Raw genomic sequence first — 66995 nt, 5'->3', positions numbered from 1 at the left:
AGTCATTTCATAATGTAATGGAAATTACTTTATTACTTTCAAACCCTGCCATTAAATTTGGAGGGATTTTGACTGATTTTATGCCATTCTCTTCACACACCGATACAGTTCTTCAGCAACTGTAAAATCTGTAGTATTTAAAATACAGGGTTAGTCAAAATGCATAGGCCAATAAGCCATTCAATTGAATGGCTTATTGGCCTATGCATTTTGACTAACCCTGTACAACTATTAGGATCCCATGTGCTCAGTTTCTGTGGCATTTTGCAGATGGATTTCCGATGGAATGGGCTAAACGTCATGTGATGGTACCCGTTTGAAATTGTTCTCAAACTGCATCAGAAACTGGGCATTTCCTAATGTAATAAGGCCCACTGATTTCATCTTCTTTGACCATAGGTGGCATGTTTCCTTAGGCTGGCATCCATTATCACCTGGAGTCCCAGAAAAGCCCAAAATGAGCTGACCTTTTTGTTGTTGTTGTTGTTGTTGATATCTACCAACATAACCAACATATCAATTCATTAGCTGTTTGGGAACCAGTAGATGCATATGTTTTAACCCCTTTTTAATACTAAACTAAGAACCACTGCAGACTCTTTGCATGAAATGTCTCACCATGTTTTATTGAGGCATGTAATGTACCTATCTCTGTAAATTCTTTATTTGTATACCTACTCAGATATTTGCCTATATAGCTATCCATATGTATGCTGGATAATGGTTATTGCTATGCATTAAAACATGCTAATACTTGTTGTCTTAGTTGTCCATGTGGTTTGTTCCAGCATTATTATTCTACAACATTGTAGCAAATCCAGCTTTAAGAAAATAGCTGAACACATCTCCCTGCTCTCTGAAAACATAAAAATTGCCATGCTGGAGTTGCTTGGTTGTTTATAGAATGGGCTGTGGAATATTTTGGTGTGTATATATAGGGGGGGGGGGGGGGGGCACAACAGAATTTCAACAGCCTCAACAGTCAGAAGGTGAGTTGTGATGCCATCAGTCACCATAATTGCCAGCAGGATACCAGCTGTATTGTCAAAGGCTTTCACGGCCAGAATCATTGGGGTATTGTGTGGTTTCCGGGCTGTATTGCCATGTTCTAAGAGCATTTTTTGCCTACCGTTTAACCTGCACCTGTAGCTTCAGAGGATCCTCTAAAGATGCCAGCCACAAATGCAGGTGAAATGTCAAGCAAAAATGCTGCTAAAACATTGCCATGCAGCCCGGAAACCACACAACACCCCAGTATACCAGCTGTCAACCTCTTTTTTTTGTAATGTAACTACATTTGAAATTACTTACATAGATGGGAAAATGTTTGGCCTCTCTAGGGGAACTATATTGTCATCAACGGTATTGTCATCATCCAGTTGTCTCTTTGTGACTGACAGATCCAAGAAAACATGCAAAACTTGGTGCCAAATAGAAAAAGCAAGTTGGTGGGTATAAGAAAGTGATTCCACAAAATGAACCTGGCAATGAAAAGAAAGCCAAGAAGGCACTGTTTTTGGACTTCCTGGGCATGAGGGAAATTTGCAGCCAGAGTACATGGGAGGTCCAGAACCTGAAGATGGTTGATGTCAAGCAACAGACCTTGTGGAAACCAATGGATGTTGCTGGACAGATGCTGGTGGACTTTGAAACTGATCAGGAGAAGCTGAAAAGCAGAATGTCCCCTTGATTATTTTCATGTATGTTAGTGAAGCATCAAATGTAGTTAAGGTGTGTGCATCTGTGTCAATTAATATAATGAACTGGTGGGTGGACACTGGTGGTAGTTGGCAAGTGGAAGTCAAAGGCTGGATCTACACTATCATATAATCAAGTTTCAGAATGCAGATTAACTGCATTGAACTGAATTATATGGCAGTGTAGACTCATTAAATCCAGTTCTATGCAGTTAATCTGCATTCTGAAACTGTGTTATATGGCAATGTAGATCCAGTCAAAGATGAAATCACCAGGCAGAAGCTAGAGGATGACAGAAAACTGTGATGGATTAACTTAGCTTATTCTTTCTGTTTTTGCCTTGCAGGGAAAAGAAACTTCATTTTCAAGCACAGCTTGCAGTTAGGAAAATCTGGTTCACCTCAAATCCAGGATACTTATTTGTATAATTGCTTTCAAATACCAATATAATGTCTTATCCAAAAGTTTTTTTCATTGTCCATCATCATCAGTGGACATTACCGCACACTTGTCACTATCCGCCAGTATTCCTACAATGAGGGCTAATGGCAACTTACCATCTTCATTACAGGTAGTCTCATACAGCTCCTGGTGTCATGCTTTTGCAACACCTTGGCTATGCAAAGTCATACTTCCAGGTTACGGCCCAACTCCAAAAAGCATCCATTTCAATAGGAGTGCCGATATTTCCCCAAGTGTAGCCTATCAATCAGATGTATTGCAACTGTAATATAAAACACAATATTTAAAATCCTGCATGTTTCAGGTGCTGCATCTCTTTCATTATGTCTTCCAATGTAAGAAGCACAGCCTGCCTCAACACAGCCATTTGGGTGCTATGGAGGAACAATATCAACAAGGACATTTTCGTTTGTTTTCCTATAGCTTAACATATTTCAATAGGCATTCACTGGGCATCCTTAGCAGATCCAGGCAGATATTATCCTTGTAGCAGATCTAGTTGTGGAAAACTAGCCAGACAAACCCCTAATCCTTGTCCTGCTCTCTAAAAACAGAAATGGCCATGCTGGAGGGGCAATGCTATTTGTATGGTGGGTTGGAGGCATTATGGTCACAATATAGTTGTAGCAATAGAATTTCAACTGCTAGAAGGTGAGTTTAGATGGCATAAGTCATGAAAATTCAGTGACAAGGCACCAACTGTCAACTTCTTTACAATATCTAAAGTTACGTGTATATGTTTCGTCTCTCCAGAGGAAAAGTAACACATGCAATCATTTTTCAAACTCAGGCCTTCGTTTGCCACCCAAAGTACTTTTTAAATGATGTTTTGACAACTGGAAAGGCCCTTGGTATTCTGTTCAGTGTAGTACCTGTTTGAGACAGAAAATCCTCAGAGCAGCGTGAAGATGTCATGTGAAGGTGAAGGTAAAGGTAAAGGTTTTTCCCTGACATTAAGCCCAGTTGTGTCTGACTCTGGGATGTGGTGCTCATCTCCATTTCTAAGCTGAAGAGCCGGCATTGTCCATAGACACCTCCAAGATCATGACTGCATGCAGCGCCGTTACCTTCCCACAGTGAAGCCATGTGAAGCCAAACACAAATTCTAGTTGTAATTGGAGATGGGGGTTTCTTGACAAGCTGCATTCAGAGGGTGAGTGGCTTTTGCCTCCCTCTGAGCCTAAGAATTGGCGACTCACTCAAGGTCACAGTGTGGGATTCATGATCAGTCTTCACGCCATCCAAAGATTTATATGGTGAAGCTGCATTTTATAACATGACTTTTTACACATTGTTTTCCGTTGTGTTCCTTCTGTAATCAGATTTCCTCCTATACTTACAAGCAGGTCTTGGGCTTCATAGAATCAAAGAGTTGGAAGAGACCTCATGGGCCATCCAGTCCAACCCCTTGCCAAGAAGCAGGAATATTGCATTCAAATCACCCCTGACAGATGGCCATCCAGCCTCTGTTTAAAAGCTTCCAAAGAAGGAGCCTCCACCACGCTCCGGGGCAGAGAGTTCCACTGCTGAACGACTCTCACAGTCAGGAAGTTCTTCCTCATGTTCATGCTTCCTTTTCTGTCTCTGCTTTATATACCGGAATCTTTTCTCTCTTCTTCATCAGATCATCCTGATGAAGACCCATCCAAAACTGCAGAGAAACAAACGTTCAGTTTTCATTGGACGGTAACAGCAACATTTCACACACACACACACACACACACACACACAGAAGTGCAATGCCATACATTTCTCTGTGTTGAAATTTATTTTCTTAGTTTTAGCCCAGCTCTCTAATCTAAAAAGGCATTTTGGATTCTGATTCTGTCATCTGGGGTATCATCTGCAAATTTGATAAGCATGTCTTCTAGTCTGTTATCCATCAGCTGATTATTTTTTCAAATATTTTTATTGAGTGAAATTAATGGGAAACAGAATATAAAAAAGAGAACCATCTAAAGGAGTGTTTCTCAACTTTCCTAATGCCGTGACCCCTTAATACAGTTCCTCATATTGTGGTGACCCCCAACCATAAAATTAGTTTTGTTGCTACTTCCTAACTGTAATTTTGCTACTGTTAAAAAACGTAATCTAAATATCTGATATGCAAGATGTATTTTTATTATTACAAATTGAACATAATTAAAGCATGGTGATTAATCACAACAACAATGTGTTTGGGGAAGTATGGACAACAGATTATGGGATTTGTAGTATCTTCAACCACTACAGCTCTGACTTCCACAGACCACTGAGACCCCCATGACTGACAGACCTGAACCAAAATTGGCACACGGAACCCTCATGACCAACAGAACATACTGGAGGGGTTTGGGAGGAATTGAAGGTGATTTAGGGGAGAAATAATTATGGATATGGACCAAACTTGGCATGAATACTCACTATGCCCAAATTTGAACACTGGTGGAGTTTGGGGAAAATAGACCCTGACATTTGGAAGTTTCTGGGATTTATAATCCACATACAATCAAAGAGCATTCTGAACCCAACCAACGATAGAATTGGGCCAAACTTCCCACACAGAACTCCCATCACCAAGAGAAAATACTAGAGGGATTTGGGAGGAATTGACAGTGATAATGGGGAGATGTGGTTCACCTTCATCCAGAGAGCACTGTGGACTCAAACAATAATGGATCCGGACTAAACTTGGCATGAATCCTCAATATGCCCAAATGTGAAAACTGGAGTTTTGGGGAAAATGTGGAAGTTGTAGTTGCTGAGATTTATAGTTCACCTATAATCAAAGAGTATTCTGAACTCCATCAACAATAGAATGGAACCCATCTTGGTACTCAGAACTCCCATGGCCAACAGAAAATGCTGGAAGAGTTTGGTGAACATTGACTTTGAGCTTTGGAGTTGTAGTTCACCTACATCCAGAGAGCACTGTGAGCCCAAACAACCAAGGATGTGGACCAAATTTGGCACAAATACCTGATACACTGAAATTTGAATACTGGTGAGGTTGGTGGGGGATTGATTTTGTCATTTGGGAGTTGTAGTTGCTGGGATTTATAGTTAACCTACAATCAAAGAGCACTCTGAATCTAGCCAACAATGGATCTGCACCAAACTTGGCACACTATCTACATGGACAACACTCGATCTTCCCTCACTTAAGGCCAGAATGCATAAGCTTAAAATTTCATATGGGAAAAGACTTCTGGAAATGGAGGATGAGAGTATAACAAAACAATGCTTTTTGGAGCAATATAAGCGAGGAGGGTGGGCTCAACACTGGTCAGCTCTGCTCCACCAGTATTTTGATGGGTCAACAACAACCCTAATGCAGTTGAACAAGAAGGCAATTAGAGACAAAATCTTTGAGATGGACGTAATTGACAACTTGCGGACTAGTAAACAGCAGGGTTTCTCCACTTGGTATCCTCTACTAAAGAGTGACCAATATTGCCAACAATATCTTCAGGATTTAACATCTGTAGCCCTTAGGAAAGCATTTACAAACAATGCCATTCAAACAATGCCATCAGGCTGGTTAGAGGGAAAACATAGAGGGATCCCTCATGCCCAACGTCTTTGTATATGTAGGTCTGGGGAAAGAGAGGATTTAACACACTATCTGTTACATTGCCCACTGCATAATGACCCTCGAAACAATCTTTTGGGAGCCCTTTCGGAAGAAAGGGCAGCATGGCAACAGTCAGCAGTTATCTGTGACTTGTTAGCGCATTATTCCAAAGATATAACATTGAAGGTTGCCACATTTGCAGTCGCAGCCCAAAAAATCCGAGCCAAACTAGTAAAGTCCACAGCAGAAGCTAGAAATGGAAATTAAGATATTTTGGGGATGATACAAACCAGACATTTGTACTTGTTATTATGTCATTACTATAATTTTAAAGCACTAGTATACAGAACTTGTTTTAATACTTGTATTGGAAAGTGCTTATTGTACTTTTAAATGTTGTATATTTTATGTCATGATCTATGGCTAGTACAATAAACAATTCATTCATCAAAGAGCAGTCTGAACCTAGCCAACAATGGCTTTACACCAAACTTGGTACACTATCTACATGGCCAACATTGAATACTAGTGGGGTTAAGGGAGGCTGTTTTTGAATTCTGGGAGTTGTAGTTCACCAACACTCAGAGAGCACTCTGTACTAACTGGTGATGGAACTAGTAAACTTGCCACACATACGCAACATGCCAAACTTTAAATACTGGTGGGGTTTCAAGTGGAATGATCTCAAAGATTGGGAGATATAGTTCATTCACATCAACAGAGCAATGTGCATCCAACTGATGGATCTGAACCAAACCTGGCACAAATACCCAATATGACCAACTTTGAATACTGATGGGGTTTGGGAGGGGGACTGACCCATCATGATGGTAATTGTAGTCCTCCCTGCATCCAGAGAACCATGTGACCCCCACCAATAATGGATCTGAAGCAAACTGGGCACACAGACCCAATGTGACCAATTGTGAATATAAGTGGAGTTTGGAGGTGTCTGACTTTCACATATGGGAGTTACAGTTCACCACATCCAAAGAGCACTGAACTCAGCTGATGGTGGATCTTGACCAAACTTGACACACAGACCCAACATGGCCAACTTTTAATACTGACAGGGTTTGGGGGTGATATATGTGAAATTTTGTAAGTTATTGTTCATTATTTCTTTCTCCCTATAGGAATGTTTTACTCCACGACCTCCACTAAAACGAGCTCTCCTCCGCAAATAATCTCTCCCTTGTTTATCTCGTGTTTATCTCGCCTGAGTTTTTAATCTGTTTCTATCCAGTTTTCTTTTATCCATTACATGTAGCTCGCCCATGTTATTGTGATTGTGTTTATTGTAATTTTATATTGCTGTGTTGTCTTTTGTTTTATGTAATTTGCATTATTATTGTTTATTATTTGCGTTTTTGGTTTTGTTTACTTCATGTAATTGTTGTTTGGGCTTGGCCTCATGTAAACTGCACCGAGTCCCCAAAGGGGAGATGGAGCAGGGTACAAATAAAGATTATTATTATTATTATTATTATTATTATTATTATTATTATTATATGAGTATTCATAAAAAACAAAAGGAAAGACTGACTTTTTTCTAATAAATAATGCTACAAATTACCTAAGCTGCTTTGCTGCTGCTCCTCATCCTGATACTGCTGGGTCATTATCTAAAGATAGTCAAATATTTAAAATTTCCCCTTTCTCGTGACAAAACTCCAATTTTTCCCACTAGATATGCTAAACAGGACAGACTGGCAGCCACTTTAAGCAGTGTTTCAAGGCAGCAAGAACTGCAAGGATAAATTTTGTTTTAATTTTTTAAAAATGTATTTATTATTTAGAACTTTTGTATCCTGTTCTTCTCTACCTCTGTGGAGGGACGCAGAATGGCTAACAGCAAAAATTCAATACTAGACAATAACTAACATTTTAAAACACCATACATAATGCAATAGGTAAAATGCATATGTTAAAATATGTATAAAACTATTCGCCAAATTAAAAACATTGTCCAGCTCAGTCTGCACATTGCGGTCCAATAACTCTTAGACTTTACCGGTCTCAGCTGTCACTCTGCAAATGCCTGATTCCAAAGCCAGGATTTCAATTGCTTGCTGAAGGTCAGGAGGGAGGGGGCAGACCTGACCTCATTCGGGAGAGAGTTCCATAGCCGGGGGGCCACCATGGAGAAGGCCCTGTCTCTCATTCCCACAAAGCACAACTGCGAAAGTGGTGGGACCAAGAGCAGGGCCTCTCCAGAAGATCTTAACGCCCTTGATGGTTCCTCAGGGTTCAATACTGTCCCCCATGTTGTTTAACATCTACATGAAGCCGCTGGGCGAGATCATCCGGAGTTTCGGGGTGCGGTGTCATCTGTACGCAGATGATGTCCAGCTCTGTCACTCCTTCCCACCCGCTACTAAGGAGGCTGTCGAGGTCCTGAACCGGTGCTTGGCCGCTGTGACGGTCTGGATGGGGGCGAACAAATTGAAATTGAATCCAGACAAGACAGAGGTACTCCTGGTCAGTCGCAGGACCGAACAGGGTATAGGGTTACAGCCTGTGTTAGACGGGGTCGCACTCCCCCTGAAGACACAGGTTCGCAGTTTGGGTGTGATCCTGGACTCATCGCTGAGCCTGGATCCCCAGGTTTCGGCGGTGACCAGGGGAGCATTCGCACAGTTAAGACTCGTGCGCCAACTGCGACCGTACCTTGGGAAGTCTGACTTGGCCACGGTAGTCCACGCTCTGGTTACATCCCGCCTTGACTACTGCAACGCTCTCTACGTGGGGTTGCCTTTGAAGACGGCCCGGAAGCTCCAATTAGTCCAACGGGCGGCAGCCATGGTATTAACAGGAGCAGGGCGCAGGGAGCATACAACTCCTCTGCTGTACCAGCTCCACTGGCTACCGATTAGCTACCGAGCCCAATTCAAAGTGCTGGCTTTGACCTTTAAAGCCCTAAACGGTTCTGGCCCTACATACCTATCCGAACGTATCTCGGCCTATCAGCCCACCAGGACCCTAAGATCTTCAGGAGAAGCCCTTCTCTCCATCCCGCCTGCTTCACAAGTGCGGCTTGCGGGAACGAGAGATAGGGCCTTTTCTGTGGTGGCCCCCCGGCTTTGGAATGCCCTCCCTACTGAAATAAGATCAGCCACCTCGCTAATGGCATTTCGGAAAAAACTGAAAACTTGGATGTTCGAGCAAGTTTTCAACTAATTCCGATGTGATGATGTTTTGATCATGGACTAGCAATCAAGGATAACGAATTGGATTACGACTTTAACTATGAGATGTTCCGGTCTGTATTGGTGGCCCAATACTATGTATGTATATGTATGTATTTTTATATTTTATTTTATATTTTTAAAGTGAATATTGTATTTTTAAATATGTTGTAAACCGCAATGAGTCGCCGCACAGGCTGAGATATTAGCGGTATACAAGTGTACTAAATAAATAAATAAATAAAATAAATATAGGGGAGAATATGTTTGGACAGGTAAACTGGGCTGGAACCGTAAAGGGTTTTGTAAGTTAAAACCAACACTTTGAATTGTGCTCGGAAGCTAATTAGCGGCCAGTGGAACTAGCGCCACAAGGGAGTTGTGTGCTCCCTGTACCCAGCTCCCGTGAGCAACCTGACTGCTAAGCGTTGGACTAATTACAGCTTCCTGGCAGTCTTCAGAGGCAACCCCACGTAGAGTGCGTTGCAGTAGTCTATTCGGGATGTAACCAGAGTGTGGACCACCGTTTCCATTTGGTGCCCTCCAGGTGGATATAATCTTATTAGAATCCTATAATTTGCAGGTTTCTGTGTTGATTTGCCTTAGGTGGGACACAAAGCTACCTTAATTCCATTTTACCATCACATATAGTTCAACAGATCCTGTTGGTTAATAATGGCTTTCCTCCCAGTTCAGGCAAGAAATAGTTATTTTGGGCCTAGCAATAAGAATTTCTGATGCAAGCGCATCTTCATAGACGCTTCCACAGGCATTTCTTTCCCTCATCAAACTCTGTAAGAGTTTCTTACCTTGTAGTCTCCAGCAGATGTTCCCAGAAGAATCACTCTATGATCAAGGTGCTCCTTGTTGCAGTTCTTACAGAAGGGGGTTTCGTCATCTTTACAGAAAAGCTTCAGAGGCTCCTGGTGTTTCTCACAGACTCTCTCCTTGTCTTTTGCCTTCTTGAGTCCCTGCAAACTAAGTATCTTCACTTTTTCTACAATATTGGCTAGCTGCTGATTTGTCCTGAGGTTCTGTGGTGAAATGATTTCTCTGCAATTAAGGCAGGAGGTCTGTGTGTTGCCCAGCTTCTCCCAGGTCTGGGTCAGGCAGGCTCTGCAGAAGTTGTGCCCACAGTCTAAGGTCACAGGATCGTTGAAATAATCCAGGCAAATAGGACAAGTGGCTTCTTCACAAAGATCCTGCAAGGGATCCTGTGCCTTTGGAGCATCAGTCGTGTCTGACTTACAAAGAACACTGTTAATGTTACTTTCCTTTGCATTTACTTGCAGAGCATTTCCTGTAAATTCTTCACTCAGCATGTCAACATCAGCTTTTAACAAGGAGGGCACACCTTGGAGAACAAGTTTCTAGACAAATAACACTCTTTAAAAAAACAACAACAAGGCACTAGTGTGTTTATTTATTTATTTATTTATTTAAAGCACAGATCTCACAACCTCTGAGGATGCTTGCCACAGATGCAGGTGGAATGACAGAAGAGAATGCTTCTAGAACATGGCCATATAGCCCGAAAAACCTACAACAACCCAGTGATTCTGGCCATGAAAGCCTTCGACAATACACTTGCCTCTTAATCTGCCAGTGCCTCCAATGCCACATGCAATTGTAATCATTATATGGTTTATTGATAGTCTGTTTTAATCTTCCTCTTGAAGCCCTTTCAAACCCAGCATATGACTGAAAACAATTTAACCTGAGATTGTTAGGTCCCTACATTTTCAATACTCATGGGTTATTTTAAGGCAGGAGACAAAGAGGAGAGTCTCCATACTGCAAGTCGCTTTTGGTGTGAGAGAATTGGCTGTCTGCAAGGATGTTGCCCAGGGGACATCCAGATGTGTTACCATCCTATGCAAGGCTTCTCTCATGTCCCCGCATGGGAATCTGGGGCTGACAGACAGGAGCTCACCCCCTCTCTCAGATTTAAATCACCAACTTTGAGGTCTTCGGGGCAGCAGTTGAGCCAGCGCAAGGGTTTAACACATTGCACTTAACCCCAGACAAGTTGAAAGGGTTGTATGCAAATCTCTGGCTCAGATATGAAAGTGCTTTTTAGGAAACTCAAGTTATAGTCCATTCTCTGTACAGTAAATCCTGACATTTTATGGAAACGATTACACATCTCTACTGTTCTTCTTTTATTTTCACCCGAAAAGTTTGTGTGTCTTCTTAAACATTCTGGCAAGGAGGTGGCTTATGAAAGAATAGAAAGTGGCAGTAAAATAAATCTTATTAAATATTTGGTGGCAGCAAAGAAAAATATAATATACAATGATGGCATCCCACTGTCCCGCTATTAACGCACCAGCCAATCACCTTCAAGACCGGCAGGGGGCGTGGAGCGGGAGATTTGAACCACATCACTCTGTATTTTCTATAAAAATTGCATTTAATGTGTAACTTTTATGCTCTGCTTGGCGAATGATTGCTGCTCTGCATCCTTTTCAGCTGAATCGCTAATAAACCTCAGTGGCACTTCCTTCAACTTGGTGAGACCTTTTATTGGGAAAAATCAGGGATTTGGTGCTTCTCTCTGTCTCACTAAGATAACGAACTCTTTGATGAGTCTGATTGGTCTCTGCCTCCTGGCAAAGACCCCTAAATTCTGGCACAATGCCAATCCAGGTTTAGAGAACAAGTCCTGTGAAAGTGTCTCTCCTTTAAGGTAAGATTCTGAGGGGGCCTCTTTTATTTGCAAAAAAGAATGGGAGGACAGTCTCTCCCGAGAATGGGAGGTCTGAGAATACACAAATCTGGTCTCCCGTATCAGCATCGTAAAAAGCCACTTGGTTTGAAGCATAGTTCAGACAGACTCGGACCCGCTTGGTCTTTTCACTCAGCAGGAAATCAGTTCTAGAAGGGAGACGGGGAGCACGATACCTACCTCCCCACTTGCCCACAGCCCAGATCTCTTCCCCAGAATCAATGTTAACAAGACATTTTCTGTCGATAGACTTCCTGGTCACCCCCACAGCCCAGTCTCCTTCCTTTTTCACAACAACGTCCCAGAAATGCCTGCCAGATGTGAATCCCTCGCGTCCCAATACATAAGTTGGGGGAATGAATCTCTCGGGATTGTCAGGCAGGTCTTGAAGCTTGTCTCCAAATCTGGCTTGGTATCTCACACTTTTCTGATCATCAGACAGGATGAGCCAGGGAGAAGCTGTGTCTGGATCCAGAGTAACATTTGCTGTTGGAGACAGAGAGAGAGAGAGAGAGATGAAGGAAAGCAAAGAGAAGCAGAAGAAGCTGAGAAAATAACAGGCATAGGAAGAATTCACACACCACAGAATCAACTTCATTCCGCTCACAATAAAACATCCTTCTTATAATTGTGATAAAGACTACTTGTTGTGAAATCAGTATTTCCATCTACTTGTGTGGGTTCTGTGCAGAAAACACTCAAAAAAGATGCTGCTGGTCTCTTCTCAGAAAGAGAAGTTAGTCTTATTTTGCAATTAATATTTTGAGGGAATGCCCATGATAATATCACTTCCGAATGGGGTTGTTGAAACAACAAGGGCCTCTGTCCTTTTAATGTTGTACAGAAGAGACCATGTCAGCATGTACTAACTGTCACCTGGTTGTGCAAAAAGAAATGCCTGCTGTAACTCCCTTTTTAGCACAATCTCTAAAGCAGGGGTCCTCAAACTTTTTAAACGGGGGGGGGGGGGGCTGGATTACTGTCCCTCTGACCATTGGAGGGCCGGACTATAGTTTTTTTTAAAAAAACAATGACCAAATTCCTATGCACACTGCACATGTCCTATTTTGCTACTGTTATGAATCGTAATGTAAATATCTGACATGCAGGATGTATTTTTATTGTTACAATCTGAACATAAAGCATAGTTTTAGCATTTCTGAAGATAAAATAGTTCCAATTAAAATGAGGAAAACATTCTATTTTCTGTCTTTTTGAAAGTGGTTTTTGGAATATATAAGCATGAGTCCCTTTTTTGGGGGGGGGGGGGAGAAGGGCAGAGCATAAATATAGGAAATAAATCTATATAAATAAAAATAAAATGTTCATTTGTGGGATTAACAGAACTCAAAAACCACTGGACACCTAACAACCCAATGTATGTCCTTCACTCAAAAAAATTGATTTTGTCATTTGGGAGTTGTAGTTGCTGGGATTTATAGTTTACCTATAATCAAAGAACATTCTGAACCCCATCAACGATGGAATTGAACCAAACTTGACATAGAGTTCTCCCATGACCAACAGAAAATACTGGGAGGGTTTGGTGGGCAGTGTCCTTTGGTTTTAGAGTTGTAGTTCACCTACATCCAGAGATCACTGTGGACTCAAATGATGGATCTGGGCCAAATTTGGCACTGATACACAATATGCCCAAATGTGGCGTTTGGGGGTTGTATTTGCTGGGATTTATAGTTCACCTGCAATCAAAGAGCATTCTAAACTCCAATGATGGAATTGAACCAGTCTTGGTACACAGAACTCCCATGAACAGAAAATACTGGAAGGCGAGGAAGGTGTCCCTCCAGAAGGGCCCCACAGCGGCCCAGATGCCGCCCTCCCTCCCTCCCTCCGCCCGCAGCAAGTGAGGGAGTGAGTGCGCGCGGGACCGAGGGGAGGGGAGGGGGGAAACCGTGGAGCGGGGGGTTCTCTGCGCTTCTCCCTCCACAGGCTGCAACGAGGAATGGCGAGGAAGGCGTCCGTGAATGTTGGAGGCGGCGCCGGGTGGGAAGCCAGCATTGCATTGTCCTCCTGGCTGTCAGGAGGGAAACGGGCCGGGGGAAGGAAGAGAAAGAGGGAAAGAGAGAGAGGGGGGGAGAGAGGGAGGGAAGAAGGGGAGGGGAGGAAACAGCCTGGGCCCCGTCTGTGCCGCCGCCGTCGCGCGGGCCTCCTCCTCCCCCTCCCTTCCTACCCCCTCCCTCTCGCTCTGCGTGCGCCTGGCTCCCCGGCCCCCTCGCCCTTGCGCTCGGCCGTTGCTGCTGCTGCTCGGAGGGGGGATGCCGCTCTCAACGCGCTCTCAACGGCATCATTTGATAAGCAACAAGCAGTAAGTGGTGCAAGGATCAAGGCACCAGGGAGCGAGAGCCAAACCACCTGGCTAACATTGTGTGGTTACAGCCAGGATGGGGCAGCTGCTAGGGGAATAAAGCAGCAAAAGTACTACTCCTTGCTGTGGGTTGTTGGAGAAGAGTTATTGGAGTGGATTGTTGAAGAGGTTTGTTGGAGAAGGTCGGTGCATTTGGAGGAGTTTGGTGGAAGAAAATTGGACTCTGTATAGAATCATAGAATCAAAGAGTTGGAAGAGACCTCAAGGGCCATCCAGTCCAACCCCCTGCCAAGAAGCAGGAATATTGCATTCAAATCACCCCTGACAAATGGCCATCCAGCCTCTGCTTAAAAGCTTCCAAAGAAGGAGCCTCCACCACACTCCGGGGCAGAGAGTTCCACTGCTGAACGGCTCTCACAGTCAGGAAGTTCTTCCTAATGTTCAGATGGAATCTCCTCTCTTGTAGTTTGAAGCCATTGTTCCGCGTCCTAGTCTCCAAGGAAGCAGAAAACAAGCTTGCTCCCTCCTCCCTGTGGCTTCCTCTCACATATTTATACATGGCTATCATATCTCCTCTCAGCCTTCTCTTCTTCAGGCTAAACATGCCCAGTTCCCTAAGCCGCTCCTCATAGGGCTTGTTCTCCAGACCCTTGATCATTTTAGTCGCCCTCCTCTGGACACATTCCAGCTTGTCAATATCTCTCTTGAATTGTGGTGCCCAGAATTGGACACAATATTCCAGATGTGGTCTAACCAAAGCAGAATAGAGGGGTAGCATTACTTCCTTAGATCTAGACACTATGCTCCTATTGATGCAGGCCAAAATCTCATTGGCTTTTTTTGCCGCCACATCACATTGTTGGCTCATGTTTAACTTGTTGTCCACGAGGACTCCAAGATCTTTTTCACACGTACTGCTCTCGAGCCAGGCATTGTCCCCCATTCTGTATCTTTGCATTTCATTTTTTCTGCCAAAGTGGAGTATCTTGCATTTGTCACTGTTGAACTTCATTTTGTTAGTTTTGGCCCATCTCTCTAATCTGTCAAGATCGTTTTGAATTCTGCTCAAAAATTATCTGTTCTTTTCTATAAAACTCTGCAAAAAGACAAATGACTAAGTTTGCTCCTTGGTCAAAGGCAAAAGGCTTCCACATTTGTGAGTGTCGACATTCATCTTCATTGTGACAGTTTGTGGTTCTGGAGGAATGGTAAAAGCTTAAGGAGGAAGGGCTACATTTTTCTTCTGACATGATTTTGCCTCCTTAAGATGGTGTGTGTGTGTGTGTGTGTGTGTGTATAGTTATTGTGAAAAAAAATTACATCCATGGGGTAAGTTACATGAGGGGAAAAATACAACGTGTATAGTAGGGGTAAAATGGAATTGTATGATACTAAAGGATGGAGGCGGCAAAAGTGGTGGTGGTTAGGGTTAGTATGGAGATAGGTTGGTTGGCTGACTTCCAGTCTATTCCGCAGGGAAATAATTGAGGTTCTTGTATTCTATATTTTTGTTGTTATTATTATTGTGCCATCTTCCTTTTTATGTTTGCCTTCTCTTCCTATCTTTTTTCCTCTTTTCCTTGCTTTTTAGATTTCCTTTCCTCCTTTTAATCCATCTGTATTTTTTTCCCTTGAGATATTTTCTCAGTGGTTGCCAATCTATTTTTTTTCCCTTTTGTTCTGATCGTCCATCATAGCCATCAGGGAGTCCACATCCATGTAATCTCTTATTTTGATAATCCAAGTTTCAAAAGTGGGGACTTATTTTTCTTTCCATCTGCTTGACAAGATGGTTCTTGTAGCTGCTATCATATAGTATAGTAGCTTGTCATTATTCTTTCCTATATCGATGTCCATTAAGTTTAGTAAATAATATTCAGGATTTAAATCAAACTTAATCTTCAGTATTTTTTGAATATGAGCATGTATGCCTTTCCAAAACTTCTTTACTACTTTACAAGTCCGCCAGACATGATAGTAGGAACCTATTTGTTCCCCACATTTCCAACAGCTGTCATTTAAATTCCTATAATATTTGGCCAGTTGTTGTGGTGTTAAATGCCAATGAAAAAAAAATATTTTATATCAATTTTCTGTTATATTTGTAGAACCTGGGTATTTTAACTTTTCCCCCCATATTTCCTCCCAATTCTTAATAAGATAGAATGCCCAAACTCCACTGCCCATTTAATCATGTTGTCTTTTATTACTTCTGTCTCAGTATCCCATTCCAGAAGTTTGTAGTATTAATATCTTTATTATTTTTTCTCTATTTTTCATTACTGTGTCCCAAATCGATTCTTGTACTGCAAAGTGTTTTTTTGTGTTCTTTGAAACTATCCACTATCTGAATATAGTGAAACCCAGTTAGATTTTGTATTCTTCTCTTAACTTTTCTAATGGTTTCAACTCCCAGGTGTCACCCTGTTTCTCCAGCAATGATTTATAATTATGCCATTTGTCTCTTGGGGTTTCTCTTTTGTGATGTGCCTCTATTGGGGACAACTAGAGGGGTGTTTTTTCATAAAATATTCTCTTATGCTTCTCCCAGACTTTAATTAGAGTGGCTCTTATGTAATGATTAGAGAAATTCTTTTCTATTTTTGCTTTTTCATACCACGTAAGATGTTGTGTTGTGTCTTACAATTAAGCTGTGTAATCATTTTCCAGGCATCGTGCCTGAACAGCAAAACATATGAAGAGAGCAGAGAAGCTTCCATCACCAGCTTCCTTTACCAAAGTGAAAATCATAAGAAATGAAAGAAAGAAAAAAAGGAATTCCTGGATCCACTTTACCAGAGGCCTTGAAAGGGCTTCTAGAAGGCACAAAATATCTTCATGTACTAATGGAGAGAGTACTTAATTTATCTGTTTCATTTCACATGCGCATATTGTTAGTTCACCGTTTGCTATAACACTATAAATGTTTCCTCTTCTTTTTTCCCCTGTGGTGTTTTCCACATTGTTTCTGCCTCTGGTATCAAACTTACTATTAAAAGAAGTAACACCCAGATACAAATCTATTTCTTTAACTGAGGTATATAGTAGAGTTTCGCTTATCCAACATAAACGGGCCAGCAGAATGTTGGATAAGCGAAAATGTTGGATAATAAGGAGGGATTAAGGAAGATCCTATTAAACATCAAATTACGTTATGATTACGTTAAGCACCAAAACATCATAGTTTACCACAAATGGACAGAAAAAAGCAGTTCAGCACATAACATTATGTATTATGACTGCATTTACGAATTCAGTACCAAAACAGACAAGAGTTCTTTCTTTCTCCCACCCAGGACTGCACTGGATAATACAGAATGATGGATGAATGAAGGTTGGATAAGTGAAACTCTACTGTACTTGTAAATGCATATAAAGCAGTAATGGTATCTCTCTCTGTGTGTGTGTTTGTACATGCACACCTTAACTGACTTTGTCATAGAACAAAACTGGGTCCTTCCAGTAAAAAAAAAAAGAAGAAGAAGGAAAACAATGCCTGAGTCTCTTTACCTTGGAATGGCTTCATGACAGCAACTAGAAAGGAATTTAGATCACAAAACTCCCAGATCTTCCATTTCAGCTCCGGAGGGAAAGCCACTGGCTTCTCAGATGTTTGCTTCTCCTCACACCTGGTGGAGAAAAACAAAGTCAACCCACCACAAATCTAGTCCAGAATCCAGAATCCTTGAGAGGAGCAAATAAAGGAACTTAAAGTAGGAAGCAAACTTTAGAAGTTTAGGAGCACACACTGAAGAGATGATTTATCTGTTTGCCTCCTAAAACCACAAAGTCAACCAGTGAAGGACGAAAAATCCCCCCAACAAAGACTATGTATATCAATTTCTTTTATTTTACTAAATTGTTACCAATGTAATGCTGGTGCGAGAAAGAAGGCGGCCTTGCTGGGAAGCTTACAAGAAACGTTGTTTTGTTCCTAGAAATCCCCTAAGTTTTATATTTAGCAACAGGGACATTGTAAGAAAAAGGGCACACTTGCAACCCTTCTCCCTCATGAATCATCCAACATGCAACAGTGGTTCAATTGACTTACGTGGGATTGTCACCACAGCATTTGGTTTTCAACTGCCCCAAATAGCCAGCCTTAATGGCGGTGAATGTATGGGCATAAAAATATACAGGTAGTTCCCGATTTGCAAACATCTGACTTACAAATGACTGAGAGTTAAGAATGGGGTTGAGACAACAGGAAGTAAGAGAAATCTATTCCTCAGAAAGGAAACTCACCCTCGGAAAAGTTATCATGGGAAAAAGGGGGCTCCACTGAAGCTTTATCCCCAATACGCAGGGGCAGCTCAACCCATTACGCAAAGTAAGCATTCGCAGTATAGTTGATTTTGCCCAGGGGTGCTCTTGAGGCACTCTCGGGGGAAAATAGACCTTGACATTTGGGAGTTGTAGTTACTGGGATGTATAGTTCACCTACAATCAAAAGAGCTCCACCAATTATGGAATTGAACCAAATATGGCACACAGAACTCTCACGATGAACAGAAAATATATATCAGTGATTGGTTGGGGGGGGGGGGCATCAAAATACTGTTTGCTTACTGGTGAAAATTACCTAGGGCCGCCTCTGCCAATACGTGTTGCCACAACAAGCCACATTTTCCAAATCCAATTCTCACAGGTACAGAAAATGAGGTGTGATTTTTTTTTTAATCAGAGGCACAGAGAGCACAACAAACACCACGGGGGGTGTTAACCTTTCCCTATACTATCCAAAGTGTGTGTGAATATGTATATGTATAGGAGTGTGTGTTTATGGCTGGAGCTGAACTTTACCTGTTTCAACTTACATATGAATTCAGCTTAAGAACAAACCTACAGAACCTATCTTGTTTGTAACTTGGGGACGGCCTGTAATCAGAGAACTATTTTCTGCTTGGGTATGATGTTTTACTTTGATAATTTAAGAGATCCTACACTCTTGGAAAAGGGCAAGCTGTGGAGATATACAAGCAATTTGGGGACAGGTTTTTACTCCTTGGCCACCACACCAGTCCCACGCCTTCCTTGATGTCCACTGAGCCTCTCTGTTCTTCATCTGTTTTTAACATCAATTTAATTTAGACAGATGGGCATGAGTGAAAGCAAAGCTAATTCCTCCTGTGACCCTTTTCTTTCCTTTCCTTTCCCCACAATACCTCTTGGAGGAGTAGGGAAGTCCCCTGTGTGAAATTTGTCTGATCTGCCCTTCTTTTCAAAGGATGGTCTTGTCACTTGTCCAGAAAGGTGATTTGTTCAGAAAAGGCTAGAACTAGGTGCATGCATGCTCACAGAAGCAGTGTCTTCCTTTCAACCATGCCTTTCTTATTATTCTTAATGGTGCTATTCTCTGCCTTTGCCCCCTCTACCCTTTCAGGCTAAACTGAGGAATTGAAGGAGGATGGGGAAAAAGTAGTGCCTTGCATCAGGGCCAGAGTAAGTAGGCCCATGGGGAGGAGGAATCCTGTCTCAGAGCCACTATCCCCAGCTATTCTGTGGAAACATAATTTCACAATGGTGCCTCCTCTTTCCCATATCTGTCCTTCTTCTCCATGCTACAGTTGCACAGCTTTGTAAGAAAGTGCCAATATTCAGGCAGATGTTTTGTGCCCCCTTTCCCCTCTGTTGAACCAGAGGCCCGTGGATGATAGAGGAAGGGGGCATCTAAAGACATCAATGCACAGAGAAAGATTACCATTTCAGGATAAATATTGCTGAGTAAACAAATACAAACAATGAGTAGAGATCTTGCTATGGCAGTGACACTACCTATGGGACAAGAGTGTCATAAAGTCAAAAGCAAGGAAATATTTTTATCTGTGACCTATTAGAAGCTTTCATTTAATTCCACAGAGGATCACAGTGTCCACCTCTTACATTTCATGGAAAAGTGTGGGATCCACTTACCTCTGCAAGAGGTTTCTCACATCCTAGAAGGGAAAAGAACAAAAGAAGAGATATGTCATTGCTCACATATCTGATTCTTCGCTGAGTGAGAAGGCAGTCCGTCCCTCCAAAAGGACACTTCTGTAACTTCAAAACTGGGAATAGTGCAACTATTCTTATGCAAAGAAGAGGTGCCCTTGAGGGTCAGAGAGGAGAAGGGGGCAGCAAGGGTAGAGAATTCTTTCCATGTCTAGAGTGTTTTCATATGTTTCCGGAGTAGATTTTTGGGTAATGATTCTGATGTAGATAGGCAAAATGACCAATTCTGTAATTTGATAACATTCATTGTTCTCAGTTTTACAATGATATGTTTACCCAATTTGTGGAAATGATCCTCTGAGGGAAACCCTGCTTTGTGGCATATTTGTCAGTGGGTTTATTCTACACCTTCTTGGAAGTCGCAAGACAAAGCGACCATGGCCACTGTCTGGACTGGCCAATCAGAAGTCCTGGGACTTCTGAAGGGTCCATCCGCACAGCTGTTTCACATTTTCTGGCCTGAATCAGACCCACTCTAACTACATAGATATCTATGAATACAATGAAATATAATAACAGGTTACAAATGTCCTGTTATTATAAACTTCAGCAAAAATACCAATTAGAATAATAATGAAAATACCAAACTAACCCGTATAGTTCAGAAGTGAGAGAGGTTATCCAACTAGCATCGTAAACACAGCTATTAAAAAAGTAAGCTTCATAGATACAAGCTACTTAGTAAGAGACCTAACAAAGAAACACACTGATTGTATTGTTTGGCCATTGACCTTGACACAGTTTACTCCAGAAATCAACAAAATAGTGAGGAAACATTGGTACCTAATTAGGGGTATCCCAGGATGCCAAAAATCACCTATGATAACATATAAATGATTGAGAAACCTCAAGGACATGCTGATAAGTTCTGACCTCATTACTCCTAACATCACTAAGAAATCCAATCTCAGAGGCCACTTTAACTGTGGACATTGCATTTGTTGCACGCAATTATTAAAAATTAAACATTTCACACATCCTAGCTTGAAATTCAACATATAACTACGAACTTTCACCACATGTAACACGGATCAAGTCATTTACCTAATCCAATGTCCTTGTGAACACCTTTATGTAGATATGACAAGCAGACCTTTAAAAATCAGAATCCTTGAATACCACTCCCATATTAAAAATAAAGCTTCAGATTCCATCCTCTACTCTCATTTCATTGAAAAAATCTCATTCTTATACTAATTTTAGGTTTTGTGCTCTAGAAAGGATCACCACAAAACCTCATGGGCTTTTATTACAAAGGGAAGCCTTTTGGATATTGGAGTGACATACAGTACATCCACATGGTTCAAACGACAGATTAGATCTTACCTGTTTTCTGTAAGTGTCTGTAATTAGCTGATTATATTTAAAAGGGAGTAGCTTCTTTGACCTAATTGCTCACTAATTGAAATCAGTAGTACATCTAGCCTTTTTGAAGTCTCGCAGCAGAGCCTTACATTCCGCAAGTGGAAGTGTATATGTTATTGTATTAAATTGTTTAGATAAGGATTGTTATGTATTATATTGTAATTAGGTGCTGGTTAGCATACCTATTATTTTGTCCTCTTTAAATTTAGTATACAAAGCCTCAGAAGATATTATTTCAAACAAATGAAGAAACCTTGAAAGAAACTTGAAGAAGGGATACTCCTCCTGAAACAAGGATTATAAACACCAGGGAACCCTTGTTGTATTCCCAAGACTATTTATTACATCTTGAACTCACATGGGACAATATTGGATATGTTGAAGTTTGTCCACACGACTGTTGGACAATCCGACTAAATATTTTTGAAAACATGAATATTATGTTTGTTACACCATTGTAAATAGTCCCTACGTGTTTGTTTCCCACACTTGTGTACTATATGAGTTAGTTTGGTATTTTCATTATTATTCTAACCAGTATTTTTGCTGAAGCTTATAATAACAGGACATTTGTGTATTTTCACTGAATCAGGCCCAGGAAATGCAAAAGGGCTCTAACCCCCTCACCAAACCCACAAATATCACTCCTGCCCCCTTCTCCTGGAGCATCATTCTTACACACCAGGAGAGTTCCAGCACCACGCTAGTGGAGGCCAGGTAAGTTCTCTTATTTTTAAAGGGGGTTTGGGGTGGGTGCTGTCTCCCTGTTCTCCCAGTAGGCACTGGGAGTACATATAGACAACACCCACAGAAAGCACGGGCTCTTTTGGCGGTGTGCAGACTATAGTCTGCCTCATAGAATCATATAATCAAAGAGTTGGAAGAGACCTCATGGGCCATCCAGTCCAACCCCCTGCCAAGAAACAGGAATATTGCATTCAAATCACCCCTGACAGATGGCCATCCAGCCTCTGTTTAAAAGCTTCCAAAGAAGGAGCCTCCACCCCACTCCGGGGCAGAGAGTTCCACTGCTGAACGGCTCTCACAGTCAGGAAGTTCTTCCTAATGTTCAGATGGAATCTCCTCTCTTGTAGTTTGAAGCCATTGTTCCGCGTCCTAATCTCCAGGGAAGCAGAAAACAAGCTTGCTCCCTCCTCCCTGTGGCTTCCTCTCACATATTTATACATGGCTATCATATCTCCTCTCAGCCTTCTCTTCTTTAGGCTAAACATGCCCAGCTCCCTAAGCCACTCCTCATAGGGCTTGTTCTCCAGACCGTTGATCATTTTAGTCGCCCTCCTCTGGACACATTCCAGCTTGTCAATATCTCTCTTGAATTGTGGACCCAATATTCCAGGTGTGGTCTAACCAAAGTGGAATAGAGGGGTAGCATAACTTCCCTAGATCTAGACACTACCGGGTTTTTTAAACCCAGGTCAAAGCAGATTTTGCTGCTGTCTGGAACTGCCCCCAGTACATCAGACTTGGTCCTTTCACTCCTTCTGTACCAGTGGTGTACTGGTAGACTTTGGTGCCCTCAGCAAACTAGACAAACCTAATGTTTGTTTGGGTTTTTTTCCACTCTAATTGCTATGGAACCCTAGGATATGTAGTTTGAAAAGGCACCAGAGTGCTCTGGCTGAGATTTCTACATCCTCCAGGCCAAATTGGAAATGCAGGATTCAATAGGATGTTGTCATAGCAGTTAAAAGGAAATATAATATTGTATTTGTGTTGTGTACATGGGCCTAGGGCACCCTCTAGAACGCTCTACGTGGGGTTGCCTTTGAAGACGGCTCAGAAGCTTCAACTGGTCCAACGATTGGCAGCCATGATACTAACAGGGGCGGCACGCAGGGACCATACAACCCCTCTGTTGCGCCAGCTCTACGGGCTACCAATTTGCTACTGGGCCCAATTCAAAGTGCTGGTTTTGGCGTATAAAGCCCTAAACCGTTCTGGCCCAAGTTACCTATCTGATCGCATATCCGCCTACGAACCCACTAGGACTTTGAGATCTTCCGGGGAGGCCCTGCTCTCGGTCCCACCTGCAACACAGGCACGGCTGGCAGGGACGAGAGACAGGGCCTTCTCAGTGGTGGCCCCTCAGCTATGGAACGCCCTTCCCATGGACATTAGATCGGCTCCCTCATTGATGGTATTTCGGAGAAAAGTGAAAACCTGGTTATTTGAACAGGCGTTTGAATACGCAGTGCAATGAATTTAGGAAATGGAACTACGGACAACGAGTCTGGATCATGATTCTAGTTATGAGACGCCAATTGAATGTTCATTATTGTTTAACTGTCTAGTCTGCTACTGTGTTGATTGTTTTTAAGTACTTTGTTGATGTTGCATTGAATTCTTGCTATGATTGTTGTTAACTGCTATGAGTCGCCTAAGGGCTGAGAATAGCGGTATACAAATGAAATAAATAAATAAATAAATAAATAAATAAATAAATAAATAGTTCTTGACCTCTGGGTGCCTGGGAGTTTTAGCCTACAACTCCCAGTGATCTCAGCCAGTTTACCAGCTGTTAGGATTTCTGGGAGTTGAAGGCCAAAACATCTGGGGACCCACAGGTTGAGAACCACTGCTCTAGAACAACATCAGAGCGGAGTCAAAATTCAGGCAGCTGTGTTTAACCAAACAATGCCCAGTTGATTCCATAATTACCAAAGAGCAGATATTTTGTGATGGATCTTGTCCCTGCCAGAACAACTACTTCCAAAATATTACAGTTTTGTATCTAGGTTTCCATTGGCCCACAGCTAGTTTCTTTTGCCCAGTCTTACCTGCAGCAGTTCTGCTGGTGGCTGCTGATATTTCTCTTTCATCTCCTGGATGAGACTTTCCAGAGAATATTGTTCTCTGGAAAGAAAGACCAAGTGTTCATCTCTTTTCCTTGCAATCTGAATCTCCAGCTCCTCCCATTGGGCCCAGAAATGTTTCTCCTTTTCTTCCAGAAACCGCCGTATTTCTGTGATTTCTGCTATTGTTTCTTCTATCTTTGCTTTTGTCTGCTTCTGCAGTGAGCAGAAAGAAAAGCAAGTAAATGAGTGTTACATTAAAACACAGTTGCTGAAGTAAAAAACAGAGAGGGCTTCTGGCACATCAATGGTTATGTAGAAGAAGGAATTTCAATAGAAGTTTCATGACAAACAATCACGTAAAACTCCATCTTCTTTTTGTTGTTGTGTGCCGTCAAGTCAGTTCCCGCTTATGGCGACCCTAAGATGAATCTATCATGGGGGTTTCTTGATTTTTGTAACCTATTGTTTTAAGTTTCTATCCTTCCCTAATCTCATTTACTCCTATACTTACAAGCAGGTCTTGGGCTTCCTTTTCTGTTTCTGCTTTATACACCAGAATCTTTTCTCTATCCTTCATCAGAGCATCTTGACGAAGATCCATCAAAACCTGAAGAGAAACAAATACTCAGTTTCCATTGAAAGGTAACAGTGCCATTTCACACACACAGACACCAAGTACAATGAATTTCTCTGTGTTGAAATTAATTGCATTAGTTTTGGCACAGCTCCCTAATTTGGGATTCTGACTCTGTCATCTGGGGTATCATCTGCAAAGTTGATAAAGAAGGCCACTGATAACCTCTCAGTGGCCTTCTATTCTGTCATCCAAGCCATCGATAAAGGTGTTGAATGGCACTGGTGTTGAATGGCCAAGACTATGTCCTGTGGAACTCCCACTAGTTCCTTCTCTCTAGGATAAAGAGAAGTCACTGGGAAACACATTTTTGAAGACAGGGACTACCTTTTCACTCCTCCAGTCTGCTGGTACTTTTCCTATTCTATAGGATTTTTTTGAAGTAGTTCCAAAACTACTTCGGCCAGTTTTTAAAATATTTTTGAATGTAATTTATCTGTTTCAATTTGGGAGTACTACTGATGTGAACAAGCTGCTGGGGCAAGGAAGGAGGACAACCTGTTTTCTTGATCCCTGTCCCTCTTGGCTGGTTGTCTAGGGAGGAGATGCCATTCAATCCCAAATTCAACAAATCATGAATGATATTCTGTATTATATGGCAGTGTAGAAGGGTCCTGATTGTCCTTTATTCAAAATATTGGGGTCCAAACTGCTTAGAATTTTAGAATGAAATATTTTGGTAATGGGATCCAACTCTAAATGCAACATTTGTTTGTTTCATTCATGTCTTGTAGCCTAAAAGGTAATTTTATAGCCCAAATTGTACATTTCTGTTGGGCATGACCCATCAGAAAGCAAAAGTGTCCCTGTCTCAGCCATCCATTGATTTGGAAGGGGAGGAGCCTTTAAACTCTGCCATGAAGGGGAATAAAGGGGAAGGGCTGAGTTTTACTTTGGCCCCAATCCAGAGTGGCCAATATCTGCACCACCAGCAGCACCAGCATCTGCTCCACCAACTGGGAGCAGCTCCCAGTCCAGAGCTGAGCCTGGGGGGGGGGGGGGGGGGAGCAAGACCATGGACAAGCCCTGCCACCATGGCTCCCTCTTCCTCCTCTGCTGCTGAGGACAAGGGAAAGGTGGCAAAGGAGGGAGCCGTGGCAGCAAGGCAGGAGGAGGAGGAAAGGTCTCGTTGCCCTCTGGAAAAAGGGAGGTTCAAGGCCTTTCCTCCTCCTCCCTCGCCCCACACACACTTTCCTCAGTGGCAGCAGCAGAGGAGGGAGCAGCAGCAACAGGGTTTGTCCATGGCCACACTCCCCTCCGGGCCTGGAGGAGGAAAAGGTGTGTAAGAGAGCAGGGGAGATGGAAGGAAAGGCACGCATGTGGTGAGGGAGAAGGAGAGCTGGGGTGCTGTGAGGAGAGGTGAGGGTGCTGGTGGGAAGGTGTGGGGAAAGGGCTCTTCTTCCTTCCCACCAGGACCCTCACCCAATTATAAGCTGAAGGGAGCTTTTTCAGCCTGAAAAAAAGGATGAAAAACTCTGCTTATACTCAAGTATATACGGTATGTCATTATTGCTCAAGTATGTTTATATTTATGCTGTTGTCTTTTATTTGCGAAAAGAAAACAGTACATGTGAAAGGGATCTAGGAATCTTAGGAGACTTCAACTCAATATGAGTCAACAGTGTGATGTGGCAACTCAGATTCTAGGTTGTATCAATAGGAGTATAGTGCCTAGATCTGGAGAAATAATAGTACTATATTCTGCTTTGTTCAGGCCTCACTTGGAATAACACGATGTCCACCTCTGGGCACCACATTTCAAGAAGGATATTGGCAAGCTGAAATGTTTCCAGAATTGGGAGGGGCAAATGGTCCAAAGTCTGGAAGCGAAGTCCTATGAGGAGCGACTTGCTTATGTTTCGCTCAGAGAAAAGAACAGTAAAAGGGGACATGAAAGCCATGTTTATATGTTTGAAAGGATGTCACATTGAGGAGGGAGCAGGTTTGTTTTCTGCTTGTCTGGAGACTAGGACACAACAAGCAATGGATTAAAATTGCAGAAAAGAAGATTCCACCTAAACATTAGGAAGAATTTCCTGACAGAGCTGTTCAACAGAGGAATAGGCTGCTGCCTCAAAATATGGTGGAGCCTCTCTCTCTGGAGGTTATTAAACAAAGGTTGGGTGGCTATCTGTCAGGAGTGCTTTGATCATGTATTCCTACACGGAAGGGGGTTGGATCAAGTGGCATTTTCTAATCTGTGATTCAATGGAAAGATAGAAAGTGTGCAGTTGAAAAATATGTTGTCCCACTGCCATTCAATATGTACAGTGCAGGAGAATGTATCTTTTTCTCTTTGGGACCAAAATATAAGTTACTAGCTGTCCCCTGCCATGTGTTGCTGTGGCCCAGTCTGTTGATCTGGAACATAAAGAAATGAGAAAGTGTTGGTTTCTAATATACGTAATTTCTTTATGCTTGTGGGCAAACACTATTTCTTGCTGTTTCTTTGTAAGTGTTGATGTGGAGAGTGTCTGGTTTGCCCACCCGGGAACATGTAACATATTATTGTCCTTCTTTAAGGGTCCCTTTCAAATCTATGATATTATATCTCTCTGTGTGTGAATCATATCTGTCTATCTCTATCTATCTATCTATCTATCTATCTATCTATCTATGGCTGGATGGCTCTTTGTCAGGAGGACTTTGATTACGTTTTCTTGCCCTGATGAAGGGAGTTAGATTAGAAGGCCTTAAGTATTTTCTGTTGGTCATGTGGGTTCTGTGTGGGAACTTTGCCCCGATTCTGTTGTTCGTGGGGTTCAGAATGCTCTTTGATTGTAGGTGAACTGTGAATCCCAGTGACTACAACTCTAGGTCTATTTCCCCCAAACTCCATCTGTGTTTATATTTGGACGTATTGAGTGCTTGTGCCAAGTTTTGTCCAGATCCATCATTGTTTGAGTCCACAGTGCTCTCAGGATGTAGGTGAACTACAACTCCCAAACTCAAGGTCAATGCCCACCAAACCCTTCCAGTATTTTCTATTTGTCATGGGAGTTCTGTGTGCCAAGTTTGGTTCAATTCCATCACTGGTGGAGTTCAGAATGCTCTTTGATTGTAGGTGAACTATAAATCCCAGCAAATACAACTCCCAAATGATAAAATCATAATTTTTGAGTGATGGTCACTCTTTGTGTTGTGAGACGTTTTGTTGCCCAATTTGGTGTGATTTTGTTCATTGGTTCTTTTGTTTTTAAGGTACTCATTATGCACAGAGCATTTTTTATATATAGATTACTAGCTGTCCCTGCCACGCGTTGCTGTGGCCCAGTCTGGTGATCAGGTAATTGTTATATTGTATTACATTATAATATTATAAATATTATATGTACATACAAAATATTAAATTATGATTTTGTCATTTGGGAGTTGTAGTTGCTGAGATTTATAGTTCACCTACAATCAAAGAGCATTCTGAACTCAACCAGCGATGGAATTGACTCAAATTTGGCACAGAGAACTCCCATGACAGGAAATACTGGAAGAGTTTGGTGGGCATTGACCTTCAGTTTTGGAGTTGTAGTTCACCTACATCCAGAGAGCACTGTGGACTCAAACAATGATGGATCTGGACCAAACTTGGCACAAATACTCAATATGCCCAAATATGAACATTGGTGGAGTTTGGGGAAAATAGACCTTGACATTTGGGAGTTGTAGTTACTGGGATGTATAGTTCACCTACAATCAAAGAGCATGCTGAACCCCACCAATGACAGAACTGGGGCAAACTTCCCACACAGAACCCCCATACTGAAGGCTATCTAGTCCATCTCCCTTCACCAGGGGAAGAAAACATAATCAGAGACCTCCTGACAAAGACTCATCAAACCATAGATATAGAGAAAAGAAATAATTCACACACAGAGAGATATAGTGTCATAGATTGGAAAGGGACCCCTAAAGAAGGACAATTATATGTTGCGTGTTCCAGAGTAGGCAAACCAGACACTCTCCACATCACCACTGACTTTGTTTTCCAGATGACCAGACTGGGTCGCAGCAACTCGTGGCCCTTCCTTCCTTCCCTTCTGCCAGAAACTTGCAGTCGAGCCATTTGTTTGTTTGTCTCCTCCCCTCTCCCTCCCTCATGCCTTCCTCTCTGAGCATGCGGGAAGCTGGGAAATTGAGTCCTCCCGAGGCCTCTGCACATGCTCAGTGTTTTTTTGGGTTTTGTGGGTTTGTTATGTTGTGTACTGTTGTTTGGAGGGTTGATGGTCATACCTTGGCGGCAGAGGAATGTGAAGGCCAAGTTTGGTGAGTTTGCGTCCGGGTTTTTTTTCCGTTTTTGACCGCCTAAGGATGACCTTTTGATTCTTATATATAGAGATTATAAAGCTCTGGAGCTATAAACAAATTACTATAAAATAGGTTAGAAATTACATTTTAACCTCTGTTGTAGCTATTGTTTAATACAAAATACGGGATGTGCAATAACCATAACAATGCAGGTCCAAACCTACTTTGATCTATTACTGCATAAGAGAAAGGAAACCACTTTTTTTAGGAAGACACTTCAGATTTTCCCACTAGATGTGCTAAGCAGGACAGACTGGCAGCGATTTTAGCAATGTTTCAAGGCAACTCGAAGTGCAGGGAGAAGTTTTGTTTTCACCATCTCCATTTGGTACTCTTCAGGTGGATATAATTTTATTGGACTCTTATAATTTTCAGATTTCTAGACAGATTTACCCATTAGGTGGGAAGCAAAGGTGACTAAATTCCATTTTACTATCACATATACCCAGTTCAACAGACCTTTTGGAGGTTTTTTTTATTGTGGCTGAAGTGACTTAAAACATACTGCAAGTCACTTTTGGTGTGAGAGAATTGGCTGCCTACAGAGATGTTGTCCTGGAGATGCTGAGATGTGTTAGCTGGGAGGCTTCTCTCATGTCCCTGCAAGCTAGAGCTGACAGACAGGAACTCACCCCATCTCGAAGATTCAAATTGGCAACCTTCAGGTCGGCAACCCAACCTTCATGAAAGGGGTTCAGCCAGCCCAAGGGTTTAACCCATTGCACAACTGCAGCTCACACCTTTTTGGTTAATAATGACTTTTCCCCACTTCAGGCAAGAAATTGTTATTTTGAGTGGGTTGTTGTAGGTTTTTTCGGGCTATATGGCCATGTTCTAGAGCAGGGGTCCTCAAACTAAGGCCCGGGGGCCGGATGCGGCCCTCCAAGGTCATTTACCCGGCCCTTGCTCAGGGTCAACCTAAGTCTGAAACAACTTGAAAGTACATAACAACAACAACAATCCTATCTCATCAGCCAAAAGCAGGGCCACATTTCCCATTCAAATACTAATAAGTTTATATTTGTTAACATTGTTCCTCATTTTAATTATTGTATTGTTTTTAAATGTTTTTTACACTACAAATAAGATATGTGCAGCGTGCATAGGAATTCATATTTTTCTTTTCAAATTATAATCCGGCCCTCCAACAGTTTGAGGGACTGTGACCTGGCCCTCTGTTCAAAAAGTTTGTGGACCCCTGTTCTAGAGGCATTCTCTCCTGACGTTTCGCTTCATCTATGGCAAGCATCCTCTGAATGCCTCTAGAACATGGCCATATAGCCTGAAAAAACCTACAACAATCCAGTGCTTCCGGCCATGAAAGCCTTCGACAATACATTGTTATTTTGAGCTTTTCTAATGGAAGTGCATTTTTATAGAAGTCCCCAGGAAGCTTCCACAGGCATTTCCTTTCCTCATCAAACTCCACAAGAGTTTCTTACCTTGTAGTCTTGAGCAGCCATCCCCAGAGGAATTCTTCTATGATCTTCATGCTCCCTTGATCTGTCACACACCACACAAATGAAGGATTCGTCATCTGTACAGAAAAGATTGAGGGGCTCCTGGTGTTTCTCACAGACTCTCTCCTTGCCTTTTTCCTTCTTGGGTCCCTGAAGGCTGAGTATCTTCACTTTTTCAACAATATTGGCTAGCTGCTGGTTTTTTCTGAGGTTTTTTGGTGAAACTATTTCACTACAATGAGGGCAGGCAGTCTCTGTGTTGCCCGGCTTCTCCCAGGTCTGGTTCAGGCAGGCTCTGCAGAAGTTGTGCCCACATTCCAGGCTCACAGGATCCTTGAAATAATCCAAACAAACAGGACAAGTGGCTTCTTCACAAAGATCCTGCAAGGGATCCTGTGCCCTTGGAATAGCAGCCATGTTTGACTTACAAAGGACACAATTACTTTCACTTTCCTTTGCATTTACTTGCACATCTTTTCTTGTAAATGATTCACCCAGCATGCCAACATCAGCTCTTAACAGGTAAGGAACACCTTGGAGAAACAGTTTCTAGATCAGTGTTTCTTAATCTGGGGGTTGGGATCTCTGGGGGGGGGGGTTGCGAGGGGGTTTCAGAGTGGTCGCCTAAGACCATAGGAAAACATATATTTCTGGCAGAGAAGGCTGAAGATCTCTCCGCCTGTCTTTCTCTTTCTTTTTGGAAACAGATGGCAAATCATCCCACCAAAAGCCCTCCTACACTGTGAAACCACCAAGGGGAGGGCTGTTTCTGACACTCCAAGCAGGGAGGGGAGAGCATGCGTGCTTGGCGCATGGCAGTATGGTGAGCATGTGCGAGTGAGGGAGAGCATGTGAGGCTGGAGGGAGGCTCATGCCAGCGAGTCCCTTCAAGGCATGAGGGTTCTGTGTGGGAAGTTTGGTCCAATTCTATCATTGGTGGGGGTCAGAATGTTCTTTAATTGTAGGTGAACTATAAATCCCAGCAACTACAACTCTCAAATGTCAAAGTCTATTTTCCCCAAACTCCACCAGTTTGGGCATATTGAGTATCCGCACCAAGTTTGGTCCAGATCCATTGTTGTTTGAGACCACAGTGCTCTCTGGATATAGGTGAACTACAATTACAAAACTCAAGGTCCATGCCCACCAAACCCTTCCAGTATTTTCCGTTGGTCATGAGAGTTGTGTGTGCCAAGTTTGGTTCAATTCCATAGTTGGTGAAGTTCAAAATGCTCTTTGATTGTAGGTGAACTATAAATCCCAGCAACTACAACTGCCAAATGACAAAATCAATCTCTCTTCCCCCAACCCCATCCGTATTCAAATTTATGTGTATTGGGTATTTGTGCCAAATTTGGTCCAGTGAATGAAAATACATTCTGCATATTTACATTGCGATTCATAACAGTAGCAATATTACAGTTATGAAGTAGCAATAAAAATAATTGTACGGTTGAGGGTCAGCACAACATGAGGAACTATATTAAGGGTTGCGGCATTAGGAAGGTTGAGAAACACTGACCTAGATAGAAGACATTCCTTTTTAAAACAAGGCACCAGAGATTTAGTAAAACTGCAACAGTGTGTTTATGTATGTACAGGGTTAGTCAAAATGAATAGGCCAATTCGGGTACAATTAATTTTCTTATTGGCCTATTCATTTTGACTAACCCTGTATTTAAAGCACTTGCCTCTCAATCCGCTAGGGCAGGGGTCCTCAAACTTTTTAAACCGGGGGCCAGTTCACTGTCCCTCAGACCGTTGGAGGGCCGGACTATAGTTTAAAAAAAATCAATTAAAAAAATCCTCTGCACATTGCACATATCTTATTTTGCTGTGTGGAAGGGCCCTTCGAGGGCGTTCTTTCTAGCCCTCTTTAGGCAGTAATTCCAGGAGCAGAGAATGGGAAATCTTCCTGTTTCTTGTCTGAACAAAATCTGGCTACCAGTATTTTAAAAAACTCTAAAATTATAACTGTAAATAAAGAACAACTCTCAAACACAGGGGAACTCCAGACAAGAAACAATCAGGGCCAGCTAATCACCTCTCAACAAAGGATTCTCCCTAAAAACTGTCAGGCTATGAAATGGTAATCAAGGTGGCCAATTGAAACATTCATACCTACCTCCAACAGACAAGAGTTCTTTCTCTCAGCCCGGATCTTCCACAATTTTCCTAGTTAAAGGTTTTCTTCTGACATGAAGTCCAGTCGTGTCCAACTCTGGGGTGTGGTACTCATCTACATTTCTAAGTTGAAGAGCCGGCGTTGTCCGTAGACACCTCCAAGGTCATGTGGCCAGAATGACTGCATGGAGCACCGTTACCTTCCCGCCACATTTGCATGTTTTTGAACTGCTAGGTTGGCAGAAGCTGGGGCTGACATCGGAAGCTTATGCTGCTCCCCAGATTCGAACCTGCAACCTTTTGGTCAACAAGTTTAGAAGCTCAGTGGTTTAACCCACTGTGCCACTGGGGGATCCAATACATCTCAGCAGTCTTCAAAAAGTTCAGCTTTTTGCAGCTCAGAGCCTCTCTACGCAGCTGAATAAAATCCCACATTTTAATGCTTTGAACTGGAATATATGGCAGTGCGGATGCAGATAACCCAGTTCAAAGCACATATTGTGGGGTTTTCTTCCTTGTTATTTTGGGGACCCTTCCACACAGCCCTATATCCCAGAATATCAAGGCAAAAAATCCCACAATATCTGCTTTGAACTGGAATATATGGCAGTGTGGATGCAGATAAACCAGTCCAAAGCAGATACTGTGGGGTTTTCTTCCTTGATATTCTGGGGACCCTTCCACACAGCCCTATATCCCAGAATATCAAGGCAAAAAATCCCACAATATCTGCTTTGAACTGGAATATATGGCAGTGTGGATGCAGATAAACCAGTTCAAAGCAGATACTGTGGGGTTTTCTTCCTTGATATTCTGGGGACCCTTCCACACAGCCCTATATCCCAGAATATCAAGGCAAAAAATCCCACAATATCTGCTTTGAACCGGAATATATGGCAGTGTGGATGCAGATAAACCAGTCCAAAGCAGATATTGTGGGTTTTTCTTCCTTGATATTCTGGGGACCCTTCCACACAGCCCTATATCCCAGAATATCAAGGCAAAAAATCCCACAATATCTGCTTTGAACTGGAATATATGGCAGTGTGGATGCAGATAAACCAGTCCAAAGCAGATACTGTGGGGTTTTCTTCCTTGATATTCTGGGACCCTTCCACACAGCCCCCTATCCCAGAATATCAAGGCCAAAAAATCCCACAATATCTGCTTTGAACTGGAATATATGGCAGTGTGGATGCAGATAAACCAGTCCAAAGCAGATACTGTGGGGTTTTCTTCCTTGATATTCTGGGACCCTTCCACACAGCCCCCTATCCCAGAATATCAAGGCAAAAAATCCCACAATATCTGCTTTGAACTGGAATATATGGCAGTGTGGATGCAGATAAACCAGTCCAAAGCAGATATTGTGGGTTTTTCTTCCTTGATATTCTGGGACCCTTCCACACAGCCCTATATCCCAGAATATCAAGGCAAAAAATCCCACAATATCTGCTTTGAACTGGAATATATGGCAGTGTGGATGCAGATAAACCAGTCCAAAGCAGATACTGTGGGGTTTTCTTCCTTGATATTCTGGGACCCTTCCACACAGCCCCCTATCCCAGAATATCAAGGCCAAAAAATCCCACAATATCTGCTTTGAACTGGAATATATGGCAGTGTGGATGCAGATAAACCAGTCCAAAGCAGATACTGTGGGGTTTTCTTCCTTGATATTCTGGGACCCTTCCACACAGCCCTATATCCCAGAATATCAAGGCAAAAAATCCCACAATATCTGCTTTGAACTGGAATATATGGCAGTGTGGATGCAGATAAACCAGTCCAAAGCAGATACTGTGGGGTTTTCTTCCTTGATATTCTGGGGACCCTTCCACACAGCCCTATATCCCAGAATATCAAGGCAAAAAATCCCACAATATCTGCTTTGAACTGGAATATATGGCAGTGTGGATGCAGATAAACCAGTTCAAAGCAGATACTGTGGGGTTTTCTTCCTTGATATTCTGGGGACCCTTCCACACAGCCCTATATCCCAGAATATCAAGGCAAAAAATCCCACAATATCTGCTTTGAACCGGAATATATGGCAGTGTGGATGCAGATAAACCAGTCCAAAGCAGATATTGTGGGTTTTTCTTCCTTGATATTCTGGGGACCCTTCCACACAGCCCTATATCCCAGAATATCAAGGCAAAAAATCCCACAATATCTGCTTTGAACTGGAATATATGGCAGTGTGGATGCAGATAAACCAGTCCAAAGCAGATACTGTGGGGTTTTCTTCCTTGATATTCTGGGACCCTTCCACACAGCCCCCTATCCCAGAATATCAAGGCCAAAAAATCCCACAATATCTGCTTTGAACTGGAATATATGGCAGTGTGGATGCAGATAAACCAGTCCAAAGCAGATACTGTGGGGTTTTCTTCCTTGATATTCTGGGACCCTTCCACACAGCCCCCTATCCCAGAATATCAAGGCAAAAAATCCCACAATATCTGCTTTGAACTGGAATATATGGCAGTGTGGATGCAGATAAACCAGTCCAAAGCAGATATTGTGGGTTTTTCTTCCTTGATATTCTGGGACCCTTCCACACAGCCCTATATCCCAGAATATCAAGGCAAAAAATCCCACAATATCTGCTTTGAACTGGAATATATGGCAGTGTGGATGCAGATAAACCAGTCCAAAGCAGATACTGTGGGGTTTTCTTCCTTGATATTCTGGGACCCTTCCACACAGCCCCCTATCCCAGAATATCAAGGCCAAAAAATCCCACAATATCTGCTTTGAACTGGAATATATGGCAGTGTGGATGCAGATAAACCAGTCCAAAGCAGATACTGTGGGGTTTTCTTCCTTGATATTCTGGGACCCTTCCACACAGCCCTATATCCCAGAATATCAAGGCAAAAAATCCCACAATATCTGCTTTGAACTGGAATATATGGCAGTGTGGATGCAGATAAACCAGTCCAAAGCAGATACTGTGGGGTTTTCTTCCTTGATATTCTGGGACCCTTCCACACAGCCCTATATCCCAGAATATCAAGGCAAAAAATCCCACAATATCTGCTTTGAACTGGAATATATGGCAGTGTGGATGCAGATAAACCAGTCCAAAGCAGATACTGTGGGGTTTTCTTCCTTGATATTCTGGGACCCTTCCACACAGCCCCCTATCCCAGAATATCAAGGCCAAAAAATCCCACAATATCTGCTTTGAACTGGAATATATGGCAGTGTGGATGCAGATAAACCAGTCCAAAGCAGATACTGTGGGGTTTTCTTCCTTGATATTCTGGGACCCTTCCACACAGCCCTATATCCCAGAATATCAAGGCAAAAAATCCCACAATATCTGCTTTGAACTGGAATATATGGCAGTGTGGATGCAGATAACCCAGTTCAAAGCAGATACTGTGGGGTTTTCTTCCTTGATATTCTGGGACCCTTCCACACAGCCCTATATCCCAGAATATCAAGGCAAAAAATCCCACAATATCTGCTTTGAACTGGAATATATGGCAGTGTGGATGCAGATAAACCAGTCCAAAGCAGATATTGTGGGTTTTTCTTCCTTGATATTCTGGGACCCTTCCACACAGCCCTATATCCCAGAATATCAAGGCAAAAAATCCCACAATATCTGCTTTGAACTGGAATATATGGCAGTGTGGATGCAGATAAACCAGTCCAAAGCAGATACTGTGGGGTTTTCTTCCTTGATATTCTGGGACCCTTCCACACAGCCCTATATCCCAGAATATCAAGGCCAAAAAATCCCACAATATCTGCTTTGAACTGGAATATATGGCAGTGTGGATGCAGATAAACCAGTCCAAAGCAGATACTGTGGGGTTTTCTTCCTTGATATTCTGGGACCCTTCCACACAGCCCCCTATCCCAGAATATCAAGGCCAAAAAATCCCACAATATCTGCTTTGAACTGGAATATATGGCAGTGTGGATGCAGATAAACCAGTCCAAAGCAGATACTGTGGGGTTTTCTTCCTTGATATTCTGGGACCCTTCCACACAGCCCTATATCCCAGAATATCAAGGCAAAAAATCCCACAATATCTGCTTTGAACTGGAATATATGGCAGTGTGGATGCAGATAAACCAGTCCAAAGCAGATACTGTGGGGTTTTCTTCCTTGATATTCTGGGACCCTTCCACACAGCCCTATATCCCAGAATATCAAGGCAAAAAATCCCACAATATCTGCTTTGAACTGGAATATATGGCAGTGTGGATGCAGATAAACCAGTCCAAAGCAGATACTGTGGGGTTTTCTTCCTTGATATTCTGGGACCCTTCCACACAGCCCCCTATCCCAGAATATCAAGGCCAAAAAATCCCACAATATCTGCTTTGAACTGGAATATATGGCAGTGTGGATGCAGATAAACCAGTCCAAAGCAGATACTGTGGGGTTTTCTTCCTTGATATTCTGGGACCCTTCCACACAGCCCTATATCCCAGAATATCAAGGCAAAAAATCCCACAATATCTGCTTTGAACTGGAATATATGGCAGTGTGGATGCAGATAAACCAGTCCAAAGCAGATACTGTGGGGTTTTCTTCCTTGATATTCTGGGACCCTTCCACACAGCCCCCTATCCCAGAATATCAAGGCCAAAAAATCCCACAATATCTGCTTTGAACTGGAATATATGGCAGTGTGGATGCAGATAAACCAGTCCAAAGCAGATATTGTGGGTTTTTCTTCCTTGATATTCTGGGACCCTTCCACACAGCCCTATATCCCAGAATATCAAGGCAAAAAATCCCACAATATCTGCTTTGAACTGGAATATATGGCAGTGTGGATGCAGATAAACCAGTCCAAAGCAGATACTGTGGGGTTTTCTTCCTTGATATTCTGGGACCCTTCCACACAGCCCTATATCCCAGAATATCAAGGCAAAAAATCCCACAATATCTGCTTTGAACTGGAATATATGGCAGTGTGGATGCAGATAAACCAGTCCAAAGCAGATACTGTGGGGTTTTCTTCCTTGATATTCTGGGACCCTTCCACACAGCCCCCTATCCCAGAATATCAAGGCCAAAAAATCCCACAATATCTGCTTTGAACTGGAATATATGGCAGTGTGGATGCAGATAAACCAGTCCAAAGCAGATACTGTGGGGTTTTCTTCCTTGATATTCTGGGACCCTTCCACACAGCCCTATATCCCAGAATATCAAGGCAAAAAATCCCACAATATCTGCTTTGAACTGGAATATATGGCAGTGTGGATGCAGATAAACCAGTCCAAAGCAGATACTGTGGGGTTTTCTTCCTTGATATTCTGGGACCCTTCCACACAGCCCCCTATCCCAGAATATCAAGGCAAAAAATCCCACAATATCTGCTTTGAACTGGAATATATGGCAGTGTGGATGCAGATAAACCAGTCCAAAGCAGATACTGTGGGGTTTTCTTCCTTGATATTCTGGGACCCTTCCACACAGCCCCCTATCCCAGAATATCAAGGCCAAAAAATCCCACAATATCTGCTTTGAACTGGAATATATGGCAGTGTGGATGCAGATAAACCAGTCCAAAGCAGATACTGTGGGGTTTTCTTCCTTGATATTCTGGGACCCTTCCACACAGCCCTATATCCCAGAATATCAAGGCAAAAAATCCCACAATATCTGCTTTGAACTGGAATATATGGCAGTGTGGATGCAGATAAACCAGTCCAAAGCAGATACTGTGGGGTTTTCTTCCTTGATATTCTGGGACCCTTCCACACAGCCCCCTATCCCAGAATATCAAGGCCAAAAAATCCCACAATATCTGCTTTGAACTGGAATATATGGCAGTGTGGATGCAGATAAACCAGTCCAAAGCAGATACTGTGGGGTTTTCTTCCTTGATATTCTGGGACCCTTCCACACAGCCCCCTATCCCAGAATATCAAGGCCAAAAAATCCCACAATATCTGCTTTGAACTGGAATATATGGCAGTGTGGATGCAGATAAACCAGTCCAAAGCAGATACTGTGGGGTTTTCTTCCTTGATATTCTGGGACCCTTCCACACAGCCCTATATCCCAGAATATCAAGGCCAAAAAATCCCACAATATCTGCTTTGAACTGGAATATATGGCAGTGTGGATGCAGATAAACCAGTCCAAAGCAGATACTGTGGGGTTTTCTTCCTTGATATTCTGGGACCCTTCCACACAGCCCTATATCCCAGAATATAGGGCCTGAGTTTGGGGACCCCTGCGCTAGGGCCTCCAATGCCACGTGCAATTATAATCATCATATGCTTTATTGCTAGTCTATTTTAATTCTGCCCTTAAACTTTCAAACCCAGCATATAACTTAAAACATTTTAATCTGAAATTGTTAGGTCCCTAAATTTTCAATTTTCACGGATTATTTTCAGGCAGGAGACAAAGAGGAGAGTCTTCAGTTTGGAGCAACTGGGCTCCAGACAAAATGAAAGGGTTGTCAGTAAATCTCCTGCTCAGGTCTAAAAGCAGAAGCTTGCTACAATTGCAAAGTATATTTTATTTGCTGCTGCAGCTTATAAAGATTCTCATGAGGAGGTTATCTATGGAGTTACTTAGTTACCTTCTTCGTGTCTGTATCCTAAACTGGCAATTTTATTCTTCCCAAACTTTTTCTGGCATGAAAACCTTCAGAGGACTCCTCCCCAAAAAAAGATACCCCAAACGTTGTCCCTGTTTTTTTTTACTAAGCATTGTGAACCCACAAACTTCCCTTCCTTCCTTCATTTATACTTACTACTTGAGTATTTCCTTTTTTTGTGTGTGTCAGGAGCAACTTGAGAAACTGCAAGTCACTTCTAGTGTGAGAGAATTGCCCGTCTGCAAGGACGTTGCCCAGGGGACGCCCGGATGTTTTGATGTTTTATCATCCTTGTGGGAGGCTTCTCTCATGTCCCCGTATGGGGAGCTGGAGCTGACAGAGGGAGCTCATTCACACTCTCCCCTGATTCAAACCTCTGACCTGTCAGTCTTCAGTCCTGCCAGCACAAGGGTTTAACCCACTGTGCCACCGGGGGCTCCATAGTATTTCCTATAATGTAGTAAGTTTGGAAATAAAGAGATTTTTTTAAAATATTACCTCAAATCTTCATTTTTGTACAAGAAAATACTGTATATAACCACAAACATATATTTTGGTTCAGGGAAATATTGAATTCATACTTAAACTACCAAATGAAACATGTGCTCTCCGTGATTTACTTGCTTTTCGTAGAGCTTGTAAAACTTATGAATTTTGCTGATCGAAGTTTTCTTGATTTTATATCTAATGTATCACATGTGTATATTGTAAACCGCTCCGAGCCTTCGGGTAGTGGTGGTATACAAACTTGATAAATAAATAAATAAATAAATAAATAAGTGAGAAGAGGGGAGAGAACCTTCACAAGGGAAGCTGATCATAATCTGTTGCCTCAGATGCTTGTAGGAAGGCCAAGAAAAAAATGCAACCAACAATTTTGCCTTATGTTTCTTGCCATTTGGAGGCCAAGTTCACATAGTGATTAATTGATTGATTGATTAAAAGTACAGTCAGTAACTGTAGTCAAATTTAGAGCTAGGACCATGGATAAGAGGATCCTTGCCTGGTGAGCATTCAGGCTAAAGCAAATAGACCAGGACAGAGTAATCACTCATCCGTTTGAAAACAAGCCACAGAGGTTTATTCAATCTGGCCAGAAAGGATGCAATTAAAAGCATAACATGAATATAGAGACATGAGGTATTATATATTTGACAGCTATTCAAACCTCTCGCTCCCTCTCCTGATTGGCCAAAAAGGAGGCTGGTTTGGATTCGTGTCCTGATTGGCTGGGGCTCTGCTGATGTTGCTGTCTCTAGGTGGTGATTCCCTCTGGTGGGGAGGTGATAATGGGGGATTGATCCTAGGAGTGTCAATCAGCTTTGGGGATGTCCCCATAGGAGGGGCAAGCTCTGGAAAATCCATGTCCATATTTGGAAATGTGAATGAGTTTGCAGTTGGCTTAATTATCCAGTTCCAGGTGATGGGGAAATGATTTGGGAAAACAAAGGTGTGAGACTCTAGGAACAAAGGGTGATGATCTCTGCAATCAAGGCTTGAATTTGAAATAAAGAAGTTCACAGGTGTGCATATTCTAGGCTTCTGTTTCAGCAGTCAGTAATCTCTCAGCCCAAGTGAAGTACTTGGCTAGATAAACATTGGCTGGCTTTATCAGATTGGACACAGAAACGGTTTACTGTTTTACACATACACGCAATGGATCTTGATTATTGCTCTGACCAGGAAAAGCTGGGGGATTACCCCAACCATCGCTTCCACGAAATGTGTCGGAAGGGTGGCAGAAGACTCGTCCGGTTATGTTTTGACATAAATTCCACATATTAAATAATATATACACACATAGGGATAGAACTAGTATTAAAGAATAGAAGGCAGGCAGAAAATTGAAACAAAAGGATACATTTTATTATGGTTTGAAACAAAAAAGTCTTTGTGGGGAAGCCACTGCTGCCGGTCTGCTCTGAACCTCTGCTGATGTGCATCAACAAATATCTACAGACTTAAAAAAAAAAATACAATTCTTATTTTTCTATCCTTGCACCCTTGGAAAACTATAAATCCTTTAGAGGTGGGGTATTGTTTTCGACAACATAATCATGAAAACCATTCAAACTGCTTTTGGCTGAATTATACTGTAACAAATAGATAGAATCATAGAATCAAAGAGTTGGAAGAGACCTCATGGGCCATCCAGTCCAACCCCATTCTGCCAAGAAGCAGGAATATTGCATTCAAATCACCCCTGACAGATGGCCATCCAGCCTCTGTTTAAAAGCTTCCAAAGAAGGAGCCTCCACCACACTCCGGGGCAGAGAGTTCCACTGCTGAACAGCTCTTAAATAGGAATATTTAGACTTTTCAGCAAGGGAGGCAGAAATATCCTCCCATGGTTTGATGACCGTCATCATTCCAGTGGCAGGAACCTGACTTCTATGTTAGTCAGTAAGTGTTACAGCTGATGACAGGAAAGTAACTCATCTAGAACTGAAGCAATAAGCATACAAAAATGAACAGAACAGGTGCAGGGGAGGGGGAAGTTCTAACAAATACTTCAAAATCCCTCCTATGGCTCCAACATTTGCCTCTACAAAAACCAAGGGAAACAGCCAGTTCTGGGGGGACACAATGTTTCTGCCTCCATCACTGGAAAAAAATATGTTGAGGAAGGTCCTCAGGCTTTGTTTGATCAGAAATAATGGACATTGTAATATTTTAATTGCCTTGTGCAAAAAAAGTGCCAGACTCTTCCAACCAAAAAAAGGTTTGCAAAGAAGGCAGCTACAAACAGGTGCCACAATCTTCCTCAAGAAATAATTCTCCCTCCTGCATCTTAGCATGTGTGACTGATCAGGAACCCTTCTCTCTGTCTCCTTCCAATGAATGTGCCCTGGGTATTGTCATTTTTTTTATTGTACTTGAAAAATCTTTTCTCTTTAACCTTCTTGTGATGACAGAGAATGGCCACAATGCAATCAGATGCTACTTTCACACCTTTCCTGAAAATGGGGATACATCTGGCAGAGATGTCAAGGTTGTCTTCCTGAATGCTGCACTTGGGCTCTCAGAAGAGCTGTACTCGCTGCCTACTCTCACTTTAGAAGTGAAGAAAAGGTGGGCAGAAATGAGCTAAAGATGCTTTCTTTTTGTTTTTTAAAGGTAGCGGCCAAATGACAAAATGTAGAAGAACATGGTGAATGACAATAACTGTGCCGTCGTGCCTGGGGACTATTATTCTCAATAAAGAAGGGATGGATGTGGCATCTTTCCCCCAGGGGATTGCTTCTTGCCCTCCTATAGGAAACTGGAACTCCCAAAAACCCAAAACGCTGTAAATAGCTCAAGATACGTTTTATTGAACACAAAGTCACTTCTTCAAAGCAATGACCTGAAAAACTTTAGAGGGGTGAAGGAAAACATACATTACAGACTCAATCAGTCCTGGGTCCAAGGTGTTTGAAGCTGAGAAGCCTCACCAAGTTTCCGCTTTCCTCAATGGCTGTGAATGCCGCAGCAAACCACAACCCCAGTTCAGATGGCCTATGTTTTGAAGATTCAGGAGCTTCCTTTGGTGCCAAAAGAACCTGCTTGAAGGTGCCTGGGTCTCCTCAATAATTGTCCAGGACGATCTGGACATAAAGCATGAGTCCCAGGGGTAAAAAACCTCAGAACTGGTGCTAAGAGGTAACTTAAATCAGGGTCCTTTAGAGTCAGGTCTCTTACTCACATCCATCTGGTACGAACTCTGAAGGCAGAATGAAGAGAAAAAGAAAGTTCTCCCCTCTTACAGGAAGAGGTGGAGCCAAACAGTACTGATTGACAGCTACAAGCAACCAATCCATACAACTATACATAAGCAGTGTAAAAAGGGGCAGGATTAAGCATGATACAATAGTTTAAATCTTACAACTAACAGTTCTATACATAGGTGGCGCCACTCGCGCCATCACAATAACTATTGAAGACATAAAGATAGGAACAAACTTGTAGCAGCCCACAGAGAAGTGGAGAAGAGACATGGACTGAGAGACTGTGGGAGGGTGGCTTTCCTTAGTGACGTCTCTCTCCAAGCCTCACTCCTGCCCATTAGAGCAATGAGGAGGAGCAACACTTACAACTGGCGTTTTCAAACCGTTGGCCTTTGTTTCCCTACTGAATATGGATATGTATCTTATATACCAATTCAAAGTACTGTCAAAGTTAATTACTTGTGTTTGTGGAGGGATTATGGGAGTTACTTAAATTTACATAAAGTAAATGCGAAGTGGTTGTCTGGAGTAGTAATAAGAATGACACACACACACACACATACACAAAGGATTGAGGAGGATAATGGGAATTACAGTACACAACATATAGCACATGAGCATTATACACGGTGAAATACAAGGGGTATTTTTAAAGTAAGGTCCGTTTTGTTGTAGACACTAGTAGTTTGCGCGCATACCACAACGAGCGTGTGTGTCGTGTACCGGCATGCCTCGGGAACAACTGTGCTCAGTTTCCGCTCTGTAGCTAACCTGTACAGTTCTGTTCTGTGCTTTAAAAATGTTTAAGACTATCAACTCACGCGCCGCATGTGAGGTTCGCTCAGTGATACGGTTTTTGTCAGCAAGGAACCTGCCTGCTGCAGAAATTCACCGACAGATTTGTGAAGTGTATGGTGATACTGTTATGAGTGAAAGCAAAGTGCGTAAGTGGGTACGACAATTCAAAGATGGCCATGACAACGTCCATGATGAGGACCGCTCCGGTCGCCCTTCTTTGATTACAGACAATTTAGTGGCTTCAGTTGAAGCGAGGATTCGCGAGAACAGGCGCTTAAAATTGGTTCAGAGGTATGATAAGTGTTTGAACAAACTTGGCAACTATGTCGAAAAATAGAGTGAAGTATGTACTTTCTGAAAATAAATTTACTTTTTTGAAATAAACTTTTGTTGTGTACTTATGTTCAAACGGACCTTTCTTAAAAAATACCCCTCGTACATTCCAACTTTTTATAACGGGGTGCAGATTTCTCAGCAAAAGAAAATATTTGGTTTGCAGCAGAAGAAGGAAAAATGTGAAAATCAAACCTGCTGCTACTGTTGATGTAAAACCGGAATGAAAAGAGAACCCACATTCTCAGCCGTTTCACTACTGAAATGGTCATTTCTCTGTTTCTCAGCTGAACTGTGCCCAAACGGTATTTGTTATCTGTAGTGATACTATGGTGATGAAATACTCATAATACAAAAATCCAAAGGAAATTATATAGAAGTTACAAAGTAGTACAGTAGATGTTGTTGTTCATTCGTTCAGTCATTTCCGACTCTTCGTGACCTCATGGACCAGCCCACACCTGAGCTCCTTGTTGGCCGTCACCACCCCCAGCTCCTTCAAGGTCAATCCAATCACTTCAAGGATCGTTTTTGAAAATCTGAATATTAATTTTGAGAAAATGGAGGGCTTGCCAGAAAACAAATACTCAAGTTCTACCTCTACCTCAAAAAATTAGGATACTGTCATTGCATTGAATAATCAAGATTGTGAAATTTGTGTGTAGAATTGGGAAAATTTCTACATGTGATGAAGTTCTTTGTCTTCAAGATATGACATTCCTGAAAGCCTTGACATGCCATCCTAAAATAGTGACTGATATGGTATGGATAAGATAGATATACATACCTACATACTAGGAATATTGTGATACTTGCTCAAGATTTCCTTGATTTGCTTGATTTTTGAAAGCAGTAGATGAGATTACATTTGGTTATAGATAACTGAGTATTAAGATGAAAGCCCAAATGAACATGACTTAATATAAGGTGCCTAAGATACAGAATAAAGTAAAGTGCCCAGGCATAACATACCTGTGTTTCTCTTTGGCAGCAATGTATATGTATAAAAAGGTAAGGGTTTTCCCCTGACATTAAGTCCTATCGTATCCGACTCTGGGGGTTGGTGCTCAACTCCATTTCTAGGCTGGAGAGCCGGCGTTGTCCATAGACGCCTCCAAAGTCATGTGGCCAGCATGTCTGCATGGAACACTGTCACCTTCCTGCCAGAGTGGTGTTCTACTTATTGATCTACTTACATTTGCATGTTTTCAAACTGCTAAGTTGGCAGAAGCTGGGGCTAACAGTGGGAGCTCACTCTGCTCCCCAGATTCGAACCACCAAGTTTTCAGTCAGCAAGTTCAGGAACTCAGCAGTTTAACCTGCTGCACCACTGGGGACTCCTTAATTTATATGTATATGTGTGTCTTTAGATGTAGGGCCCTTCCAGATGGCCCTATATCCCAGGATCTGATCCCAGTTTTACTGCTTTAAACTGGATTATATGAGTCCACACTGCCAGATAATCTGGGATAGACAGAAAACCTGGGATCAGATCCTGGGATATAGAAGCTGTCTGAAAGGGCCCATATATAAGAAGTAGTTTAAAACAAGTAAATATTCTGGAACTCGTAGATGACAAAATGTTTAAGTGAAGTGTTGATGATGATAATCTAACATACCTTGTTTGACCACTATCATATATTGGAAGCTCTGGCCACAAGAAGTTGTTACATAGTTATACCCTGCTTTCTTCCCTTAATTGAGACCAAAAATGGCTCACAACAATAAAAACAATGTAATTTAAAAATCTACAACATATATCAGAACAGAATTAAACCTAGAGTTGTTAAAAAACACCCACAGTAAAATCCCATAAATCCATTTAAAATAATAATAATAATAATAATAATAATAATTTATTTGTATACCACCTTATCTCCCCGAAAGGATTCAAAACGGTTTCCAGCATATAAGGCAAAACATTCAATTGCCAAGAAGAAAATCATACAAGCAGATTTAAATAAAAGCATCATGTTGTTGTTGTTCATTCGTTCAGTCATCTCCGACTCTCCGTGGCCTCATGGACCAGCCCACGCCAGAGCTCCCTGTCGGCCGTCACCACCCCCAGCTCCTTCAAGGTCAGTCCAGTCACTTCAAGGATGCCATCCATCCATCTTGCCCTTGGTCGGCCCCTCTTCCTTTTTCCTTCCATTTTCCCCAGCATAATTGTCTTCTCTAGGCTTTGCTGTCTCCCCATGATGTGGCCAAAGTACTTCAACTTTGTCTCTAGTATCCTTCCCTCCATCATAAAAAAGCATCATAAAAAAGCATCATAAAACACAAAAATCATACTAGAACACCACAATAAAATTTTAAACCAGTTGTAATTATAACTCCATCAGATAAGGTTCAATAAAGTAATTCAAACACCAAGCAGCACCCTCTGGCTCTTTCTTTAAAACGTTATCATTGATCACAGTGACCCAGAGTTAGCTGAGAAGCGGCAAAAGCCTTCAATCTCACAGTACTATAAAGAGAAGGAAAGGGGAACTTCATCTGTTTCAGTATATAATCCTGTCATTCTGCATTTCAAAAAAGTTAAAGTTGATCAGAATCAGTTTGAAAACAAAAACAATTTGGAAAATATATTTAGAAAGACTAAAGATGGCTAAAACAGTAACTTAAGAGTCACTGTTATTCAGTAATATTTTCTTTATCAGTAGGATGTGGCCTACAACAGCCTTTTCCATCATCCATTATTATGGAGTATTAAATCCATTATTATGTATTAAGAAAATCTCATTTATGGAGTTTAAGTACACACAAGCAAGATTAAGCAACTTCATTAGACAGACAGATGTACATTTAGGTAGATCAGTGGTTCTCAACCTGTGTGTCCTCAGATGTTTTGGCCTTCAACTCCCAGAAATCCTAACAGCTGGAAAACTGGCTGGGATTTCTGGGAATTGTAGGCCAAAACACCTGGGGACCCACAGGTTGAGAACCACTGCTCTAGAACATGGTCATATAGCCCAAAAAAACCTACAACAACCCAGTGATTTCAGCCATGAAAGCCTTCAACAATACATTTAAAAAATATGACTTAATTGGTTGTATTCTGCCATGAAAGATTTTTTGAATCAAATATTTTAATGAATAAATATAAATTATATAGAACTTAAAATATAATTTTTGTTGAGTGAGCGTGCTTTCTATTTCACCAAAGCCATCCAGGGAAGTTTCACAAATTCCCATTGATTCATTCAAGTCTTATTTTTCGCTCTCTTTTCATATAGTATCTTGTCTCTTTAAGAGGTAGATCAATGGTGCTCAGATGTTTTGGCCTTCAACTCCCAGAAATCCTAACAGCTGGTAAACTGGCTGGGATTTCTGGGAGTTGTAGGCCAAAACACCTGGAGACCCACAGGTTGAAGTCACAGGTCTGCAGTTTGGGTGTCCTCTTGGACTCATCACTTATGCTTGAAGCGCAGGTGTCGGCGGTGGCCGGGAGGGCCTTTGCACAATTAAGACTCGTGCACCAACTGCAACCGTACCTCATGAAGGCGGATCTGGCCAGGGTGGTCCATGCTTTAGTCACCTCCAGATTGGACTACTGCAATGCACTCTACGTGGGGCTGCCCTTGAAAACAGCCCGGAAATTTCAATTGCTTCAGTGTGCGGTGGCTAGGTTGTTAACTGGTGCTCCTTACAGGGAGCAGTCAACCCCACTGTTTAAGGAACTCCATTGGCTGCCATTTATTTTCTGGTCCCAATTCAAGGTGCAGGTTCTTACCTACAAACCCCTAAACGGTTTGGGACCCGCCTACCTGCGTGGCCGCATCTCTGTGTACGAACCCACGCGATCTCTTCGATCATCTGGAGAGCCCCTGCTCGCGCTTCCACCTCCATCGCAAACGCGATTAGTGGGGACGAGGGAGAGGGCCTTCTCGGTGGTGGCCCCTCGACTCTGGAACTCGCTCCCCAAGGACATCAGGCATGCCTCATCTCTGGCAGTCTTTAGGAGGAGCCTGAAAACATGGTTGTTTCAGTGTGCCTTCCCAGAATAAGGAGACTCCCAGCAATATGTCCCTAAATGCACTTTATTAGTGATCTAGGATTGTCTGCACATTTCATCCGTCTCTAAAATTTCTATCCTAGTTATACGTCACCTGGTCATGCCCAGCATTATTTTTAAATTTTAATTATTACATTTGGCCCAGCCATAGGTTTTAAACGTCGTTGTGTTTTTGTTAATGTTTATTGCTTATTTTCTGATTGTGAATTTATTTATTGTCTTGTATTACTGTTGCTATTGTTTTTATTGTTGTATTGTGGGCTCGGCCTCATGTAAGCCACACCGAGTCCCTTTATTATTATTATTATTATTATTATTATTATTATTATTGAGAACCACTGAGATAGATAAAAGTACAGATAGGTAAGCATTTATTCTCTCTCAAAAGCTTTCGCAGCAGAATACAATCAATAAAATCATATCTGAATATTTTTTTTAAACATTGTTCACTTTAAGAACACTTTTCAGGAAGAATTCAATAAACTCATTATATTATTATCAACCAGGTTTAGAGAACAAGTCCCATGAAATAGGCTTGCCTGCTTTAAGGTGAGATTCTGAGGTGGACTCTACTTGCATAAAAGAACGGGAGGACAGTCTCTCCGGAGAACGGGACATCTGAAAGGACGTAGATCTGGTCTCCCGTATCAGCATCGTAAAAGGCCACCCGATTTGCAGCACAGTTCAGACAGACTCGGATCCGCTTGGTCTTTTCACTCAGACGGAAAACAGTACTAGAAGGCCATCTGGCACGTTGATACTCACCTGACCACTTGCCCACATCCCAGACTCCATCGTTAGGACCAGACTGAACAGGGCCTTTTCTCCTGACAGACTTCCTAGCCACCCCCACAGACCAGTTTCCTCCTCCTTCCACCACAACTTCCCAGAAATGCCTGCCAGATGTGAATCCCTCACGTCCCAACACAAACGCTCTGGGACTGAATCTCTCAGGAGTGTCAGGCAGGTTTTGCTCCTTGTCTTCCCCTCTCACACTTTTATAATCCTCTGATAGGACGAGCTTGCGACTCGCTGTGTCTGGATCCAGAGTGATATTTGCTGTTGAAGACAGACAGAAAGAGAGAGAGATGATGCAAAGCAAAGAGATAATAATAAAACATCCTTCTTATAATTGTGATAAAGGCTACTTGTTGTGAAATCAGTGTTTCCATCATGAGAGAGTTCAAACTCTACTTTTGTGGGTTCTGCCTAGAAAACAGGATATTGCTGGTCTCTTCTCGGAAATAGAAGTTATTTATTTACTTATTTATTTACAGTATTTATCAACCGCTTACCTCACCTCAGCAAGCGAGAGTCCCACTGGAACACCTCAGCAAGCGAGAGTCCAAAAGTGGCAGGCTCAAACCCAGAACCTCAATCAATGGCTGATACCAAATGAGAGACTCCCCCCTGGGCACACAGAGGACTGGGCGACTTGGAAGGCGCTGAACAGACTGCGCTCTGGCACCACGAGATGCAGAGCCAACCTTCAGAAATGGGGCTACAAAGTGGAATCCACGACATGCGAGTGTGGAGAGGAGCAAACCACAGACCACCTGCTGCAATGCAACCTGAGCCCTGCCACATGCACAATGGAGGTCCTTCTTGCAGCAACACCAGAAGCACTCCAAGTGGCCAGATACTGGTCAAAGGACATTTAGTCAACTACCAAACTCACAAATGTTGTATTTTGTTTGTTTGCTTTGTTCTGTTAGAAATGTAATGTAACCAAGTCGGAATAGAGGGGTGGCTATCACTATCACTCCGAATGTCAATGAATTCACATTACAAGAAAACATAAATACTCCTAGAATGAATAATTCACTGCTCTTATTTTAGCACTTTTAATGATTTTTCCCACTTTCCCCCGAGGACTGCTACTGAGTATCTTTTTATTATCCTATTATTCTATTATCCTGCATTCACTCTTTTTTTAAGGGCTCAAATGAACATCTTTTATTTCTTTAAAACATCTACAACAAAAACTAAGGCTTAATCTAAACACAGAACAACAGTTAGGTAGTACTGGAGAAATCCAGTCACCCTTAACATTTGAGTGATTTTCATCCAAGATCGAGCATTTTAAACAGGTGACATTCACTTGGTTTCTGGATATGCTCTCTATATAAGATCTCTCTTCTATAGTCAGAACAACTGGGTATTGACCTAAGATACGTATAGACCCCAAAACAGAACTTAACAAAACCCCTCTTATTTGTTACTGCAAGAACATTCGTAATATGACAACATTATAAACGTATCAGCAACCCCCATTTGATATTTCTATCCCATATTTTGTTAAAGAACCAGGAAAGGTTTGCATAAATCTTATCAGATGAATTCTGTGATCCTAAAAGTTATAAACAACAGTTCTCAAGCAGAATCATGTGGAGTCATTGAAACAACATACAAAAATGCAGATTTGCTTAATTGCTGTGAATAATTAGCTAAGCCCCAAACTCACTAAGCAATATGACAGAATAGTCACATTCCAGAGGGTTGACAGCTCTGATATACTATGGTTTTCCTGGCCAATTTCATTTCAGTGATACAAGGGCCTCTGCCACTATGCATTCCTCCAACCAATTACTTCTATTTTGTTACAGCGCATTCACTCTTTTTAATCATTGTGTTTAGAGGTATTTCCTTGCATAAGTGCCATGGTTCTTTTACACTATAACATTGTAGCGGTAAGATTATTTTAAAACTCAGAGGAGATTTTTGTGCTTCAAACCATGGAATTTTCTCAGCAAAACACACATTTTTAAAAAATGGTAAAAATCCCTGGTGCGGATCCATGAAATTACAACCAACAGTGGACATGGAGGGGAAAATAACACTGATTTGGTGAAATGCTACCAGGCAAATGGCACCATCACTTCCAACATTGGAAATTTACCTTTCTGAAGCTCTAGCCCATGTGACACAGCATCTAGGAATGCAACTAAAATAAAACAAAAACATATATAAGATTAGGCAGCAATCATTTTGTTCAGAAAAATATCAATTCACATTAGATCTCCCCCTATGAACCAGCACGGGCTCTAAGATTGCTGAGGAGATGGTCCTCTCAGTCCTGCCTCCGTCTCAAGCGTGGTTGGTGGGGATGAGGGAGAGGGTCTTCTTGGTGGTGCCCCCGCTGCTATGGAATGCCCTCCCCAAGGAACTTAGGCAAGCCTCCACACTACAGCACTTTTGGAAAGAACTACAAACTTGGTTCTTTCAATAGGCCGTTGATAATGCTTAAGATAGCAGCCGGACTGTTCTTTAGCCAGGGAAGGCTAAATTGATTGCATGGATTTTTGATCAATGACTATTCCTATATTTTATTTTTGTCAATTTTTTATGTCTGGTTTTAAATATGTTTTTGTATTTTCAATATTGATATACTGTATTATTTTATATGTGGTGTGGCACCGTATGTACTATTTGTAAACCGCCCTGAGTACTATTTGTAAGCCGCCCTATGGGAGATGGGGCAGGGTCTAAAAAAAAGTTTATTACTAAGTTTACTATTAGGCACATCCAATAAAGGTTTAAAAAGAAACTGAAAGAAATACTCATTTATTATACAGGAAGAATGGTACAAGCTGAAGAAGGCAGGCCTGCACTTTGCTTTTGACATGATTCTCCCTCAGTAAGATGTTCTGTTATATGTTTTACAATTAAGTTGTGCAATCATTTTCCAGGCATCATGCCTGAAAAGAAAAACATGGGAAGAGAGAGGAGAGCAAGGAAGCTTCCATCACCAGTTTACTTTACCAAAGTGGAAATTATAAGAAATGAGGGAAGAAAAAAGGAATTCATGGATCCACTTTGCCAGAAACCTTGAAATGGCTTCTAGAAGGCTCAAAATATTTTCATGTACTAAAGGAAAGAGTACTTAATTTATCTGTTTCATTTTACATGTGCATATTGTTCATTTAGATTTATCAGTTTGTTGTAACAGGATAAATGCTTCTTCCCCCCCCCCCCCTGTGGTGTTGGCACCCAGGCCTGTAGCGAGGGGGTGGTTTTAGGAATTCAACCCCCCCCCCGAAATATTTCAGATTTTTTTAAAAAACCTGGTTTACTCATGAATTTTAACTGGTTAACCAAATCCCCATGCTAAGTCTATGAGATGCAAAAAATTAAGAGTCCCTCCAGAACTGTAAGCACTATCTCAAGCAAATATTGACAATTTATTCACACTGTCATTACTTGCAGCAATAGCCGATGTAGTGAAGCAACCAAGGTGTGTGTGTGTGTTGAATGCTCTCATTAAGGAGGCCAGACTTGGTGGAGGTGGTTGACAGGGTTGGAGCTGCAGGCTATGGAAGGTTGCTCTGCCCCCTTCTGTGCTCTTTGCTTCAGTGTGAGCTAGGAGGCAGGTTTCAACCCCCCCCCCCAATTTTCAACCCTCCCTGAAATTTTCAAACCCCCCCCGAAATTTTCAACCCCCCCCCCCCCAAATTGTCAACCCTCCCCGAAATCTTTTTCTGGCTACGGCCCTGTTGGCACCCATCCCTATTTTCTCCACATTGTTTCTGCTTCTGGTACCAAAATTACTATTAAAAGAAGTAACACCCAGAAACAAATCTAGTTCATTAACTGAGGTAATCCTTGTAAATGCATATAAACCAGTAGTGGTATCTCTCTGCATGTGTTCGTGTTTGTGCACCCACACATTGACTGCCAGTGTCACAGAACAAAACTTGGTCCTTCTAGTAAAAACAAGAAAAAAACAATGCATGGGTCTGGAGAGAGAAGCCACACTGCTTCTTCCCTGAGCTGTCATGAGAATACAACAAAAATAGAGTTTCCCTCTTAGGCCAATGCGGAAACCAGCATAATTCCTTGTGGAAACACCTCTTTACCTCGGAATGGCTTCAAGGCAGCAACTAGAAAGGAATTTAGATCACAAAACTCCCAGATCTTCCATTTCAGCTCTGGAGGGAAAGCCACTGGCTTCTCGGATGTTTGCATCTCCTCAAACCTAGTGGAGAAAACAGAACAATGGGGGTGAGGGGGGGGACCACTCCTGCAAATTGCCGTATATTCTGGTGTATAATACTACTTTTTAACCCAAGAAAAATCTTCTCAAAAGTCAGGGGTCGTCTAATACGTGGGAGTAGTCTTCTACGCTGGGAGTCATCTTATAGAGCAGGTGCTGAAACTTCCAATCTGGATTGGTGAATCTGTGGTTGCCGCATATGGTGGGGGGAGCTCAAAAATGGCAATGGCCACATCCCTGCCATATGCAGTGACTGTATGAAAGCATTAAGGGCGACGCTGTACAAGTACGGTAGAAGAAAATCCATTCATCAGGATCCATGGACTTAATGCAGTCCCAATGGTGAGGTGAAGGGGTGCCTCACCAGGAAGGCGTAAGAGAAGGGCGGAGCAAGCTGCATGCGTCCGAGGCGCTCGGGGTATGGAAAAAAGAGATAGAGTGGCCCTGGGGCCAGAAAAACACACCTCTTTTACCTGTCTGGCCCGCCCTTGTATTCTATTACCGTACCTCGTCCTCTGACTCTCAGATCTCGCTCCTGAAGACTGCAGTGAAGTGGTACAGGTGTGCAGGTGCAAGATATGAGAGGCAGAGAAGGAGGTACAGTAATAGGAAAATTACCATATTGAAATCAAATGTGATGCTTTTAAAAAATTTATTTGGTGTGCTTTGGAAGAGGGGTAGTCCTATACGACATGTATATCCCAAACTCTATATTATAACTGGAAAAGTTGAGGATTGTCTTATACACCTAGTTGTCTTATATGCCAGAATATTCGGTACTTTTTTTAAAGGTACAGAAAGAGCTTGCCATTTCAGGATAAATATTGCTGAGGAAACAAATACAACAAATAATTATTAAGAGTTATCGCTAAGGCAGTGACACTAGCTATGGGTCAAGTCCCATAATGTCAAAAGGAAAGCAATATTTTTATCTGTGACCTGTTAGAGGCCTTCATTTTCTTCCACGGAGCATCAGAGGATCACCATGTCCACCAGTTATGTCTAATGGAAAGGATTAGGATCCACTTACCTCTGCAAGAGGTTCCTCGCATCCTAGAGGGAAGAAGAACAAAAGAAAGAAAGATGAGAAAGCAGTCTGTCCCTTCCCAAGGACACTTCTGTAACTTCAAAATTGGGAATAGTGCAACTATCTTTATGTAAAGACTATGTACCTTTGAGGGTAACAGAGGAGAAAGGGTTAGCCCGGAAAAACCTACAACAACCCAGGTTCCCTGGTGCTTTGATTTCAATTAACTTCTCCAAGCAATTCTCTGTAAATGCAAATGAATCAAAATCCTAAACATTTCTGAGAAGGTTAATCCTCATGCATACACCCAGTGCATCTTGGAAGCTCCTATATGGAATAGAGTTGTCTCTGGGTATATCAGGCTTGATCCTTTCCCTCCTTTTGTATCAGTGGTCTAGTGGTGGACTTTGGGGGCCCTCATCAAAGTAGACAAATCTAATGGTTGTTTCATTTTAATTGTTATGGAACCTAAGATGTGTAGTTGAAAAGACACCAGAGTGCTCTGGCTGAAACTTCCACATCTTCCATGCTAAATTGGAAATGTAGGATTCAGTAGGATGTTGCCATGGCAGTTATAATGAAATGTAGTGCTATATTTGTGTTGTGTAAATGGGCCCAGGGCACCCTCTAGAACAGTGGTTCTCAACCTTCCTAATGCCATGACCCTTTAATACAGTTCCTCATGTTGCGGTGACCCCCAACCATAACATTATTTTCATTGCTACTTCGTAACTTCATCCCTTAAGATTGTCCATGTTTGTGTGACAATGTTGTTCTTCAGACAACAGGTCATCCCTGAGTTACAAACAACTCCTAGTTAAGAACGGGGCTGAGACAACAGGGGGTGGGGGAGAGTGCCACTTCTCACTGCCTCCACCTCCGCCTCCTCCTCCACCTTGTTTCCACACTGGGCAACTCCTTCTGGTCTTCCCCTCCAGAGAGGCAGCCAGGAGAGGGTGGCATGTTCCAGGTTCAAGGAGAAAGAGGTGGGACCGAGGAGGCAAGACCAAAGAAAGTGGCAGCACGCCCCCTCTCAAACGGCTGATCGATCCCCCTAGGAGTCGCAACCCCCAAGTTTAGAACCACTGCTCTAGAACAACATCAAAGCCGATTCGAAATGCAGGCCACTGTGATTAACGGAAACAATGCCTAGTTAATTCCACAATAAACAAAGAGCAGATATTTTGTAATAGATCTTGTCCATGCCAGAAAAACTACTCCTGCCCAGTCTTACCTGCAGCAGTTCTGCTGGTGGCTGCTGACATGTCTCTTTCATCTCCTGGATGAGACTTTCCAAAGAAGAAAGTTCCCGGGAAAGTAAGACCAAGTGTTCATCTCTTTTCCTTACAATCTGCTTTTCCAGCTCCTCCATCTGGGCCCGGAGATGTTTCTCCTGTTCTTCCAGAAACTGTCGTATTTCTGTGATTTCTCCCATTGTTTTTTCAATTTTTGCTTTTGTCTGCTTCTGCAGTGATCAGAAAGAAAAGCAAGTAAATGAGTATCACTTTAAAATACAGTTGCTGAAATGAAAAAAGAGAGGGCTTCTGGCACATCAATGGTTGCGTAGGAGGAGGAATTTCAACAGAGGGTTCATGACAAACTATCAGGTAAAACTCCCTTTTGTTGTTGTTGTTGTTGTTGTGTACCTTCAGGTCAGTTCCCTCTTATAGTGACCCTAAGATTAATCTGTCCTGGGGGTTTCTTGACAAGATACATTCAGAGGATGAGTGGCCTTGCTTTCCTCTGAGGCTAAGAAATGGCAACTCACTCAAGGTCACAGTATGGGATTCATGATCAGTCTTCACACCATCCAAAGATTTATATGATGAAGCTGCATTTTATAACATGTTTTTTACACATTGTTTTAAGTTAGTTTCCTTCCATAATCACATTTACTCCTATACTTACAAGCAGGTCTTGGGCTTCCTTTTCTGTCTTTGCTTTATATTCCAGAACCTTTTCTATCTCCTTCACCAGACAATGCTGATGAAGACTCATCAAATCCTGCAGAGAAACAAACAGTCAGTTTTCACTGGAAAGTAACAGCCACATTTCACACACATACACAAGTGCAATGCCATACATTTTTCTGTGTTGAAATTCAATTTCTTAGTTTTGGCCCAGCTCTCTAATTTGAGAAGTCATTTTGGATTCTGACTCTGTCATCTGGGGTATCATCTGCAAATTTGAAAGGTATATCTCCTGTCCTGTCATCCATCACTGATTCTTCTTTGAAGCTCTTTATTGAGTGAAATCAATGGGATACAGAAAAAGGAGAAACATCTAGAGATAGTCCAATGCATCTAATACAAGAGGAGCCATTGGGAAACACATTTTTGAAGACGGGGATAACTCCTCTGCTGGTACTCTGTTTTCTAGGAATTCTCAAAGTTGTTCCAGAACTATTCCTGCCAGTTCTTTTAATATCTTTGAATGTAATTTATCTATTTCCATTAATGAGTACCAGTGATGTGGACAAGCTGCTGGGCCAAGGAAGGAGAACAACCTGCTTTCCAGATCCCTGTCCCTCTTGGCTAGTCATCCAGGGAAGAGATGTAATTCAATCCAAATACGACAAATCATGAATGCATCTCTCAGGGAGGGGAATATTCCATCCTGTTTAAAATAAGCAGTAGTTAGGCTACTGCTGATAGTTTACATGTTCTAAAGCAATGCTTCCCAACCTGTAGGTCCCCAGGTATTTTGGCCTAGAACTCCCAAAAATCCTAGTCAGTTTACCAGCTGTTAGGATTTCTGAGAATTTAAAGCCAAAACATCTGGGGACCCGCAGGCTGAAAACCACTACCCTAAACTTTTAAAACCTATAATGCTATTCTATTTATTGCCTCTCAGAAGCAAAATTCACAATGAATTGGGGTGTGAACTCCAAACAACCAATTGTAAAGAACCACGGTGCCTTTATATTCTTTGCCTGGATTCTTTTCATCTGTTTATGACTGTCCTTTGAACTGTGAAACCAAGTAATACCTTCCTTGCCTCTGTCTTCTCACAAAAAGAAGGTCATCTTCAACCTCAGCAAGATGGAGTGGATGAGGGATTAGAGGACATCCAACCCCAAATTGGGAAACAAGTCGTCCAGGAATACCTGGCCACTCTAAATGAGTTCAAGTCCCCAGGGCCAGATCAACTACACCCAAGAGTACTGAAGGAACTAGCGGAAGTCATTTCGGAACCATTGGCAATCATCTTTGAGAGTTCTTGGAGAATGGGAGAAGTTCCAGCAGATTGGAGGAGGGCCAATGTGGTCCCAATCTTCAAGAAGGGAAAAAAGGATGACCCAAACAACTACCGTCCGGTCAGCCTCACGTTGATACCAGGCAAGATTCTGGAAAAGATTGTTAAGGAAGTGGTCTGCAAACACTTAGAAACAAATGCGGTCATCGCTAATAGTCAACATGGATTTATCAAAAACAAGTCATGCCAGACTAATCTGATCTCTTTTTTCTATAGAGTTACAAGCTGGATAGATGCGGGGAATGCCATGGATGTGGCGTACCTGGATTTCAGTAAGGCCTTCGACAAGGTCCCCCATGACCTTCTGGCAAGGAAACTAGTCCAATGTGGGCTAGGCAAAACTACGGTGAGGTGGATCTGTAATTGATTAAATGGACGAACCCAGAGGGTGCTCACTAATGCTTCCTCTTCATCCTGGAAAGAAGTGACGAGCGGAGTGCCGCAGGGTTCCGTCCTGGGCCCGGTCCTGTTCAACATCTTTATTAATGACTTAGATGAAGAGTTAGAAGGCATGATCATCAAGTTTGCAGACGACACCAAATTGGGAGGGATAGCCAATACTACAGAGGACAGGACCAGGATTCAAAACGATCTTGACAGATTAGAGAGATGATGGGCCAAAACTAACAAAATGAATTTTAACAGTGACAAATGCAAGATACTCCACTTTGGCAGGAAAAACGAAATGCAAAGATACAGAATGGGGGACAATGCCTGGCTCGAGAGCAGTACGTGTGAAAAAGATCTTGGCGTCCTCGTGGACAACAGTTAAACATGAGCCAACAATGTGATGTGGCGGCAAAAAAAAGCCAATGGATTTTGGCCTGCATCAAGAGGAGAATAGTGTCTAGGTCCAGGGAAGTAATGCTACCCCTCTATTCTGCTTTGGTTAGACCACACCTGGAATATTGTGTCCAATTCTGGGCACCACAATTCAAGAGAGATATTGACAAGCTGGAATGTGTCCAGAGGAGGGCGACTAAAATGATCAAGGGTCTGGAGAACAAGCCCTATGAGGAGCGGCTTAAGGAGCTGGGCATGTTTAGCCTGAAGAAGAGAAGGCTGAGAGGAGATATGATAGCCATGTATAAATATGTGAGAGGAAGCCACAGGGAGGAGGGAGCAAGCTTGTTTTCTGCTGCCTTGGAGACTAGGACGCGGAACAATGGCTTCAAACTACAAGAGAGGAGATTCCATCTGAACATGAGGAAGAACTTCCTGACTGTGAGAGCCGTTCAGCAGTGGAACTCTCTGTCCCGAAGTGTGGTGGAGGCTCCTTTTTGGAAGCTTTTAAACAGAGGCTGGAGGGCCATCTGTCAGGAGTGATTTGAATGCAATACTCCTGCTTCTTGGCAGGTGGTTGGACTGGATGGCCCATGAGGTCTCTTCCAACTCTTTGATTCTATGATTCTAAGTAGGTAACAACAGAGTCCACCAGAACTGTTTTCGGCCAGATTGTGCATCACAAATGGGAACATTGGCCTGAAGTGTGAGGTGTTTGTTTCTTTATTTTTTCCCAAATCCATTCACCTTTATTGAAATCTCCAAGCACAGAAATCATTATTTCTCTATTTCCTGCTTGGCAGCTTCTTTGGACCTTTTTGCCTAGATGCCAAAAAGCTGAGAATTGACCTGAACCATATGCAGGCTTGCAAAGGCCTTGCAGTTCTTCTCCTCCTCCTTGGTGATAACTGGGACTTCTCTTTTTTGTGGACATTTTTGATGGGCATAACTGATCCAGAGAGCTGTATAGTCATGATTCTCTTTAGAGTTGGAGGAAGAAACTTCTGCCATGGCATACCACTCATCGCTGCAGTAGGCAAAGGAGAGGAGCACACTCACCTCAATCACCCAGCTACCAAAAAAGGATCTTTTGATCACCTTTGCAGAACCAGTCACTTTAGTTCTGAGCGAGATGGATGTTTCACTCAAAATGGAAGGGAGATACAAATACAGATTTGGGGATATAAATGGTTAATGTAAAAACAAGCAGAAGTAAATACCTTGCTAAATGTAAGGTGGAAGAAAAAATGTTAAACTATAGAGATACCAACAAAAGAGAAGCAGAAAGCCCTCTTTTGAAACTAATGTGTATATTTAAGTTTTATTTTAGATTGACATGTAATTAGGCCTCACAACCTCTGAGGATGCCTGCCATAGATGCAGGTGAAACCTTGGGGGGAGAATGCTTCTAGAACATGGCCATACAGCCTGAAAAACCTACAACGACCCATACGTATGTCATTATTGTTCAAGTATGTTTATATTTATGCTGTTGTCTTTTATTTGCAAAAAGAAAACAGTACATATGAAAGAGATCTAGGAGTCTTAGCAGACCTAAACTCAATATGGGTCAACAGTGTGATGAGGCAGCTCAAAAAGCCAATGCAATTCTAGGCTGCATCAATAGGAGTACAGTCTACTGCAGGGGTCAGGAACCTTCGGCCCTCCAGGTGTGGTGGACTTCAACTCCCACAATTCCTTGAGGCTCGGCATTTGCCCCAAAGGCTTACCTTGGCCTCAAGGAATTGTGGGAGTTGAAGTCCACCACACCTGGAGGGCCGAAGGTTCCTGACCCCTGCACTAGACTGTACTCCTATTTGAGCTGCCTCATCACACTGTTGACCCATATTGAGTTTACCGTCCACCACACCTGGAGGGCCGAAGGTTCCCCATGCCTGGTCTAGTGCTTAGATCTGGAGAAGTAATAGTACCACTACATTCTGCTTTGGCCTGGCTTCACCTGGAATAACACTAGTGGCCATCTGTCAGGAGTGCCTTAATCATGTCTTCCTACATGGAAGGGGGTTGGGCTGAGTGGCACTTGGAGTCTTTTCCAAATCTATGATTCAATGGAAAGATAGAAAGTGAGCAGTTGAAAAATATGCTTGCCCACTGCCACCCAAAATAGAACTTGCTAGCAAACTTACAGCCATAAACAGGTTATTTATAAAATGGGTTAGAAATTACAATTTAATGTGAGATCTTTCATACACAGTATAGTAGCTGCAATAACCACATTAGCAATACAGATCCAAACCTACTTTTATTTTCTTTTATAAGAGGAAGGAAACATCACTTTTTAAAATAAAGAAACTCCAGTTTTTCCCACTAGATGTGCTAAACAGGACAGACTGGCAGCCACTTTAGCATTGTTTCAAGGCGGCTTCAAGGCAGCCTGAAGTTCAGGGAGAAATTTTGTTTTCACCTCCTCCATTTGGTGTCCTCGAGAGAGATATAATTTTACTAGAATCCTATAAATTGTAGGCTTCTGGACAGATTAATCCCTTATTAAAAGGTAGGAAGCAAAGGTGATGAAATTCCATTTTAACATCACACAGACCTATTTCAACAAGTCTTTTTGGCTAATAATAACTCCCCCCTCCCCCCAACCCACCCACTTCAGGCAAGAAATTGTTATTTTGAGCCCAGCAATAAGATTTTCTAATGCAAGTGCATCTTCACAGAACTTCCCAGGAAACTTCCACGGGCATTTCCTTCCCTCAAAAAACACAAGAGTTTCTTACCTTGTAGTCTTGAGCAGCTGTCCCCAGAGGAATCCTTCGATGATCAGTGTGCTCCCTGTCACACGTCTCACAGATGAGGGTTTCGTCATCTTTGCAGAAAAGCTTCAGAGGCTCCTGGTGTTTCTCACAGACTCTCTCCTTGCTTTTTTCCTTCTTGGGTCCCTGAAGGCTGAGTAGCTTCACTTTTTCTACAAGATTGGCTAGCTGCTGATTTGTCCTGAGGTTCTTTTGCGAAACGATTTTTCTGCACTGAGGGCAGGAGGGCTCTGCGTTGCCTGACTTCTCCCAGGTCTGGGTCAGGCAGGCTCTGCAGAAGTTGTGCCCACAGTCTAAGGTCACAGGATCCTTGAAATAATCCAGGCAAACAGTACAAGTGGCTTCTTCACAAAGACCCTGCAAGGGATCCTGTGCCCTTGGAGCATCAGCCATGTCTGGCTTACAAAGAACTCGGGTACTTTCCTTTGCATTTACTTGCAGAGTATTCCCTGTAAATGATTCACTCAGCATGCCAACATCAGCTCTTAACTGGGAGGGAACACCTTGGAGAACAAGTTTCTAGATAAACAAGTTCCTTTTTCAAATAAGGCACCATGGATTTAGTAAAACTGCAACAGTGTGTTTATTTATTTATTTAGACATCTGTCGCTCCGGTTTTGATGGATTCATTCCAGCTTGTTCCGCCTGAGGAGGTGGACAAGATCCTTGGAACGTGAGAGCGACTACAGGTGCTCTAGACCCTTGTCCCTCCTGGTTTATCAAACTTGAAAGTGATGTATTAGCCGAGTGGTTTACTATGATTATCAATGCCTCGTTGGATCAGAGACAATTACCAGCAAGCTTAAAACAGGCAATTGTAAGACCAGTTCTGAAAAAGGCATCCCTTGATTTTTCAGTTCTTAACAACTACCAGCCAATTTCTAATCTCCCCTTTTTAGGGCAAGGTGGTAGAGCAAGTGGTGGCTTCTCAGCTCCAGGGATTCTTGGATGAAATTGATTATCTAAATCCATCACAATCTGGTTTTAGACCTGGTCAAGGAATGGAGAAGGCTTTGGTTGCCTTGGTAAATGGCCTCCACAGAGAACTAGACGGGAGAATGTGTCCTTGTTGGTTCACTTGGACATCTCAGTGGCTTTCAATACCATCGGCCATAGAATCGTAAAATCATAGAGTTGGAAGAGACCTCATGGGCCATCCAGTCCTCTCACAGTCAGAGCCATGGTATCCTGGACCGACTCTCCAAAATAGGTCTTGGGGCCACTGCTTTGCAATGGTTCCACTCCTTCCTGGAGGATCGAACCCAGTTGGTGAAGCTAGGGGACACCTGCTCAGACCCTTGGCTATTGTTCTATGAGGTCTTGCAAGGTTCCATTCTATCCCCATGCTGTTCAACATCTACATGCAACCACTGAGTGAGCTCATTCAGAGTTTTGGAATTTAGTGCCATTTCTATGCAGATAACAACTCTACTACTTGCCTGGCTGCTGAGATGGCCTGGATGACGGCTAACAAACTGAGGTTTAGTCCAGACAAAATAGAGATCTTCCTGGTCAGCCATGGGGCCAATCGGAGTATCGGGTGCTTACACTCCCCCTGAGGATACAGGTACTTTGTCTGGGGGTCCTTCTGGATTCAGCACTGATGCTTGAAGCTCAGGTGTCAGCAGTTGCCAGGAGGGTCTTTGCACAGTTAAAACTTGTGTGCCAGCTGCGACTGTATCTTGAGAAGCCTGACTTGGCCACAGTGGTCCACACCTTAGTTAAATCCAGACTGGATTACTACAACATACTCTTCGTGGGACTGCTTTTGAAGACGGCCCAGAAACTGCAACTGGTGCAAAGGTTAGCAATCAGACTGCTAACAGGAGCTAATTATAGGGAGTGGACAACACAACTACTAAAACAGCTCCACTGTTTGCCGATAAGTTTCCAGGCCCAATTCAAAATGCAGGTAATTACCTACCCTAAATGGGTTGGGTTCTGCTTCTGCCTATCTTCGTGACTACATTTTCCCCTATGAACTGGTGTGGACCCTAAGATCTTCTGGGAAGGCCCTTCTCTCACTCCCGTCACCATCACAATCACTGTTTGTGGGACAAGGGAGAGGGCCTTCTCGGTGGTGCCCCCCTGGCCCTAGGATTCTCTTCCCAGGGAGATTAGACTAGCACCCACTCTGTCTACCTTCTGTAGGTACCTTAAAACATGGATATTCCAATGTGAATTTGCAAAAGATCAGGCCCTTGTCTACAATTATCCAGACCCAATGAATTGTCAGATTGAACACAGCACTTTACTACCAGCCAATGTATTTTGCACAAGTAGATGCCCAGCCCCCACCATCTCTAATTTTAATTGCCCATTATAGCCCTGGTTTTGGATATTGAGATTAATTTTGTTTTATTATAATATTTTTTATATTTTATTGTTTTAATTGTTTAATTAGCTTGTTATATGTTGATCTGCTTTTTAAAATATGTTCTTATTGGTTAACTCTGTTATTATGGGGCTTGGTCCCGATTGTAAGCCACCCCAAGTCCCTTCGGGGAGATGGTGGCAGGATATAAAATGTTGTTGTTGTTGTTGTTGTTGTTATTTAAAGCACTTTTCTCTCACTTTCTACCTGCGTATTTCCTATAATGTAGTAGGTTTGGAAATAAACATTGCGAAGTCTTTCTTGCTACTGATCGGTCGATCTGGTCATTCAGTGACACGGATTTTGTTTTTGAAACAAAGGTCCACTGAATTTCAACACAATCTTCATACTTCATCATGGATATTTTTAAAAATCAAGATTTTTCATGGAACCCTTCTTCTTCATTTCCCTTTCAATGTATATCAAGGTTTCCACAGCCAGTGTGCTTCAGAATAGCCCAGTCACAAACTTCCTATTTCTATATAAAGTTTACTGTTTGTCCTCAAGTCAGACCTGTTGATCAATCTTGTCAACCTCCTTGCTAAAGCCTTTCCTTAAAACTTCCAGATGAGTTTTTTCCAAACTTCTGAATTCTGAATTTACCAAGTTCTGGTTTGCCTGAATTGGCTCCCCAGTCTGCTTTGCAAAGAGACAAGCATTTCCCTGACCTCCAGCAATCTAGATATGCCAAATTATCATCAACACTTCATTAAACCATGTTGATGTCTTGGAGCTCCAGAATATTTATTCACATGTTTTAAACTACTTATTATATATGTCTATAGACACACACACATACATAGAAATCCCCTCCAGAGAGTAACACAGAAATGCCAGGTCTGAGCATTTTACTTTATTCCATATCTTAGGCACCTTATATTAAGTCATGAGAAGCGGCAAAAACCTTCCATCTTGAAGTATAAAGAGAAGGAGAGGGGAACTTCATCTGTTTCAGTATAAAATCCTGCCATTCTGAATTTCAAAAAAGTTAAAGTTGATCAGAATCAGATTATAAACAAAAACAATTGGGATAATATATTTAGAAATACTAAAGATGGCTAAAATAACAACTGAAGAGTCACTAACATCCAGTAATATTTTCTTCATCAATAGGATGAAACCTTTTCCATCATCCATTATTACGGAGTATTAAATCCATTATTATGCATTAAGAAAATCTAAATGTATTGAGTTTAAGAATACACAAGCAAAATGAAGCAATTTTATTAGACAGACAGATGTACATTTAGGTAGATGGGTGTTTCTCAACCTGGGGGTTGGGATCCCTGGGTGGGGTTGTGAGGGGAATGTCAGAGGGGTCGCCAAAGACCATCAGAAAACATTATTAGTATTTTTATTTATTCTGTTGGTCGTGGGGGTTCTGTGTGGGAAGTTTGACCCAATTTTGTCGTTGGTGGGGTTCAGAATGCTCTTTGATTGTAAGTGAACTATAAATATACAGCAACTACAACTCTCAAATATCAAGGTCTATTTTCCCAAAAATCCACCAGTGTTCACATTTGGGCATATTGAGTAATGATGCCAAGTTTGGTCAAAATCCATCATTGCTTCGCAGTGCTCCCTCCAAAACTCAAGGTCAATGCCCACCAAACCTTTCCAGTATTTTCTGTTGGTCAGGGGAGTTCTGTGTGCCAAGTTTGGTTCAATTCCATCGTTGGTGGAGTTCAGAATGCTCTTTTACTGTAGGTGAACTATAAATCCCAGCAGCTACGACTCCCAAATGACAAAATCAATACCCTCCTAATCTACAAGTATTCAAATTTGGGCATATTGGGTATATGTGCCAAATTTGGTCCAGTGAATGAAAATACATCCTGCATATCAGATATTTATATGACAATTTATAACAGTAGCAAAATTACAGTTATGAAGTAGCAATGCAAATAATTTTATGGTTGAGTGTCACCACAACATGAGGAACTATATTCAAGGATCGTGCCATTGGTAAAGTTGAGAAACACTGAGGTAGATTAAAATTACAGATAGGCAAGCATTTGTGTGTGAGAGGATAACATGTTGTATTTTGGGGGTAGTGTTCAGAGAGAGCAATTTCAGCTGATAGTAACATGGGCCCCTTCCACACATTAAATAAAACCCCACATTTTTTGCTTTGAACTGGAATATATGATAGCGTGGACTCAAATAACCAAGTGTACAGCAGATATTGTGTGATTTTCTGCCTTGATATTCTAGGGTATATGACAGTGCAGAAGGTCCCACAGTTTACTTAATACCCAGTTCCTAAGCATTATGTTGCTGTGTTATGCTTTTGGATGCCAAACATCCAAAACTAACCCTTATTGCTATCTTGAAACATAGCATCCTTAGGACACAAGATCATGAAATCTGTGTCACGTAGGAGAATTAGATCTGCAAATTAAAGACAGTGTGCTGCAGCGATTTAAGGTTTGGATTACAATTTTGGAGACACACTCTCTCAGCTTCAGAGGGAAAGCATTGGCAACCCCCCCTTGAAAAGATTTTGACAGGATAATATGTGAAAGGAGAGCAAGTAAGACTTGCATGAATCAGTGGAAGTTTTGAAGACTATCATTTGTGAAACCTCTTTGGGAGAAATAGAAAACAGGTTCACTCAATTAAAAAAAGTTCTGTATAGACCTCACAACCTCTGAGAAAGCCTGCCATAGATGCAGGTGAAACATCAGGTGAGAATGCTTCTAGAACATGGCCATAGAGCCCGAAAAACCTACAACAACCCAGTGATTCTAGCCATGAAAGCCTTCGACAATACATTTAAATTCTGTATCTATATATATAAATTTGTTACGGGCATCCAACGAGGAAACAAAACTCAAAAAAACCCCAACGAAACTTAACCAAAATTCCCATGCCCATAACACAACCCACAAGGTACAAACATATCTACTCAAAATGAAAAACAACACAACAACACACTCACAAAACGACAAAACAACAAAACTCAAAAATCCCCCAACGAAACTTAACCAAAATTCCCATGCCCATAACACAACCCACAAGGTACAAACATATCTACTCAAAATGAAAAACAACACAACAACACACTCACAAAACGGCAAAACAACAAAACTCAAAAATCCCCCAACGAAACTTAACCAAAATTCCCATGCCCATAACACAACCCACAAGGTACAAACATATCTACGCAAAATGAAAAACAACACAACAACACACTCACAAAACGGCAAAACAACAAAACTCAAAAATCCCCCAACGAAACTTAACCAAAATTCCCATGCTCATAACACAACCCACAAGGTACAAACATATATACTCAAAATAAAAAAACAACACAACAACACACTCAAAACGGCAAAAAAAAAACTAAAAAAAACCCCCCAAAGAAACTTAACCAAAATTCCCATGCCCATAACACAACCCACAAGGTACAAACATATCTACTCAAAATGAAAAACAACACAACAACACACTCACAAAACGGCAAAACAACAAAACTCAAAAATCCCCCAATGAAACTTAACCAAAATTCTCATGCCCATAACACAACCCACAAGGCACAAAGATATCTACTCAAAATGAAAAACAACACAACAACACACTCACAAAACGGCAAAACAACAAAACTCAAAAATCCCCCAACGAAACTTAACCAAAATTCCCATGCCCATAACACAACCCACAAGGTACAAAGATATCTACTCAAAATGAAAA

General features: G+C 42.1%; 2 protein-coding genes across 2 annotated transcripts; both read right to left on the bottom strand.

Moving 5' to 3' along the window:
* Positions 1 to 11331: 11331 nt before the first annotated feature.
* Positions 11332 to 31024, bottom strand: LOC132765703 (E3 ubiquitin-protein ligase TRIM11-like). The gene is made up of 6 exons (XM_067465508.1): positions 30506 to 31024; positions 24639 to 24734; positions 24110 to 24340; positions 19869 to 19891; positions 17450 to 17584; positions 11332 to 12117 (listed from the first exon to the last, which is right to left on the bottom strand). The coding sequence occupies exons 1-6, from the start codon at positions 31022 to 31024 to the stop codon at positions 11586 to 11588; spliced, it is 1536 nt and encodes a 511-aa protein (XP_067321609.1). The 3' UTR covers positions 11332 to 11585.
* Positions 31025 to 48444: 17420 nt separating this feature from the next.
* LOC137096346 (E3 ubiquitin-protein ligase TRIM11-like) lies at positions 48445 to 61399 on the bottom strand. Its single transcript, XM_067465505.1, has 7 exons — positions 60893 to 61399; positions 56019 to 56114; positions 55345 to 55575; positions 54114 to 54136; positions 52947 to 53065; positions 50990 to 51034; positions 48445 to 49149 (listed from the first exon to the last, which is right to left on the bottom strand). The coding sequence occupies exons 1-7, from the start codon at positions 61397 to 61399 to the stop codon at positions 48635 to 48637; spliced, it is 1536 nt and encodes a 511-aa protein (XP_067321606.1). The 3' UTR covers positions 48445 to 48634.
* Between the last annotated feature and the right edge of the window lie 5596 nt (positions 61400 to 66995).

The sequence above is a fragment of the Anolis sagrei genome, chromosome 2 (genome assembly GCF_037176765.1).
Source record: "Anolis sagrei isolate rAnoSag1 chromosome 2, rAnoSag1.mat, whole genome shotgun sequence".
Lineage (NCBI taxonomy): Eukaryota > Metazoa > Chordata > Lepidosauria > Squamata > Dactyloidae > Anolis > Anolis sagrei.
This window is presented reverse-complemented; position numbering and strand designations above follow the sequence as displayed.

Excerpts from the sequence above, each read along its gene's own strand:
- LOC132765703 (XM_067465508.1), bottom strand. The coding sequence starts at position 31,024 with ATGCTGGGTGAATCATTTACAAGAAAAGATGTGCAAGTAAATGCAAAG. Across the intron at positions 19,892-24,109 it reads CACCAGCAGAACTGCTGCAG|GATGTGAGAAACCTCTTGCA; the intron begins GTAAGACTGGGC and ends TTTCCCTTCTAG. Across the intron at positions 17,585-19,868 it reads GTGAGAAACCTCTTGCAGAG|GTGTGAGGAGAAGCAAACAT; the intron begins GTAAGTGGATCC and ends TTTCTCCACCAG.
- LOC137096346 (XM_067465505.1), bottom strand. The coding sequence starts at position 61,399 with ATGCTGAGTGAATCATTTACAGGGAATACTCTGCAAGTAAATGCAAAG. Across the intron at positions 56,115-60,892 it reads CAGCTGCTCAAGACTACAAG|GATTTGATGAGTCTTCATCA; the intron begins GTAAGAAACTCT and ends GTTTCTCTGCAG. Across the intron at positions 55,576-56,018 it reads AGGAAGCCCAAGACCTGCTT|AAGCAGACAAAAGCAAAAAT; the intron begins GTAAGTATAGGA and ends TGATCACTGCAG.